This window comes from Leucoraja erinacea, chromosome 15 (genome assembly GCF_028641065.1).
Source record: "Leucoraja erinacea ecotype New England chromosome 15, Leri_hhj_1, whole genome shotgun sequence".
Lineage (NCBI taxonomy): Eukaryota > Metazoa > Chordata > Chondrichthyes > Rajiformes > Rajidae > Leucoraja > Leucoraja erinaceus.
In genome coordinates this window covers 34,001,928-34,059,311 of record NC_073391.1, presented here as the reverse complement: position 1 = coordinate 34,059,311, position 57,384 = coordinate 34,001,928, and the positions used below count along the sequence as shown (strand labels likewise).

The following is a 57,384-nucleotide window of genomic DNA, read 5'->3' as shown; positions in this document are numbered from 1 at the left end:
GCTGCCTGGCCCGCTGAGTTCCTCCAGCACTTTGTGTTTTATTCCAGATTCCAACGTACCTCCAATCCAAACCACCACCGCCCTATGTCCTGACCTGCACCTTCCCAATCCCACCCGCTGACATCCACGGCTTCCCCAGTTAACCAAAGCCTTGATCGTAGACAGTTTCATGTCGCAATCTTTCCTCTGCCTCCCTGACCACCTTCAAAGAACCATCTTTGGCCCTAAACCTGTATCTGAGCTACCTGTAACCGCGCTTATCCAGTTAGATCATAAGACATTGGAGCAGAATTTAGGCCAATCAGCCCATCGAGTGTACTCCGCCATTCAATCGTGTCTGATCTATCTTTTCCTCTCAGCCCCATTCTCCTGCCTTCTCCCCATAACCCCTGATGCCCTTACTAATCAAGAATCTGTCAAAATCCCTGTTTTAAAAATACCCGATGACTTGGCCTCCCACCGCCATCTGCGGCAATGAATTCCACACATTCACTACCTTCGGGCTAAAGAAATTCCTCCTCATCTCCATTCTGAAGGTACATCCTATTAACCTGAGGCTGTGCCCTCTGGTCCTAGACTTCCCCCACTAGTGGAAACATCTTTTCCACGTTCACTATCCACGCCTTTCACTATTCGGTAAGTTTCAATGAGGTCCCTGCACCTCACCTTCCTGCCCTGTGCACCCTAGAACTCCCTCCCTTCATCTCTATGATATCTCCTGCAAAATCCCCCCCCCCCCCCCCCCATCTTGAACTGCATTAAGGGCGCTACCTAAATGCAGGTAACTTTGGAGGTAACGTGGGAAGGCACCGCATTAAATTGGACTGTGCCCAAATGCCTCTAGTTCTAGACTCTCCCACAAATGGAAACATCCTCTCCACATCCACTCTATCCAGGCCTTTATTCGGTAAGTTTCAACGAGATCCGCCACCTCATCCTTCTAAACTCTAGCGAGTGCAGGCCCAGTGCCGCCAAACGCTCCTCATGTGTTAACCCAGTCATCCCCGGGATCCTTCTCGTCAATGCTGTGGTCTTCAGGGTCTTCCTTGACCCTTGGCGGCCAACACCGAATGCATACCTCTGGCGACCTGGACCGTTCAGTCTACCCGTTTGCTCCCTGTTTTTCTGGCCCCCCTGTCTCAAGAGAGACAAGTCACAGGCTCAACAATCAATCGCCCAGCGTTTGTTTTTAACAAAGTCCCCACTGGCCTCTGCTGACCCAAGTTGTTTGCCCCCTCATCGAACCAGGCACGGTTACCACGGCCCGAACCCACAGTAACGAGGTCTCACTCCCTCGCTCCACAGGAACCTTCTGCTGTTTACGGCCCTCTCTCTTTAATAGTACCATTATATTTTAAAAAACAGGATTTTTTTTAACGGCCTTCCACACCTAACCCCAACGCTGGCACCTCTGTGAACAGAGGGCGTGAGACGGAGGACAATACCCCTTCACCTTCTCATGATTTTCTAACTTGCTGTAAATCTGTAGAGAGTGAGAGAGGGTGAGAGAGACGGGGAAATGCACAAAATGTCATGTTTTATACAGCAAAATAAATCCGGGGGGGGGAAAAACTAAAAAAAAAATTGAGTTAGGAAGGTAGAATGCTAAACAATCCCCCTCAGAATTGTTTGTAATGTTTTTTTAATGTTAACCTGTGTAGGGGAAACTGTTTAATTTTGGGTTGGAACCCCTGTTCTGTGTATCACTGCTTGTATATTGAACACGAATACTGACCAATCTGTATTGCTGTCATTAAACAAATGATAAACCCAGCCACACATTCTCGCAGCGCCTCCTTTTCCTTGCAGGCATAGGGAGGGAACTGCAGGTGTTGGTTTACAAAACAAAAGACACATTCTTTGTATTTAAACCCGTTGTGAACCGCTGAGCAAGATTCCTGTTTGCAAGGGGAAAACAGGGAGAAGTTTGACATTTCTGTGAAGTGCATTAGTCCACCCCTCCCTCCCCCCCTCGCTCCCAACAGCAGTCTGCACCTTCGACGATTCTACAGTGACTTCATTGCAAATGTAATCTCTCAGTGACATCACAGACATCAGCCGCTGTTGGCAACCACGTTCGTCTCCGTGGCAACCCATCGCCGGGTCCTGAACAGCCAGGATTCCATCTTGTACATAAGTTATGCCCCTGTCCCACATTGAACGGAAACCTCTGGAGACTTTGCGCCCCACCCAAGGTTTCCATGCGGTTCCCGGAGGTTGCAGGTGGTTGCCAGAGGTTGCAGGTAGTGGAAGCATGGAAACCTTGGGTGGGGCGCAAAGTCTCCAGAGGTTTCCGTTCAAGTTTCCTAAGTGGGACAGGGGCATAAGTAAGTAAGTTTATTGGCCAAGTATTCACATCCAAGGAATTTGCCTTGGTGCTCCGCCCACAAGTAACAACATGACTTACAGTGATGGTTACGAATGACTCAGAAAACACTAAATATTAATAGTAATAAAACATTAATGATAAAACACCATTGATCATGCATGTGAACCAACAAAATACCAGATCAAAGGGAGGCTACAGATATTTGGCTGTTGAGTAGAGCAACTACTCGTGGATAAAAACTTTTTATGTCTGGTGTGGTAGCTTTGACAATCCGGAGTCGCCTTGCAGAGGGAAGTGATTCAACGAGTTTGTGGCCAGGGTGAGGGGTCAGAGATGATCTTGCCCGCTCGCTTCCTGGGCCTTGCAGTGTACAGTTCATCAATGGAGAGAAGGTTGCAGCCAATAATCTTTGCTGATCGGATGATTCGCTACAGCCTCCAGGTGTCGTGCTTGGTGACTGAGCCAAACCAGACCATGATGGAGAAGATGAGAACAGACTCTACGATGGCCATGTAGAATTGGACCATCATTGCCTGTGGCAGACTGCTTCCTCAGCTGCCGCAGGAAGTACAACCTCTGTTGTGCCTTTTTGACTGTGGAGGCGATGGTAGCCCCACATTTAAGGTCCTTGGAGATGATGGTTCGCAGGAACTTAAAAGACTCCACAGATGTGACTGGTGTTGATGGTGAGTGGGGTGAGAGCATCAGACTTTGACTTGGAGTTTAGCTTACAACCCAGCCGTATCAACGTTGAATTCTCTAATTGTAAGTAACTTCATCTTACACTCCCCTCCCGCTCTCCCTCCTTGCCGCCTTCCTCCACCCTCGTCGTTTTACCAGTTCCACAGTTCCCTGCATGCTTTCTCTTGAGATCACACTGTGTGGTCGGTGTGTTGCTGTATTACCCGCAGTAGCCTGGGGCTTACCTGGATCGGGGGCCCTCCATAGAAACATAGAAAATAGGTGCAGGAGTAGGCCATTCGGCCCTTCGAGCCTGCACCGCCATTCAATATGATCATGGCATTCAATATGATCCAGTACTTCAAGCACCTGGACCGCACTTTGGACTTTTTATTTTTCTTTAAAAATGGCGCCAAAATAAGGCGACTGTGCATTTGCGGGATGTGGGAAAGAATTTCCCTGCTGAGTGCATCCGTGACAATAAAGAACCATTGCATTCCCCACCCAACAATGGGCTTTGCCTGGCAACACCTGCACGATTTGTCCTGGCCTTTTCTCACCTCCAGCTCTGCACCCCCACCCCCACCACCCCCTTATTTTCAGTCTGATGAAGGGTCCCGACCCAAAACGTCACCCATCCTTTTCCTCCAGAGATGTTGCCTGACCCGTTGAGATACTCCAGCACTTTGTGTCTATCAGTGGTTGGTGTACAACAGTGTTCATGGCAGCTCAGGTTGAGCTTCACTATTGTCACATGTACGGAAGTACAGTGAAAAGCTTGCTTCTGCATGCTGTCCAAACCGATTATTTACTTTAGACTTTATTATAGATACAGCTCAGAAACAGGCCCGTTGGCCCAATGAGTTCATTCCGACCTTCGACTGATTACACCCCGTATACTAGCACTATCCTGCACCCTAGGGAGAATTTATTAAAGCCAATTTAACCTACAACCCCCACGTCTTTGGAGCACACGGCAAGGATGGGGGGTTGGGGCCGGAGGAAGGCAGGTGAGTGGACTGTGGGGCCAAGGCGATGTCTGGTGGGGTGGGTGGTGGGTGGTCAGGGAGGGGGTATGAGGACTACAGTGCGGGTGGGGAAGAAAAAAACCCCATGCGGTCACAGGGAGAATGTACAAACTCCGTACAGACAGTACCCCTAATCAGGATTGAACTCCGATCTCTGGCGCTGTGCGGCAGCAACTTTATTATTGGACCACCTAGCCAGAAGGTACAGGAGACACCTGATCGAGGTATATAAACTTTTGAAGATAGATAGAGTAGGCAGTCGACCTTTTTCAGGCTGGAAAAATAAATCAAATACTAGAGGGCATAAGTTTAAGGTGAGATGGGAAAAAGTTATTTATTACAGAGGGTGCTGGATGCCTGGAACATGCTGCCGGTGGTGGTCCCACAATGTTTGTGGGGAGCGTGATGCCAAGACCAACTCTATCTGCTTGCACATAATCCATATCCCTCCATTCACACAGACAGTGGTGAATCTCTGGAACTCTCTGCCACAGAAGGTAGTTGAGGCCAGTTCATTGGCTATATTTAAGAGGGAGTTAGATGTGGGCCTTGTGGCTAAAGGGATCAGGGGGTATGGAGAGAAAGCAGGTACAGGATACTGAGTTGGATGATCAACCACGATCATATTGAATGGCGGCGCAGGCTCGAAGGGCCGAATGGCCTACTCCTGCACCTATTTTCTATGTTTTCTAGTCCCTGAATATCCATGTGCCTATCTAAAAGCCTCTTAAACGCCACTATCGTATCTGCCTCCACCACCACCTCCTGGCAGAGCGTTCCCAACATGGGGAGAAGGCAAGAGAATGGGGTTGAGAGGGAAAGATAGATCAGCCAAGATTGAATGGCGGGGTAGACTTGATGGGCCGAATGGGCTAATTCTTCTCCTCTAACACGTACGTGCAAGGTCCCCATGTGCCTACGTGACATCCAAGTCTCATGGTTAGGAAAGGTTCAGAGTAATATGAACCAAACAAGGGGGGAGTAGTTTAGATGGAGGCTCCTTGGTTGGCATGGACGTGTTGGACGGAAGGGCCTGTTTACTGCTGTATAATCATCTTTATGAAAGCTCTAGAAAAGGATATGACAGGCATTCTAGAAATGCAGGCCTACCCTTGTCCCTCCGTCCCTGGTGAAGGGCAAAGGAAAATCTCCCGACGTAAAGGATATTCTGAACAGGTCACAATAAATTGTGTTGAATTTTTAAACTAACCATCCATCTTCAGATAAAGCCCTCCTTCAAAAACCAACAAAGCATGGATCATAACCAACTTTCTTTCTCCAAGATGTACGATGGTTCCAAAAATTCCACACCTAGAAATAAATATTATATCACAGACTTGGATCACTTTTTTCCTGAAGAGCTAAAAGTAGAACATCTCCCTGAAAGATAAATGATAAACTAGGAAGGTTAAAGTTGTGGAGACAGAGAGAGAGCGAGAGAGAGAGAGTCGAGGCTAGATTTGGAATAAATGCAACAGAAGACCTGCAGTTGAATGGATAGGATATGGAATGGGGCCAGGTTTAGAGGGTGTAGATGAGGCATCTTGGTCAACATAGGCAAGTTGGGCTGAAGGTCCTGTTTCTACGCTGTATCACTCTATGACTCCTGGCCCCAGAGCAGGTGAAGGTTGACCAGTGGGCGTTGCGTAGACTAGATGGTCATAGACTATAAGTTCAAGAGAGAACAAGATGGGAGGAGTTATGGAACTCGGAGCAGCTAGATGGTCATAGACTATAAGTTCAAGAGAGAACAAGATGGGAGGAGTTATGGAACTCGGAGCAGCTGACGGGTTGTGTTTGAACACCGGAGGTTTGATTGGTCCACACTAGAGACCAAGGAAAACCCGGGGAAAACCCACGTGATCTCAGGGAGATTGTGCAAACTCCGCACAGACAGCACCCATAGTCAGGATCGAACCCAGGTCACTGCTACCCTAAAGGTGGGCTTTACTTTTTTAAACCACCTTTTTGTCAACCATTTGGACCTCGTTTGTGGGGTTTAGAATAAATCCACACAATGTGACCAAGAAAATGATGCTTTTTATTGATGGCTTCGAACAAAATAAAAAAAATGGTTGCACATTCGAGAAACAATAAACTTCTGTCTTTAAATAGCAAAAATTCTAATGGAGCTCGAACACGTTTTGACAGATTGGAATGACAACGATTAAATAAAATCTTAAAATTAAGATGCCAAAAGGACTTTAAACATGGAAATAAAACAGAATTCAACAATCTTACAAATAACGGGGGATGAACATTTCACAGCAGGAGGTCCTGGGATCCCAAATATCTTTGACCCCCCCACATTATGCAGGAGGTCTATCCATTAAGTGACGCTGGAGTCTGGATCAGAGATGGGCGGGGGTTGGCAAAGGGCCATGATGTGTTTGACTGGGGAAAACCCACCTCCTTCGACTGAGGTGCTCTGGTGTGCAGTGAGAACCCACCTGCCCATCATCTTCCACCCATATCCACACACCACGTACCCCCTGACCCTCGAGATGTCCATGGAAGAGTGTGAGAGGGGATCGGGGTTGGAATTCATCCATTTAGCAGGAGCTGAGGTGGATGGTCAGAGAGTGTGGACTGAAGCCCAATACTACACCATCTGGTCCACACCTGGAGCAAACGGCTGTCCCTGCCCAACGCACAGCTGGAGCAACATCTGTCCACACCTGCCCATCAGTGGAGAGACGGGGAGGGGGGGGGGGGTGGGGTCTCCAGCAATGGACACAGGTATCTCCAACTTCTAAAAGCTGAAACTTGTTGTGGTGGAGAGGAGGGGGGAGGGGTGGGTCCACAAATAACGCAGCAACTGCATTTGGACGGTTCCCCTTCCAGCCGTGCGACAGATGTGGGAGAGCGCCAGGGAAGCATCTCACTCCTACACCACCAGACCCAGCATCACCCCCTCATGGGATCCACCCTCTTCCTTCTCTCAGCTCTGGTGGGACGTGCCCAATGGTCTGTTGAGCTGTGTGTGACCTTGGTCACCTCCCCCGATCCACTCCCCCTGTTACAAGTCAGTACATTTAATCAATCAACATCATCAGTTTGGTTCCATCGGCTTCAGCATCGGTGGCAGATAACCCTCTGGTTTACGGCATGGAACTGGCCCGTCAGCCCCAGCCTAACCCGTTCGCACTAGTTCTATGGTCTCGTCACAGTGTGTTACAGCTGGGCTAAGAGAGTTGTGGGCTTGGGGACACACCATGAGAAACAGCCTCAGAATGGACGGATGAACCTTTCGAAAGGAGATGAGTAGGAATTTCTTTAGCCACAGGGTGGTGAATCTGTGGAATTCATTGCCACAGACGGCTGTGGAGGCCAAGTCATTGGGAGTATTTAATGCAGACATTGATAGGTTCTTGATTCGTATGAGTGTCAAAGGTTATGGGGAGAAGGCAGGAGAATGGTGTTGAGAGGGGAAGCTTGAGCCTTGATGAAGGCTTGATGGGCCGACTAGCCTAATTCTGCTCCTATAACCTATGACAGGGAGCTCCCTGTGTGTAACTGAGGGGAGAGGGGGGGGTTCTTTCTGAGCCCCCTGCCACCACCCTCCTGCTCCCCTAAAGGATGGACATAATCTTTAGAATTTAGAGATACAGTGTGAAAACAGGCCCTTCGGCCCACTGTGTCCATGCCGACCAACGACCACCCCGTACACTAGAACTATACTATACACTGGCGACAATTTACAAATCTTTGTTAGACAGATGCACAGTTTAAATCTAGATATCTCCCCTGACCAGCGATCCCCATATACCAAGGGTTCCCAACCTCGGGTAAATCTACCCCCCAGGGGGGGGCGGGGAATTCACCTACTCAGGGGGTAAATATGTTGATTCTGGATTTGTACAATTTTTTTCTCATTGACGGACTGTGTTTGGTTCTGGTATACCGGTCGGTATCTGTTCATCATTAGTTGTTCACAAAATAAGTGAAATAACATTGTCATGTGCTATAAAAGTTGCCTGGGGTAAACGGGACGGAAAAGGTTGGGAATCCCTGCCGTATACTATCCTACACACACACACACACTAGGGACAAGTGTCCAAGGCGCGGGGCTGGAAACTGGAAGTATCCCGAGCTAATTCTGCTACCACCATCATCTATTGCAACAAGTGGTGGCTTCCACTGATAGTTGCCGGAAGCATGCGTCCTTTTCAGGACGGACGATGACAGTGATGTCAACATTTGAAACGTGGAAGATGGACACGAAAGAAGGCGGCTAGGGACAATTTACAATTATACCAAGCCAATTAACCTACAAACCTGTACGTCCTTGGAGTGTGGGAGGAAACCGAAGATCTCAGAGAAAACCCACGCAGATCACGGGGAGAACGTACAAACTCCATACAGACAGCACCCGTAGTCAGGATCGAACCCGGGTCTCTGGTGCTGTAAGGCAGTTGCTCTACTGCTACGCCACCTTGTCGCCCACAGTCTCTTGCCCAGAGTAGGGGAATCGAGAACCAGAGGAACCTGATTTAAGGTGAAGGGGGGGAAAAATTTATTAGGAACTCGAGGGGTAACCTTTTCAAACTTAGAATGGTGGGTGTATGGAACGAGATACCAGAGGAGGTAGTTGAGGCAGCTACTATCGCAACGTTTAAGAAACATTTACATGGATAGTACAGGTTTAGAGGGATATGGGCCAAACGCAGCAAGGGGGACTAGTGTAGATGGGGCACGTTGGTCGGTTTGGGCAAGTTGGGCCGAAGGGCCTGTTTCCACACTGTACGACTCCGAGAAGCCAATTAACCTACAAATCTGTACGTCTTTGGAGTTTGGGAGGAAACCGGAGCACCCGGCAAATCCCACGGGGACACAGCAGGTTTTGTCATGTTTTGGAGTGAAGTAGCCTTGGTCGGTCTGTGTGGCCCTCACGACGTTGCCCTGGTGACGGCGTGCAACAGGAGCACGTGGACTCATAGTTTGGTCATCGTAACTGCTCCGGGATCGAAGGTTGGGGGAGGAAGGGGTGGGGAGTTTTGGCAGCGCCTGACAAAATGAGTCCCGGCCCTGGCTGTAACCCAGTAATGGCACAGAACAGCCAGGACCTCTCTCTGCCAGGGGAACCCACTGGGTAGCCCCAGTCAATGGACCCAAGCGACCATGGGCCTTCGGGTGGGGCGTGGCTGCAGAAGGATGGCCATGACTCTGCTCCGTCAACGAACGAGAAGCTACTGAGGACGAGGTTGGTGTTTGGGTGTGGGAGTGGGGAGATGATCTGCAGAGGGTCAAGCAAAAAGGGCAAGGCCCCCACGTCCAACAACCTTGGGCAAGGGCTGGGAGACGAGGGCGAGACTCATTAAGATACAAACCAGCTTCTCCAAAGATCTTCGAGAAGGTTCCAGCACCGTGCCTTAAAGATTAGCAGCCCCAGAGAGTCAATGGGCCCAGCTGTAAGTCACCGTGACAAGAGATGTCGTCTCACATGGCGAATATACGCCTCGAGCCACAACTGTACATTGCTGATGAAAATTCAACCAAAGTGTACTCTTAACAATAGATTTACCACACATTACAGTACAGAGACAAGAGAGAAAAGCTCTGATTATACAAATGACACTTGCACAACAAGCATAGTACAGTGTAGCAGCTTTCAGTAATACATGGCCTCCTTTCCCAGCTTCCAATGCCTCCCCTCACCACCTGCCCACGAGGCTACTTTTCAAAATGTCTCCCGTTGTCCCTCCCGCCTTTCCCCCAACACCCTGGCCCTCTTCCTCCCCCACCATATTGGTCCCTTGGTCCCTGGGCAAAGCCCCTCAGATGGACCTCTCGTCCCAGCCCACCCAATTCCAGCAACGAGGCAGCACACTGGTGCAGTGGTAGAGTTGCTGCCTTAGTGCCAGAGACCCCGGTTCGATCCTGACCTCGGGTGCTGCCTGTACGGAGTTTGTACTTTCTCCCTGTGACCGCGTGGTTGTTCTCCGAGTGCTCCGGTTCCCTCCCACACTCCAAAGACATGCGGATTTGTAGGTTAATTGGCTTCGGTAAAATTGTAAATTGTCCCAATTGTGTGTCATAAAACCCAGTGCAAGGGGACATCTGGTCGGCGGAACGTGAAAGGCCTGGCTAAAGGCTAAAGCCCAGCAGATCAATGCGGCATCCGGAGCATGGAAATAGGCCCTTCCCGGTGGAATCCCACGCGGTCTTGGAACGTGGCACAGGGGAGGAAGAAAGTACATACAGACAGCAATCGAGGTCAGGATGGAACTCGGGTCAGTGGCGCTGTGAGTCAGCAACTCTACCGCTGTGTCAATGATGCCCCAACTCCTAACCCCACCTCCAGTTGGCCAGGCGAGGGATCAGGGAAGCTTTGGAAAGTCTGGGGAAGTTGGCCATCGACAATGAAACCATAACCAGCAGTGCTGTAAAATAACAGAAAGAGACAGCTTTACAACCATGACTTCAAGTATTACATTCTGTTCATAGTCTACAGCTCTCCTTCCCTCCAAAGGCATACCTTGTGTTGTCATATATATATATAAATATATATATGTATATATATTAGAATATATGGAAGCCAAGCCTATAGACTGTAGACGTTGACTATCTCTAGGATCTGCATGAACTACAATAACTTTGCTTAATAAAGTGCTCAAAGTCAGCCGTACAATTTACAATACTAGACGCTAAATACATTCCTCTTTTCTGTCGAGAGAATTTGTCAGATTATCCAAACGCTTTGGCCCCCTGTAGATTATAAAACATATTTTAGCCTGGTTAGAACCCAGGCCAGTCCTACCTCCTCCCCGCCGAGCCGGCAGAGAACACCTCCAAGGCCACAATTTGCCATTCAGCCCATCTATCAATGGGAGGGCCAGCAGGAGCCGAGCGGCCTGGCTATGGTTTGGTTCGGTTTGGCCGAGCCGATGCTGTCATCTCAGCTTGGCCCAGATGCACGTTGTCAGCAACCATCTCCCCCTCTCCACACACCCCGCCCCCCCGCCAAAAAAAGGCAGCTTTGTAGTTGTGCGCGGCAAGGTTGCGAGCAGGCAGATTCAATGCTGAACCCTCGGGACTCGTTCAATGAACGATTCAGTCAGTCGAACTTCCCGTAAAAGTATTCTCGCTCAAACAGATGGAGACTCAAGGATACTTCCAGATACTGGTTTACAAAAAAAAAAAACCACACAAAGTGTTGGGAGTAACGTCACCCATCCATGTTCTCCACAGACGGGTGCCCGAGCCGGCAAGTTCCTCCGGCACTCTGCGTTCTACGCAGGAGTTCAGCATCTGCAGGTCCCGGTGTCACCACGGCATTGACCGACACACCAGCCCTGACCTCCGGCCATCTACTGGGGTCACTACTGGGGGCCGGTTGTAAACCGTGACCTCTCATCTTCCCCACCCTATCTCCATCGGCGTCCCGTAAACCCCATGGCACCAACACCATTCCGCAGCCTGGAGGTACGTGAGATGCTTCCCAGGGGCAACAGAGGAGGTCCCTCTGCCTGCCCTGCTCCCACAAGCTGGGAAACAGGCCAGGGACAGCAACCAACCCTCCTCTCCCAAACACAAGGCTTGGCCCCCCCCATCTGAAGGGGACGAAGCACTCGTGTCACTGCCGTTCCCCTGGGTGCTGGGACCAGTAGCCTGATACCAGGCAGAGACAACCTGGGACCTCCCAACTGCTTCCGAGACAGAGAGAGAGAGAGAAAGAGAGCGAGCGTCGGCTTACACCATCGGCACAGACAACACAATGGCTTGCTCTTGGTCACTCCAAACCTCAAGCAGTCCCTTGTGCAGTCGGGTAGGCACAAAGAACTGCAGATACTGGTTTAGAGGAAAGACACAAAGTGCTGGAGTAACTCAGCGGTCAGGCAGTATCACTGGAGAACACAGATAAGTGACATTTTGGGTCAGGACCATTTAGACTTCAATTTAGTATTTCGGGATACAGCGTGGAAACAGTCCCTACGGCCCACCGAGTCTGCGCCGACTAGCGATCGCCCCGTACACTAGTTCTACCCTACACACTGCGGACAATTTACCGAAGCCAATTAACCTACAAAACCTGCACTTCTTTGGAGTGTGGGAGGAAACCGGAGCATCCGGAGAAAACCCACGCGGTCACTGGGAGAACGTGCAAACTCCGTACAGACAGCACCCGTAGACGGGATCGAACCCGGGTCTCTGGCGCTGTTAGGCAGCGGCTCTACCTGCTGCGCCACTGTGCCGCCCTTCTTCAAACTGATCCTCCATCAGTCTGAAGAAGGGTCCCGACCTGAAACGTCACCTATCCATGCTCTCCAGAGATGCTGCCTGACCCGCTGAGTTACTCCAGCATTGGGTGACTTTCCTTGATTGGTCTACCCTGTCCTCAAGCCTCCAAGGGAATTGCAGATGCTGGAATCTGAATCAAAGCACAAAGTGCTGGAGGAACTCAGCAGGTCAGGCAGCATCAGTGTAGGGAATGGACAGAAGTCGTTTTGGGTCGGGACCCTTCTTCAGACCAAATCTCTTCAGAGTTTGAAGAAGGGTGCTGACCCCAAAAGGTCGTCCGTCCATTCCCCTCCATGGATGCAGCCTGACCCGCTGAGTTGCGCCAGCACTCTGTGCCCCCTTTGCCCGACCTGCACACCATAGTCTCGAACCTCCCCTTCCTGCAAACCTTGCACTGTCCCCGTCCACTCCTCCCCATCCACTTATTTATTGTCAGTTGTCAAACCTCACCCCTGCCCCCCCCCCCCCCCCCCCCCACCCACCTCCTCCCCCCCCCCCCCCCCCAAGAAAAAAGTCAGTCACCCATCACCTGTGACAGCGAATCCTTCTGCTACAAAATTAAAGTGCTCAAATATAAAACAACAAATCAGGGATCAACCGTGACACCAGTGGTGCTGCACAGTTCACAGTGCTCACTGTATAAATCCCCACCCTCAAACTCTGCCCATCTTTGACATTAACCCTCTGGGGTTTGGACAGTGCAGACCCCACCCTGCCTCACCCTCCACAAATCTGGTCACTTCCCTTTTCTCCCCCACCCCCTAAAATCCCGCCCCGCGTTCTCTCCGACGGGATCAGCGAGGGAGTTCATTTAAAGCAACATTTTAAAAAAATCAACAACAAAAAAACGCTCTCACCGAAAGCATCGGGAAATAAATTAAAAGATAACAAGTTGGGGAAAGAACGACCGGAGAGAGTCGAGGCATCTTGGAAAGTTTCTTCCCGCCGGAGTTGGAATATTCCAGAAGTAACGTCGTCCCAGGAGAATATTCAGCAACGTGCGTGAGAGAGGGACCAGTGTGCAGACACACACCCATCGTTGCTTCGGGACAACCAGATGTACCCAGACCATTGGAAGAGTTGGCAGAGGCATCGTCTACAATGTGTTCAGATGTAACGTTGACCGTCCCATCCCGAGAGCTCTCCGCTGGTCTGCTCAACCCCTTCTGGACGGGACAACAGAGGAACTGGAAGGGAGGAGTGGAGAGGTAGGGAGGAGGGGAGGGAGAGAGAGAGAGAGGAGTGGTAGGGAGAAAGGGAGTGTGATGAGGGCATGGGGGGAAAGAGGGGAAGGGAGAGGAGGGAGGGATGATGAATTGGGGAGGTGGGGGAAAATGCCAAACAAACCTCCACCTCTCCTACCCAGCGGGTGAGAGACAGTCAGCGGGTACGTTGGCGGTGGGGAGAGGGAGGGGGCTGGCAATAGTCCCATCCCCTGTCCGCGCGTTGTGAGTCCAAGGCAGAGAGGTCAGGTCCAGGGTGACAGGCGCCAGCTCAGGTTGCCCTCCGCCTCTCCCACCGACACCTTCTCCAGCACCTCGCTCACGAACTCCGACGCGTGTCCCGCCACAGAGCGCCCTGCAGGACAAAGCACGCCAACTCAGGAACAGCTGGGAATAAAGAACGCCAACTCGGGGACAGCTGGGACAAAGGACGTCAGCTCAGGAACAGCTGGGCAGCCCCAACATAACCATAGAAACATAGAAAATAGGTGCAGAAGGAGGCCATTCGGCCTTTCGAGCCAGCACCGCCATTCATTGTGATCATGGCTGATCGTCCCCGATCAATAACCCGTGCCTGCCTTCTCCCTATATCCCTTGACTCCACTAGCCCCTAGAGCTCTATCTAACTCGCTCTTAAATCCATCCAGTGACTTGGCCTCCACTGCCCTCTGCGGCAGGGAATTCCATAAATTCACAACTCTCTGGGTGAAGAAGTTTTTTCTCACCTCAGTCTTAAATGACCTTCCCTTTATTCTAAGACTGTGGCCCCTGGTTCTGGACTCGCCCAACATTGGGAACATCTAGCTTGTCCAGTCCTTTTATAATTTTATATGTTTCTATAAGATTCCATCCCCTCATCCTTCTAAACTCCAGTGAATACAAGCCTAGTCTTTTCAATCTTTCCTCATATGACAGTCCCGCCATCCCAGGGATCAATCTCGACCGGGCAGCACCGTGGCACAACGGTAGAGTTGCTGCCTCAAAGCGCCATAGACCCAGAGTTCAATCCATGGACCACGGACCTCTGGTTCCCTCCCACACTCCAAAGGTATGCAGGTTTGTAGGTTTATAGGCTACTGTAAATTGTAAACACGCACGACTTTGGGATGTGGGAGGAAACTGGAGAACCCATAGGAGATGGAGGAATGACCGGGGTGGGACAAGTGTTGGAGACACAAAGAAATACAGATGCTGGCTTACACAAAAAGATAAAGTGATGGAGTAACTCAGAGTGTCGAGCAGCATCTCTGGAGGTCACGGACAGGTGACGTTTCAAATCGGGCCCCTTATTATGTTGGCTGCTTCCACGAGGTGTTGATAGATCACGCGTTGCAGGACAAGAATTAGGTCATTCGGCCCATCAAGTCTACTCCGCCATTCAACCATGGTTGATCGATCTAGCTCTCCCTCTCAAATTCATTCCCCTGCCTTCTCCCCATTACCCTTGACACCTTTATTAATCAAGAATCTGGCAATTTCGGCTTTAAAAATACCCAATGGCCACCACAGCCGTCTGTGGCAATGAATTCCACAGATTCACCACCCCCTGGCTAAAGAATTGCCTCCTCCATCTCATTTCTAAAGGTACGTCCTTTATTTCCTGAGTTCGAAGAATTCTTAATTCTTTTATTCTTAAGTCTGAAGCAGGGTCTCGACCCGAAACGTCACCCATTCCTTCTTTCCAGAGATGCTGCCTGTCCCGCTGAGTTACTCCAGAATTTTGTGTCCTGCTTTGATTCTGAGGTTGTGCCCTCTGGTCCTAGCCTCTCCCACTAGTGGAAACATCCTCCCCGCATCCACTCTATCCAGGCCTTTCACTATTCGGTAAGTTTCAATCAAGGCCCCCCCCCCTCCCCCCCCTCATCCGTCCACACTCCAGTGAGTACAGGCCCAGCGCACACAAGGAGTTGATGATGGGGGAGTGTGGACTGCGTGACGGACTGGGACAATGCGTCCACAACTCTCTGCGGTTTCCCGCGCTCTCGGGCTGCGCGGGTGCTTACCCACTGTGCTGTGCAGCAGTGCCTGCAGCTTCCCCGCCATGCTCTCCTCCTGCGTCCCGCCTCTGCGCTGCTCCACCCGCCGCATTATCTGATTCTTGATCGCAACAATAACCTGCAGCAAATTGTCTTTGGGACGGCCAAACAGGAACACACGGTCATAAGTGATGGGAGCAGAATTAGGCTATTCTGCCCATCAAGTCTATTCCACCATTCCATCACGGCTGAAATAGTTCTCCCTCCTAACCCCATTCTCCTGCCTTCTCCCCTTAACCTCTGACACCCGTACTAATCAACAGCGGGCAGCGGATGCGTTACCTTCTCCCCGCACTGCCTCCCATCATTGACTCCCCCCTCTCCCCTCCTCCCCCACTACCACCTCGCCATCCCTCCCCTCCTTCCGAACTACCCCCTCCCCTCTCCCCCATCCTCCCCACTCATCTCATCATGGTTCATGGATGAAGCAGCCTTGGGTCACTTTCCTCTCCCTTCCCTCCCCGTCCCCAACTTCTCCACCTGTTTCCCAATCTCCCCACCCCCCCCCCAATACTACCCCCCTCTCCACACATCCGCTCCCCCTACCAACCCGCTACCTCAAATCCCCCCCCCCCTCCGCATTCTTCCCCCCCCCCCCCCCCCCTCGCTCTCCCCAACCTCTTCCGTCCCAAAAAATGGGGGGTGTGGGGAGAGGGGTGTGTGGGGTGGGGGAGTGGGGGTGGGGGCTGTGGGGGGTGGGGGGGGTGTGCGGGGGGAACGGTACTCACCATGCTCAATGTTCAGCCCCCACAGTTTGATTTTGTTGGCCTCGTGCTGTGCTTTCTTCTTTAACCTGCAGGCCCTGCGGTGCGGAGACCCAAAACATTCAAAACTCTTATATTCACACCCATTTCTCCCCCTCACCACCCCCCCCCCCCCCCTCCACCTATATTCCTTCCTCCGGCTTCACATTTCACACCTCTCTTCTCATTATCTCAAACCTTTTGCTTCTTTATCCCTGGCCCTTCTCCGCCCCCTCCTCCCCTAATCACGTATCCACCCATCACTCGCCAGGCTTTGCCCCTCCCCCACCTCTCTTTTCCAGCTTTCTCCCCCCCTTACTCCTTCAGTCTGAAGAAGGCCCCGACCCGAGACATCCCCCATCCATGTTCCCCAGAGATGCTGCCTGACACGCCGAGTTACTCCAGCACTCTGTGTCTTTTCATTTTTGTAGCCCAGCGCCTGCTAGCTCCTTGTTTCCGCTGCCTTATTTACCTGGAGGCCAGTTTATTCTTCTCCTTCCTGGAGCGAGGCCGGACGTTGAGGGGCAGTTCACTCACGGGCCTCAGCTCCTCGATCACCTTGTTGAGCTTCTTCAGCTCGTCGCCGATGTAGAGCAGCTTGCGGGGGTTGGGGGTCAAGTCATCGACGTCCGTGCGACGAGATTTCTTCCCCATTCTCCGTCCTGGAGGACAAGGATAACAGAAGGTGGGAAAACCGAACGGGAGCGGATAGAGTCACAGAGTGATACAGTGTGGAAACAGGCCCTTCGGCCCAACGTTCCCATACCGGCCAACATGCCCCAGCTACACTAGCCCCACCTGCTTGTGCTTGGTCCATATCTCTCCAAACCTAGCCTATCCATGTACCCGTCAACTGTTTCTTAAACGCTGGGATAGTCTCAGACTGAACTACCTCCTCCGGCAGCTTGTTCCATACACCCACCACCCTTTGTGTGAAAAAATCACCCCTGAGATTCATAGTAAATCTTTTCACCTTCACCTTGAACCTATGGTCCTCGATTTACCTACTCTGGGCACGAGATTCTGTGCATCTACCCGATCTATTCCTATCATGATTTTGTACACCTCTATAAGATCATCCCTCATCCTCCTGCGCTCCAAGGAATAGAGACCCAGCCTACTTAACCCCTCCCTACAGGGACCCTCTAGTCCTGGCAACATCCTCGTAAATCTTCTCTGAACCCTTGCGCAGAAGAGTGCACAGGGAATGGAGGGATGGGTGGGCACTGGGGATAAGCTCACAGTGTGGCACGGTGGTGCAGTGGTAGAGTTGCTGCCTTACAGCGCCAGAGACCCGGGTTCAATCCTGACCTCAGGTGCTTTAGACTTTAGAGACACAGCTCGAACGGTTGCCCTTCTGCACAGATAAGTTGCCAAAGGGCCCCATTCCCATGTTGTATGACTCTAGGGTACACAAAATTGCTGAAGAAACTCAGCGGGTGCAGCAGCATCTATGGAGCGAAGAAAATAGGCGACGTTTCGGGCCGAAACCCTTGTATGACTCTATCTTGGTTGGCATGGACAAGTTGAGCTGATGGGCCAGTTTCTGAGCTGTATGACTCCACCAGCATGGATGAGATGGGCCGAACGGCCCGTTTCCATGCTGTACGACGCTATACCAGAAACCGTGGAAAGTCACAGACACGTTAGTCATGGGCATGTGGCCTTTACCTTGCCCGACCCCGTTCTCCTTCAGGTACACGTTACTGGGCAATGTGGAGGAGTCCCATTCGGAGGGCTGCAGGATACGTTCCTGTTTGCTGGGCGTGGAGTGGCTGTCACTGTACTCCCAGAAGTAACGGCGCTTCAGTCTCCTCCCGCCCATGTCCAAGGCAACGTCGGCACAAACCTCCAGCTCATTTCCTGGAAACAGAGAGAGATGGGCGGACAGTGAAAGAAGCGGCTTCGAGCCATGGAGTCGTCCAGCACGGGAAAAGGCCCTTCGGCCCAACACAGCAATGCTGACCAACTTAGTTTAGTTTAGAGATACAGCGCGGAAACAGGCCCTTCGGCCCACCGAGTCCGTGCTGACCAGTGATCCCTGCGCATTAACAGAATACTACACTTACAATTTACACACACACCAAGCCAATTAACCTACATACCTGTATTCTTTGGAGTGTGGGAGGAAACCTAAGATTTCGGAGAAAACCCACGCGATCACGGGGAGAACGTACAGACTCCATACAGACAGCGCCCGTAGTCGGGATCGAATCTGGGTCTCCGGCGTAGCAAGCGCTGTATGGCAGCAACTCTACCGCTGCGCCACCGTGACTGCCCTTCGAAAGGGATTCAAGCAACTGCAGAAGCTGGTTTAAGATTTTTTTTAATGAGAGTAACTCAGTGGGTCAGGCAGCGTCTCTGGAGAAAATGAGTGGGTAGTGTTTCGAGTCGGGACCCTTCCCTAATCTGAAGAAGGGTCTCGACCCAAAATGTCACCTATCCATCTTCTCCAGAGATGCTGCCTGACCTGCTGAGTTACTCCAGCATTTCGTATATCTTTTTAGTTTGAAAGTTAAAAAAAAAAATTGGTCTCTATAAATTTTCCCCTAGTGTGTGTGTGGAGTGGATGAGAAAGTGGGATGACATATAATTAGTGAGAACAATGATCGATGGTCGGTACAGACTCGGTGGGCCGAAGGGCCTGTTTCCACGCTGTATCCCTAAACATCCACAGTATTGTGTTCGGTTTTGGTCGCCCTGCTACAGGAAGGACGTCTTTAATCTGGAAAGAGTGCAGGGAAGATTTATGAAGAGGTTGCGTGGACTCGAGTGATTGAGCTACAAGGAGAGGTTGAGCAGGCAAGGACTTTATGCCTCGGAGCACAGGGGGATGAGGGGTGATCTTACAGAGGTGTATAAAATCATGAGGGGACTAGAGTAGGGCCATCAAGAACCAGAGGCACCCTGTAGGTTTAAGGTGAGAGGGGACACATTTTATAGGAACCTTTTTCCACACAGACGGTGGTGGGTATGTGAAACTAGCTGCCAGAGGGGGTAGTTGAAGAACATATAATAACATCATTTAAAAACCATAATTACAAGTACATGGATAGGAAAATTTAGAGGGATATTCGTCAGGTGGGACTAGCGTAGATGGGGCATCTTGGTTGGAATGGATAAGTTGGGCCGAATGGCCTGTTTCAATGCTGGGAGAGTGGTGAGTCTCTGGAACTCTCTGCCACAGACGGTAGTTGAGGCCAGTTCATTGGCTATATTTAAGAGGGGGTTAGATGTGGCCCTTGTGGCTAAAGGGATCAGGTGGTATGGAGAGAAGGCAGGTACAGGATACTGAGTTGGATGATCAGCCATGATCATATTGAATGGCGGTGCAGGCTCGAAGGGCCGAATGGCCTACTCCTGCACCTATTTTCTCTGTTTCTATGGATGACTCTAAAAAATCGATTTAGTTTCAGTTCAGTTTAGGGATACAAGGTGGAAACAGGCCCTTCGGCCCACCATGTCCATGCCGACCGTTGATCACCGTTTACACTAGTTATCTCCCTTTTTTCATCCACTGCACTAGCGGCAAATGTCTCTTACATGTTGCTATTGTACCTCCCGCAAGCACCACCTCTGGCAGCTCGTTCCATACACCCACCACCCTCTGAATCTTCAATATTGCATGTACACACACGCCAGGGGAAATTTACAGTGGGCCAATTCAGCTACAAACCCGAACGTCTTTGTGATGTGGGTGGAAAGCGGAGCGCCCGGAGTAAACCCACCGCAGTCACAGGGAGAACGTGCAAACTCCACACCGACAGACAGCACCCGAGGTCAGGATGGAACCCGGGCCTCTGGTGCTGTGAGGCAGGACCACTGCGCCACTGTGTGGTGGTTTCTATGTTATCCCATCAATTCTCGATGGGCCGAAGGGTCAGTTTCTGTGCAGGGGCGGTTGCAATGGCCGTTACCTGCGTCGGAGAGATAGTCACTGAAGTCGTCTTTATCTTCGTCATAGTCTTCGCCCTCCTCGTCTTCGTTCTGACTGCCGTCCTGGTCAGTGTCGGAGCCGTCCTCCAGCTCGGACCTCCCGTCGTCCGGCTGCAGGCCCAGCCCCTCCACGCTGAACAAGGAGTAGTTGTGCTCGTCGTAGTTCACCTCCCCCCCCGCATCCGGCCTGGGCTCCCCGCTCTCTCGCCAGGCGGGGGACGGGGTCCGGTACCTCCGCCCATCTCCCTCGTCCCGCCTGCAATCCTCCAGGGCTACGCTGCCCGCCTCCACCGAACCCTCGGGCTGTCTCCAGGGTCTCGGTCCCACTCGGTCACCGGCTGTCCCTTCTTCCTGACCCGGCACGGCGACAGACGGGTGGCTGGGACGGGGCGGTCGGTCACCAAGGGCGCGGTCCTCAGATGTGGGGGGGGCTTCAGGATGTACGGGACATGGCTCATTGTCCTTGGGCATGGTGGTCTTCAAGTTGGCCAGTTGCTGTTCCCTTCTCTGGAGGAATACAACACCTTCCGACTGTAAGGAGTCCATTGCGTTGGGCTTTCTGGAGGACTCCATGGTTCTACCGGCGACTTCAGGTCTACCAGAAAACGGGGAATCCTCCCGACCAGTCCGTAGGAGGCACCAGGAGTCAGGCACGGGCTGGGAGTCCACGGCATTGAGTTCGGCCAGCGTGGGCGTCTGAGAAAGCCTGGCCTCGTTCTGGTAAGGACTTGCACTCTGGTCCAAGCCCAGAAGGTCCATCTCCTTGGTGCTCCAGAGGTCGGCCTTGGCGAACCTGGTGAAGTCGTCCAGGGCCGCCACGTCCCAGCGCTCGCCGTGGCCGCTGTCGGCGGGCTCGTCGTCCACGAGGTCGCTCAGCAGGTCGATCTTCTCCCTCATGGGGGTCTGGTACAGGCTCAGGCTCAGCAGGTCATTCCTGGAGCTGGCGGTGTAGGCCAAGCGCCGCCCCTGCAAGCGGCGACAAAGGCACAGTCAGTAGAAGCAAGGAACTGCAGGCGCCACACAGAAGGCACAAAGTGCTGGAGTAACTCAGCGGGTCAGGCAGCAAATGTGGAGAACGTGGACGGGGTCGAGACCCCACTTCAGGCACGATTAGTATTTTCTGTCTTGAGTCATAATCGCACAGCACAGAAGCAGGCCCTTCAGCCCATCCTGTCCATGCCGACCAAGATGCAATAAGATGGCCAATCAGTCAGAAGAAAGGTCTTGACCTGAAACTGCCAGACCCGCAGTTACTCCAGCACTTTGTGTCTTTTTTTTGCAATGCTAGTCTCACCTGCGTACGTTTGTCCCATTTCCCTCTAAATCTTTTCGATCCATAAACACATTCTGTTCTCACTCCCTTGGAGCATAGAACTGCACAGCTCAGTGACAAACAGAACACAATCTGAAATTAAACTTATCTCTGCCCGCCTGTGATCCATTTACCTCCATTCCCAGCATAACCATGTGCCCATCTAAAAAGGCCCATAAAAGGCACCACCACCCCTGGCACCCACCACCCTTTGTGTAAAAAAACTTGCCCCGCACATCCCCTTTAATCTTTGGTTACACAAAAAAGCTGGAGAAACTCAGCGGGTGCAGCAGCATCTATGGAGCGAAGGAAATAGGCGACGTTTCGGCCCGAAACGCTGCCTATTTCCTTCGCTCCATAGATGCTGCTGCACCCGCTGAGTTTCTCCAGCTTTTTTGTGTAACCTTCGATTCTCCAGCATCTGCAGTTCCCTCTTAAACCCTTTAATCTTTGCCCCTCCCACCTTTAAGCTGAACCCTCCAGTCTTTTGATATTTCCACTTTCCCAGGGAAAAAGTTACTGACAGTCCACTCTTTATATGCCTCTCCTGATTTTATGAAGTTCTATCAGGTCAGCCCTCAACCTCTGTTGCTCCAGAGAAAAGAACCCAAGTTTGTCCAATCTCTCCCGATAACGAACAACCTCGACAAACAGACCAGACTCGTCACCATCGACGTCACCTGCAATTCACGCTGCCTTGGAAATGCAGCCAACATAATCAAAGTCTTGTCCCACCCCGGTCATTCCTTCTTCCACCCGCTCCCATCCGGCAGAAGGTACAGAAGCTCAAAAGCCTGCACCACCAGACTCAGGAACAGCTTCTTCCCCTCTGTTATCAGGCTTCTGAACGTTTTTTCCATAAGCTAGGGTACTGTCCGATTCACTTCTACCCCATTGCGGACATTGGACCTTGTCTCTTGAACTGATGCGCTACAATTCTGCACTCTGTATCTTCCCCGTTGTACTACCTGTTGTACTGGTACATAGAAACATAGAAAATAGGTGCAGGAGTAGGCCATTCGGCCCTTCGAGCCTGCACCGCCATTCAATATGATCATGGCTGATCATCCAACTCAGTATCCTGTACCTGCCTTCTCTCCATACCCCCTGATCCCTTTAGCCACAAGGGCCACATCTAACTCCCTCTTAAATATAGCAAATGAACTGGCCTCAACTACCTTCTGTGGCAGAGAATTCCAGAGATTCACCACTCTCTGTGTGAAAAATGTTTTCCTCATCTCGGTCCTAAAACATTTCCCCCTTATCCTTAAACTGTGACCCCTTGTTCTGGACTTCCCCAACATCCAGGAACAATCTTCCTGCATCTAGCCTGTCCAACCCCTTAAGATTTTTGTAAGTTTCTATACCCTCAATCTTCTAAATTCTAGCGAGTACAAGCCGAGTCTATCCAGTCTTTCTTCATATGTTAGTCCTAACATCCCAGGAATCAGTCTGGCGAACCATCTCTGTACTCCCTCTATGGCAAGAATGTCTTTCCTCAGATTTGGAGACCAAAACTGTACGCAATACTCCAGGTGTGGTCTCACCAAGACCCTGTACAACTGCAGTAGAACCTCCCTGCTCCTATACTCAAATCCTTTTGCTATGAATGCTAACATACCATTCGCTTTCTTCACTGCCTGCTGCACCTGCATGCCTACTTTCAATGACTGGTGTACCATGACACCCAGGTCTCGTTGCATCTCCCCTTTTCCTAATCGGCCACCATTCAGATAATAGTCTACTTTCCTGTTTTTGCCACCAAAGTGGATAACCTCACATTTATCCACATTATACTGCATCTGCCATGCATTTGCCCATTCACCCAACCTATCCAAGTCACCCTGCAGTCTCCTAGCATCCTCCTCACAGCTAACACTGCCCCCCAGCTTCTTGTACACACGTCCCACCTGCCTGCTTTTGGCCCATATCCCTCTGAACCTGGTCTATCCATGTACCTGTCCATGTGTGCTTTAAGTACTGTTATAGTAGCTGCCTCAACTAGCTCCTCCGGCAGCTCGTTCTATACACCCACCACCATAAAGTTACCCCTCAGATTCCAGTTAAATATTTTGTCGTCTCGCCTTGAACCTCTGTCCTCTGGTTCTCCACACCCCTCCACGTGACAACAATAAACTTCAATCTGAACCTAATGCAGGCTGAGTCCGGGAGACCCTGAAGCTGAGGATCGTACCTGTTCATACAGGAAGCAGGAGTCAGGGCTGGAGTCAGGGCTGGCTGCAGTGTGATCGGTGGAGTTACATGAGCTGGTGTTTCTGAAAGCATCGGCGAATGCAGGCTCCATCCCACGCGCATTGGGCTGCGAGAGAAATCAGACTCAGTCCGGATTACAACCACGCTGGTCCACCACCCGTTATGCCGGTCCATGGGAAGGGGGGAGTCCAGATACCAGCCCGCAAAGTTGGCCGTGGAAGTCGACTTCGGTCACAAGCTGCCAGAAAATCAGTGGTTACCTGCGCCTCCTTTTAGAAAAAACTTACGAAAATGACATTACTTCATGAGAAGAATACAAAGGGTGAATGCACAGAGTCTTTTACCTGGGCTAGGGGAATCAAGATCCACCGGACATACGTTTAAGGTGAGGGGGGTGGGGGGAGGAAAGATTTAATAGGAACCTGAGGGGCAACTTTTGCAGAGGGTGCTTGGTGTATGGAACGAGCTGCCGGAGGAGGTAGTTGAGACAAGCAGATACTATCACAATGTTTAAGAAACATCTATATAGGTACATTGATAGGATAAGTTTAGAGGGATATGGGCCAAACGCAGGCAGGTGGGACTGGTGTAGATGGGGTATCTTGGTCAGCGTGGGCAGTGTATCTCTTGCCTGATGGGAGAGGGAGTGGGCTATCTCCCACTAAATGTGCTGTCCAGCAGCGGAAAGACTATACATGATTCCAATCAAGCCGTCTACAGTGTGCAGATACAGGACAAAGGGGAATAATGTTTAGTGCAAGATAAACTCCAGTAACGTGCGTTTAAAGATAGAGTGGGGGTCTCCAACGAGGTGGATGGCAGCTCAGGACCGCTCTCTAGTTGGTGCTAGGATGGTTCAGTTGCCTGATAACAGTCGCAAAGAAACTGTCCCTGAATCTGGAGGTGTGCGTTTTCACACTTCTGTACCTCTTGCCTGATGGGAGAGGGGAGAAGAGGGAGTGGACTTTCTTGCACTAAATGTTATTCCCTTTATCCAGTATCTGTACACTGTGGACGCTTGGTTACAATCATGTATAGTTTTACGCTGACTGGATAGCTAGCACGCAACAAAAAGCTTTTCACTGTACTTTGGTATATGTGACAATAAACTAAACTAATCTGTCATTGGCAGGATGGTGGTGGAGAGTCAGGTTCCTGGGCGTATGTATCTGGGCCCAGCACCTTGATGCAATCTTTAAGAAAGCTCATCAACGTCTCCACTTCCTTTGCAGACTGAGGAGATTTCAGTTTGTCGATGAGCCCGCTGTCGAACATCTACAGGTAGAGAGCACATCGACCGGTGGTATCACGGCCTGGTTCAGCAACTCGAACGCCCAGGAACGAAGGAGACCACAGAGAGTGGTGGACACTGCCCGGTCCATCACGGGCACTGACCTCCCCACCATCGAAGGGATCTACAGGAGGCGCTGCCTCAATAAGGCAGCCAGAATCCTCAAATACCCGCACCATCCTGGCCACACTCTCATCTCGCTGCCACCATGGGGAAGAAGTTACAGCAGTTTGAAAACCCCTGACCTCCAGGATGAAGAGCAACATCGTCCCAACAACCATCAAGCTCTTGAACACAGCACAAAACTGACCTCAGCGACTATGGTCATGGTGTGGCACAGCGGGTAGAGCCGCTGTCTCCACACAGGGACACGGGCTCGAATTTGGGTGCTGTCTGTGTGGAGTTTGCATGGGTTTGCATGGGTGACCACGTGGGTTTCCGCGTGGATGAGATAGTGGGATAGCATTGAACGGGTGATCGATGGCCGGCATAGTTGCTGTGGGCCGAAGGGCCTGTTTTCTCACTGTATCTCTAAACTAAGTTAGACTCAGGCTCTGGAGACCCGGGAATATCTTCGTAAACCGTCTCGTCACTATTTCTCTGCTCCTTGTACTCACAGCACAGGGGGCTTCGCAGTTACCTTTGCAGCGCTGGTGACTCATCTTTCCCGAGATAAGCACAGCTGGATTAAGAGCGTCGCATGTAATGCAACACAAAGCATGCACCATGCATGGAACCTCTCCCTGAGCCTCGGCCTCTCGTTCAGCTTCCATCAAATTTCAAATTCAAATTTCAAATTCAAATTTCAAATTTCTTTTGTCACATCAGACATTCATCTCATGATCAAATGTTGCACGTTGAGAAATACAGTGTGGGAACAGGCCCTTCGGCCCACTATGTCCGTGCTGACCAACAATCAACTGTACACAAGTTCTATCTTACACACTAGGGACAATAGGAATTTCTTTAGTCAGAGGGTGGTGAATCTGTGGACGGCTGTGGAGGCTTAAGGGCCTGTCCCACGAGCATGCGGCAAGCGCGACCTAACGTGGTCGCTTGAGCCTCGCGGGGCCGGTCCCACTTCGATCGCCGGAGCCGTATGGAGTTGTGTGGAGCTGGTCCCGACATCGCGCGGGGCTCCAGAAAACTGACTGTGTTCAAAAATTCTGCGCGGCAACGGCCTGCCGGCCCGCAGCCGCATTGAGCCCGTACGCAGCGCCTCGATGGGCGTACGCAGCGTCTTGATGCCGTACATCACGCGTGAACTTCCCGCGGACTTCGCTCAAACTTCACGTCACTCACTCTCGACCTCCGCGCGGCCTCCGCTTCTGGTTTGGTCGCGCTTGCCGTTTAGTCATTGGGTATTTTTAAAGCGGAGATTGATAGGTTCTTGATCAGATTGGGAAAGATAGATCAAGAATGTTTGAATGATAGAGTAGACTCGGTGGGCCGAATGGCCTCATTCTGCTCTGAGAACTTATGAACATGAACGTGACAATAATAAACTAAACCAAACTAAGTGTGAATGACCAGAGGACATTGTATGTGGGACGGCTACACACACACACACACACGCCAAGCACCTGTGCTCACTTTAACTGGGCGGGGTGATGTTGGGGACAGGGACTGGGTAGGGATGGTACAGGGAAGGGGTTCCTACCTGTGGCATGACCGAGTCTGAGAGTGGGCACCGCCAACAGGGGCAAAACGACCAGCTACCCACGTCCCTCTCCCCGGCAACGGGAAGTCAACAACAGGGGTCTTGCGGCAAGAACGGTAAACGTCTAAATCTCAGGCCAGACCCATCCAGGAGCCGCCGATGTCTTCATCCCTGTGGGAAGAGGGCGAGGGGAGAGAAGGTTAGAAGTGGCTCTGACTTAATCAAAATACATTCACAACCCTGGTCTCCAAAAGTTCATAGTTATAGGAGCAGAATTAGGCCATTCGGCCCATCAAGTCTACTCCGCCATTCAATCATGTCTGATCATTCTTTCTCTCAACCCCATTCTTCTGCCTTCTCCCCATAACCCCCGACACCCTTACTGATCAAGAAATCATCAATCTCTACCTTAAAAATACCCAATGACTTGGCCTCCACCGATTGTCTGTGGCAATGAATTCCACAGCTTCACCACACTCTGACTGAAGAAATTCCTCCTCATCTCCATTCTAAAGTTACGTCCTTTTATTCCAAGGCTGTGGCCTCTGGTCCTAGACTCTCCCACAAGTGGAAGCATCCTTTCCACATCCACTCTATCCAAGCCTTTCACTATTCGGTAAGCTTTAATAAGGTCCCCCCTCATCCTTCTAAACTCCAGCGAGTACAGGCCCAGCGCCATCAAATGCTCATCATATGTGAACCCAATCATTCCTGGGATCATTCTCGTAAACCTCCTCTGGACCCCCTCCAAGGCCAGCACATCCGTCCTCAGATATGGGGTCAAAGAACTGCTCACAATACTCCAAATGCGGGGGGTATCCACTCAGCGCAGAGGGAGAAGAGGAGGGAAGAGACTGCAGACCTAAGACTTTTGCCTCCATCACAGTGAGGAGATGCTGGGTGGACTCACTGTGGTGGATGTTAATATGTGTTTATTGTTGTTTTTATTGTATTATATGTATGACTGCTGCAATTTCGTTCAGACTTCTGTCTGAATGACAATAAAGGCTATCTAATCTATCTAACCAGTGCCTTATAAAGCCTCAGACGTTACATTCCATTTTCATATTCTAGTCCTCTTGAAATGAACACTAACATTGCATTGTGCAGAAAAGAACTGCAGATGCTGATTTATGCCAAAGGGGCACAGTGCTGGAGTAATCAGGGGGTCAGGCAGTATCTCTGGAGAACATGGATAGGTGACGTTTCGGGTCGGGACCCTTCTGACTCCGGACAGCATTGGAGCAGACCCACAATGTCCGTGCCGACCATGATGACAAGTTAAATTAATCTCATCTGACTGCACACGATCCATATCCCTCCATTCCCTGCATATCCATGTGCCTATCTAAAAGCTTCCTAAACTTCACTGTCATATCTGCCTCCACCCCCATCCATGGCAGTGTGTTCCAGGCAGCCAGCGCGCTTGGTATAAAAACTCTCCCCCCCTCACCTAAAACCTATACCCTCTAGTATTAGACATTTCCACCCAGGGGAAAAAGGTTCTGACTGTCTACCCTACCTGTTTCTCGCATAATTTAATAAACTTCTATCAGGTCTCCCCTCAGCTTCTAACCCTCCAGAGAAAACAATCCAAGTTTGTCCAACCACTCCTTGTAAGTAATACCTATAAGGAGATGGTAAGGTCATGTGATAGTAGCATTAGGCCATTCAGCCCATCAAGTCTACTCCACCAATCAAACACGGCTGATCTAACTCCCCCTCCTAACCTCATTCTCTTGCCTTCTCCCCATAACCTCTGACACCTGTATTAATCAAGAATCCCTGTCTTAAAAAGTAAGTACGTTTATTGGCCAAGTATTCACATACAAGGAATTTGCCTTGGTGCTCCGACCACAAGTAACAACATGACATACAGTGACAGTTACGGATGACTCAGAAAACACTGAACATTAATAATAATAAAACATTAATGGTAAAACATCATTGATCAAGCATGTGAACCAACATAATACCAGATCTAAGGGAGGCTACAGATTTTTGGATGTTGAGTAGAGCAACTACTCGTGGATAAAAAACTGTTTTTTATGTCTGGCTGTGGCAGCTTTGACAATCCACAGCCTTCTGTGGCAAAGAATTCCACAGATTCACCACCCTCTGACTAAAGAAATTCCTCCTCATCTCCTTCCTAAAAGAACGTCCTTTCATTCTGAGGCTATGACCTCAAGTCCTAGACTCTCCCACTAGTGGAAACATCCTCTCCACGTCCACTCTATCCAAGCCTTTCACTATTCTGTATGTTTCAATGAGGTCACCCCTCATTCTTCTAAACTCCAGCGAGTACAGGCCCAGTGCCGTCAAACACCATCATAGGTTAACATACTCATTCCGGGGATCATTTGTGTAATGATAGCAGAAAGCCCCTTTGAAGCCCCGTCCCACTGGGAGGACAGTGTATATAGTGGCCCCTGGCTGAGAGAGAGGGGTAGCTTCATACCAGGTTACCTGGGCTTGCGGGCTTGAGTTACAGGGAGAGGTTGGATAGGCTGGGCCCTCTTTCTGTGGAGTGTAGGAGGCTGAGGGAGTGACCTTATTGAGGTGTACAAGATCACGAGGGGCTCACCGCCTTTTTCCGCAGGGTAGAGGATCCTAAAACTAGAGGGCGCAGGCTTAAAGTGAGAGGGGAGAGGTTTAAGAGGAACATCAGGGGCAACATTTTCACTCTGAGGGGAGTCCGTATCTGGAACCAGCTGCCAGAGGAAACTATAGAAGCAGGTACAATTACAATGTTTAAAAGACATTGGGACAGATAAATGGATAGGAAGGGTTTAGAGGAATATGGGCAAAATATAGGGGAAAGGGACTATCCCAGTACACCAACTTGGTCGGCATGGACAAGGTGGGCCAAAGGGCCTGTTTCCGTGCTGTACAGTTCTGTGACTTTGTACTTTTCAGACTGTATTTTTATTTAAAGCAGGTAAGAACAGAGACGTTAGTGTAAATCAACATTCCTGCCTTATTGCTGTGTCGGACAGTCACATTATTTGTGATGTTTCCACATCAGAGTCACGGCAAGTGGTCTAATTGTCAAACAGTTCCAGTCGTTAGGTTTCAGAGTGAGTCTCAAGGTTCAGGAAATCCCCAACCAGCACAAGAGTTTGCAGCAGATGTTGTGCCAAAATGGTTCCACTGAATCCACAAGCTCGTTACTGTTTCACTTCATTCTTTGATAGCAGGAGCATCCCATCCACTCCCGATCTGTGCATTTGACCCGGCAACGCATGGGATAAAGAAATCACGTTTTCAATGGGCGCGGCAAAATATAGAATAGAATAGAATACTTTATTGTCACATGTGACAAGTCACAGTGAAATTCTTTGCTTGCACACCTTACCAAGGTATGCAAATAGTCGCCCATAAAGGCACTTACAAAGTTACAGATTCCCCCCACCCGCGTCATTTCCCCCTTTGTCACTGATCTCTCAAAGTGATTTAGTGTTTGTGGCCCAGGTCCATAATCGCCTGAAAGTGGCAACACAGGTAGATGGAGCGGTAAAGAAGGCGGACAGTTTTCTTGTCTTCATCGGTCGGGGCATTGAGTATAAGAGTCAGCAAGTCAGGATGCAAATTTATAGAACTTTGGTTAGGCTGTCTTTGGAATACTGCGTGCAGTTCTGATCGCCCCATTACAAGTTTAGTTTAGTGTTTTGTTTATTGTCACGTGTACCAAGGTACAGTGAAAAAACTTTAGTTGCGTTCTGTCCAGTCAGCGGAAAGACTGTACATGATTACAATCAAGCCGTCTACAGTGTACAGATACAGGATAAAGGGAATAATGTTTAGTGCCAGATAAAGTCCAGTAAAGTGCATTTAAAAATAGCTTGTAGGTCTCCAATGAGGTAGATAGTAGCTCAGGACCGCTCTCTAGTTGGTGATGGGATGGTTCAGTTGCCTGATAACAGACTGTCCCTGAATCTCTAGGTGTGCGTTTTAACACTTCTGTACCTCTTGCCTGATGTGAGAGGGGAGAAGAGGGAGTGGACTTTCTTGCGCTAAACATTATTCCCTTTATCCAGTATGTGTACACTGTGGACGCTTGGTTATAATCATGTATAGTTTTACACTGACAGGATAGCTAGCACGCAACAAAAAGCTTTTCACTGTACTTTGGTATATGTGACAATAAACTAAACTGAGCTGTCATTGGCAGGATGGTGGTGGAGAGTCAGGTTCCTGGGCGTGTGTATCTGGGCCCAGCACCTTGATGCAATCTTAAAGAAAGCTCATCAACGTCTCCACTTCCTTTGCAGACTGAGGAGATTTCAGTTTGTCGATGAGCCCGCTGTCGAACATCTACAGGTAGAGAGCACAGCGACCAGTGGCATCACGGCCTGGTTCAGCAACTCGAACGCCCAGGAACGAAGGAGACCACAGAGAGTGGTGGACACTGCCCGGTCCATCACGGGCACTGACCTCCCCACCATCCAAGGGATCTACTGGAGGCGCTGCCTCAATAAGGCAGCCAGAATCCTCAAATACCCGCAGCATCCTGGCCACGCTCTCATCTCGCTGCTACCATGGGGAAGAAGTTACAGCAGCTTGAAAATTTGTGGCCTCCAGGATGAAGAGCAACATCGTCCCAACAACCATCAGGCTATTGAACACAGCACAACTGACCCCAGCGACTATGGTCATGGAACATCACAGCGGGTAGAGCCACTGCCTCACAGCGCCAGGGACACGGGATCAAACCCATATTTGGGTGCTGTCTGTGTGGAGTATTCACGTTCTCCTTGTGACCATGAGGGTTTCCTCCCACATCCTAAAGACATTCCTTCTTATTCCTTCTCAAAGACAGATTCCTTCTTAAACCCAAAGACATGTGTGTTTGTAGGTTAATTGGCTTCTGTAAATTGCCGCTAGTGTGTAGGGAGTGGATGAGAAAGTGGGATAACATTAAACGGGTGATCGATGGTCAGCATGGATTCTGTGGGCCGAAGAGCCTGCTTCCACACTATATCTTTCAAATAATTCAGTCTACACGATCTTCAATGAACTTTGATAGGCACAAAGAGCTGGAGTAACTCAGCGTCTCATAGAAACATAGAAAATAGGTGCAGGAGTAGGCCATTCGGCCCTTCGAGCCTGCACCGCCATTCAATATGATCATGGCTGATCATCCAACTCAGTATCCTGTACCTGCCTTCTCTCCATACCCCCTGACCCCTTTAGCCACAAGGGCCATATCTAACTCCCTCTTAAATATAGCCAATGAACTGGCCTCAACTACCTTCTGTGGCAGAGAATTCCAGAGATTCACCACTCTCTGTGTGAAAAATGTTTTCCTCATCTCGGTCCTAAAAGATTCCCCCCTTTATCCTTAACCTGTGACCCCTTGTTCTGGACTTCTTAGCGGACTCTGGAGTAAAGGAATAGGTGACGTTTCGGGTCGAGACCTTTCTTCAATAAACTTTGTTTTGACGACCCCATGGACTATTATGGTCTGGTTACTGGTTATTAATTTATGGTGCTGTGGATTGTTGTACATATATTTGTGTGTTTTTTTATTTCATGAGCCAGCAGGTAGCTGCACAGTGGGGCAGCGGTAGAGTTGCTGCCTTACAGTTCCAGAGACACGGGTTCGATCCTGACCTCTGGTGCTGTCTGTACGGAGTTAGTACGGAGCTCCCTGTGACCGCGTGGGTTTTCTCCAGGTGATCCGGTTTCCTCCCACACTCCAAAGACGCGCGGGCTTGGAGGTTAATTGGCTTCTGTGAATGACCCCCAGTGTATAGGATAGTGCTGGTATACGGGGTGAGCGCTGGTTTCCTTGCTGTATCTCCAAACTAAAACCAAGTAAGAATTTCACTGGTCTGTCGCATATGACAACTGAATAATCATGACTCTGCCTATGTGTCTTCAGCGGCCTGGGGTCGGAGTTGTAAAACTCCCTCATTGTAGTCCCTCTAAAATACCCCTCCCTTTAGTGCCCCTAAAACACACCACTCTTCACCAACGTTGCTGCGTATCCCGTCTTTACAGATAACATTCCTGTGAAGTGCTGTGGGCCGCTTTGTGTTAACATCTCGACAGTAAGCAGAGTTTTGGGGGAAAACTTGGTCTGACACCACAGTAATTCCCCCACCTTAAAAGGGGAATTTGCAGAGCGCAGGAAAATACTCAGCAATCCTGGCGTTATTTATGTCCAAGTATTTATGAGGCAATCACTGGTGAAATGAAGAAAACAATTTGCACACAAAAGGCCCCACAAACGGCCACGTTCTAGTGAAAAATAGCCACACAGTAGGGAAACAGGCCCTTCGGCCCAACTCATCCATGCCAACCACCATCCACCATGTAAACTAGTCCAATTTGCCCAGAACTGCCCCATATCCCACTAAACCTTTCTTATCCATGTACCCCTCCAAGGGTCTATTAAATGTTATTATTGTCCCAGCCTCAGCTGCCTCCTCTGGTGCAACCGACACATATACACACGAACACCCCCTGACATACACACAGACGCACCCCAGCACACATGAGAATGACACACCCCGACACACGGACCAACCTCGACACACACACGGACACCCCCTCAACATACACACAGACGCACCCCAACACACGAGAATGATACACCCCGACACACACGGCCGGACACACCTCAACATACACATAGACACACAACACACATGAGAATGACACACCCCGACACATGGACACCCCCCAACATACACACAGATGCGCCCCCACATCCACACATATGTGCACAGACACAACTGATCACACCCTGACACACACGGACACTCCGACACACCCCAACACACATGCCCATAGACACAGCCCGACACATACAGACTGACACACACCCCCACCCCACACAAATCCAACCCAACATCCATACACATGTTACAGACCTTGCTCCCCTGCCTGGAGCACTGCCCTGAGTGTGCAGCTTGCATCATATACACCCTTTACTGGTCTTGCTGTAACGAGGGACACAGGTGCTGCCACTATGAAGGCAAGTGGCTGCCTTCACCACTCCTCAGGGCCCTAGTGCCCTCGCCTAGGGCACTGATGGACACTCAACACACTCCAACATACACGCGCTGCTCATGTCTGACTCAAAACACAGCATCCACCAAAATACTACATTTGTATAGCGCCTTTCAAAACCCCATCATACCATCGCAAGATGTGTCAGGAACTTGAGAAGCATTTTTAATTTATTCATTTATCAGGGTGCAGTTGTCCCACACTCAGACGGCCCTTTGGCCCATCTTGTCCATGCCGTCCCCAGCTACACTTCTTCAGTAAACCAACCTCCACCTTCTCCTTCCGTTGACTCCATCTACACCTCACGCTGCCTCGGCAAGGCCACCAGCATAACCATGGACCAGTCTCATAGAAACATAGAAACATAGAAAATAGGTGCAGGAGTAGGCCATTCGGCCCTTCGAGCCTGCACCACCATTCGATATGATCATGGCTGATCATCCAACTCGGTATCCCAACCCTGCCTTCTTTCCATACCCCCTGATCCCTTTAGCTACAAGGGCCACATCTAACTCCCTCTTAAATATAGCCAATGAACTGGCCTCGACTACCTTCTGTGGCAGAGAATTCCACAGATTCACCACTCTCTGTGTAAAAAATGATTTTCTCATCTCGGTCCTAAAAGACTTCCCTCTTAGCCTTAAACTGTGACCCCTAGTTCTGGACTTCCCCAACATCGGGAATAATCTTCCTGCATCTAGCCTGTCCAACCCCTTAAGAATTTTGTAAGTTTCTATAAGATCCCCCCTCAATCTTCTGAATTCCAGCATGTACAAGCTGAGTCTATCCAGTCTTTCTTCATGTGAAAGTCCTGCCATCCCAGGACTCAGTCTGGTGAACCTTTTCTGTACTCCCTCTATGGCAAGAATGTTTTCCTCAGATTAGACCAAAACTGTACGCAATACTCCAGATGTGGTCTCACCAAGACCCTGTACAACTGCAGTAGAACCTCCCTGCTCTTATACTCAAATCCTTTTGCTATGAATGCTAACATACCATTTGCTTGCTTTATTGCCTGCTGCACCTGCATTCCTACCTTCAATGACTGGTGTACCATGACACCCAGGTCTCACCCTGGTCACTCCCTGTTCTCCCCTCTCCCATCAGGCAAGAGGTACAGAAGTGTGAAAACGCACACCTCCAGATTCACGGACAGTTTCCTCCCAGCTGTTATCAGGCAACTGAACCATCCTAGAGGAGGAGGATGAGAAAGTGGGGAGGGGGAGGGGGAAGGGGCTGTCGAGGGGGGGCCTTGAGGCTGAGCCAACACAAGCTACATCCCAATCACGGAGCAAAACAAAGCTGAGAAAAAACACACATACACGCAAACAAGTTCAGAGCAACAGGTTAGTCCAAACAGTATTTAATGTAGTCACACTGCAAGGCCCCACCTCATTAGAGTGAGAGAGGGAGGCAGAGAGGGAGGCAGGGAGGGAGGGAGAGAGGGAGAGGAGAGGAGAGAGAGAGGAGAGAGAGAGAGGGAGGGAGAAGGACAGAGAGAGGAAGGGAGAGAAGGACAGGGAGGGGGAGAGGGAATGAGATAAAGGGGGAGAGAGATGAAGGGAGGGAGAGAGAGAGGGAGAGAGAGAGGGGAAGGAGGTGAGAGGGAGAGAGAGGGAGGGAGGGGGGAGAGGGAGAGAGAGAGAGAGAGGAGAAAAAAAGAAAGAGAAAAAGAGATAGATAAATGTTATTGCCTTTACCCTGTATCTGTACCTTGTGGCCAGCTTGATTGTAATCATGAATGGCCTTTCCTCTGACTGGATAGCACGCAACAAAAAGCTTTTCACTGTACCTCGGTACACGTGACAATAAAGGTAACTAAACTAAGCCACTCAAAGGAGGGTCTGCTCGTTGTTGCAGACTCAACGGGCTGAAGAGCCTGCTTCCGCTGTATCTCTAAATATAGAAAATAGCTGCAGGAGTAGGCCATTCGGCCTTTCGTGAGCACCGCCATTCAATGTGATCATGGCTGATCATCCACAATCAGTACCCCGTTTCTGCCTTCTCCCCATATCCCTCGACTCCGCTATCTTTAAGAGCTCTATCCAACTCTCTCTTGAAAACATACTGTGAATTGGCCTCCACTACCTTCTGTGGCAGAGAATTCCACAGATTCACAACTCTCTGGATGACAGCGTTTTTCCTCATCTCAGTCCAAAATGGCCTACTGCATCTTCTTAAACTGTGACCCCCCTGGTTCTGGGCTCCTGCGTCTAGCCTGCCCAATCCTTTAAGAATTGTGTATGTTCTCACCGAACTGAGGTATCTCTAAACTAAACACAATCAGTCTGAAGAAGCGACCCGACCCAAAACGTCACTTATCCATGTTTGCCAGAGATGCTGCCTGACCCCTCTGAGTTACTCCAGCACTCTGTGCCTTTTGTTGGTAAACCAGCGACTGCAGCCCCTCATGTCGTCAACCACAAAGTGTTCTAGTTCCCCCACAGCATTGACTTACAGACCGGTGCTTCTTAAAGCCGGAACAGAAAAACCACTGACATGAAGCAAAACACGTTGTGTTCAATAAATCACCGCTGGATGACCTGGTCAGTAACTCTAGGGCACAAGAACCACTCACTACCACCTCTGCCTCATCCCTCTACATCACCACATGATGAGTTAACTACAGTGATCATCGTTGGTTGACAGCAGGATCTGTGGATAAACAGAGCCCGATTTGACAAACATCAAACATTTTCCAGAAATAAAACTCTGCTGCTGCAAAACCGAAAGTTCAGACGGTGTGTTTTGTTTTTTCCTGGCAGTGGTGCTAGTTTCCCCGCTCTGTGCACATGGTCTGACTGAAACATGCAGTTTGCAGACAGCACAGAGGCCAAGCTCACATGTCACATTCATGTCAGATATTACAGGGCGGCACAGTGGCGCAGCGGGTAGAGCTGCTGCCTCACAGCACCAGAGACCCGTGTTCCATCCTGACCCTGGGTGCTGCCTATGCGGAGTTTGCACGCTCTCCCCTGTGACCACGTGGGTTTTCCCCAGTTTCCTCCCACACTCCAAAGCCTTTCAGGTTTGTAGGTTAATTGGGTTGGGCAAAGATTGCAACTTGTCCCCAGTGTGTAGGATGGTGCTGGTACGCACAGGAATCGCTGGTCGGTACACACTGGGTGGGCCAAAGGACCTGTTTCGGCGCTGTATCTCCAAACTAAACCAAATACTAAAGAAGGGCATCCTTTTGCATCAGGAAGTGTTTGGGGTGGGAGATTGCAACCTTCACGTGGTCCGCCCTGTTTTCGACGAATGCAATCAACCTGGCGTGCACAATCAAATAAGATCAAATAGAACAAGTTGTCCTACAACTTTAGGCTGTGCAGGCCGCACGCAAGAAGAAGAAGGAAGTGTTTGGCACAGATGTGCTGGTTTGTTGGTTAATTGGCCTCTGTAAATCGCCACTGGTGTAAGGAGAGCATGAGAAAGTGGGATCATGTACAGAGGTAGAAGGAGGAACTGCAGATACTGGTTTACAAAAAAGTACACAAAGTGCTGGAGTAACTCAGCAGCTCAGGCAACATCCCTGGACAACATGGACAGGTGATGTTTCAGGTTGGAACTCTTCTTCAGACTGTGTGATCGCTGGCCGACGCAGACTCTGTGGGCCAAGGCGCCCGTTTCCATGCTGTATCTCTAAACCCAATTCAAGTAAACTAAACTCTAAACAGAACCCCTCCCACAATCCCAGTACAGCCCCAGTACTCCTGAACCAACCTTGCTGTGATCTGAACCTCTGCTAGTAAACAGGAGCAGACAAAACGTTATTCCTTAAAATATCCACCGGAAACAACCCTAAATTGGGTTCCTGAATACTTTTAAAAATTATTTTCCAAGTTCTGAACAAAGCTTGGGCCAAACGCTGAGAGGCGCGGTGGTATCGTAGCAACCTTACAGCGCCAGAGACTAGGATTCGATTCTGACTAGGAGTGCTGTCTGTATGTGGTTTGCACGTGGGTCTTCGGGTGCTCTGGTTTCCTCCCACACTCCAAAGATGTACATGTTTGTAGTTTAATTGGCTTCGGTTAATTTGTAAAATTGTCCCTAGTGTGTAGGATAGTGTTAGTGTACGGGGTGATCACTGGTCGGCACAGACTCAGTGGGCCGAAGGCCTGTTTCCACGCTGTATCTCTAAAGTGAAGACTAAAATGCACACTAACCACAACTGCATCTCAGCAACTATGACCTACTGTGGACTTTGTTTTGGTTGCGAAGATGGACACAAAATGCTGAAGTAACTCGGCGGGACAAGCAGCAGCGTCTCTAGAGTGAAGGAATGGGTGACGTTTCGGGTCTCAACCCTTCTTCAGACCATTCGGTGTACACCAGCATCTGCAGTTCCTTCCTACACATTTTGTGTTGGATTTTGTACTGTTATGATCTGGGTACATGTAGGAAAACTAATTATTAATTTGTTCATTACTGATTATGATATATTAATTGGTGTGTTGTTGCATTTGCAGGCCCGTAAAGCTGCAACAAGTAAGAGTGCGATCGTTCCATTGTGGCACAATGACATTTTAACACCCTTGACTCTCAATTTCTTTTTCTGCTGATCGACAGTAAAACCACAATGTTTATGTCTAACCCACGACATTGTTCCGGTCTAACTTTGCATCGAGTTTGGTATCGTTTAGTTTATTATTGTCACGTGTACCGAGGTTCAGTGAAAAGCTTTTTTTATTGCGTGCTATCCAGTCAGCAAAATGTCTATCCATGATGTCCACAGTGTATAGACACAGGATGAAGGGAATAGTGTTAAGTGCTTGATAAAGTGCAGTAAAGTCTAATTGAAGATGATCAGAGGATCTCCAATGAGGTAGATGGGAGGCCAGGGTCGCTCTGTAGTTGGTGATGCTTCTTAGTGGCATTATATACTGTTTATCAATTAAATGTACCAGTTAGTAGTATTATGTACTAAGTCATTTTCCCTTCAAACCTCTCACATAAGAATTAGTTTCAACTGAATTTTAACTGATATTGAAGGTGCAACAACTGATTGAATTATTTGCACATTTTGATCTGTACATTCACCCCAGCAGAAAAACAACAGTTGTCGGAGCTGCTGTACCTTCCCACAGATGCTGCCTGACCTACTGAGTATTCTGTTTTTATCTTAGATATCTAATATCTGCCCTTGGAGTGCAGGAAGCTGAGGGGTGATCTCACAGAGGTGTGTAGATTCACGCGGGCCATAGATAGGGTGAAAGCACAGAGTATTTTACACAGGGTAGGGGAATCGCAAAAGATAGTAGGTTTCAGGTGAGAGGTGAAAGATTTAATAGGAACATGTGGGGCAACTTCTTCATACAAGAGGGTGGTGGGTATATGGAAGGAGCTGCCGGAGGAAGTAGTTGAGGCAGGGACTATAGCAACATTTAAAAGACATTTGGACAGGTATATGGTTAAGAAAGATTTAGAGGAACAGGGGCCCAACGCAGCCAGGTGGTACTGGTGTAGATGGGGCATCTTGGTGGGTGTGGGCCTGTTTCCACACTGTATGACTCTCCAGCAAGCTGTATAAACTCAAATGCTGAGCTGCCAACTCTCACGCATTTCGACCAATTCTCACGCTGATCACGGGCATTGACCAGGTTGTGGCTCGGTGCATTCTGGAGGACAACCAGTGGCTGCTGGAAGTAGGTACCAAGCACTGGGTAGAAGCGGTGGAAGATAGTGGCCTTCAAATGGGGGTGGTTGGAGAAAGCATCCCGTTTGCCTGCTAGATTTTCACTTACTGTAACTGCAGGAAAAATGTTCCTGATATTGGGGAAGTTGAGAACCAGGGGTCACACAGTTTAAGAATAAAGGGTAGGCCATTTAGGACTGAGATGAGGACAAACTTTCTTCACCCAGAAAGTTGTGAATCTGTGGAATTCTCTGCCACAGAAGGCAGTGGAGGCCAATTCACTGGATGTTTTCAAGAGAGAGTTACATTTAGCTCTTGCGGCTAGCAAAATCAAGGGATATGGGGAAAAAACAGGAAAGAGGTACTGATTTTAGATGAACAGTCATGATCATTTTGAATGGCAGTTCTGGCTCGAAGGGCCGAATGGCCGATTCCTGCACCTATTTTCTATGTTTCTATGATTGAGTGTATGGCAATAAAACTCGATCACTTGATTTTGAAGCATTCATGTATGGTGGAGGTATAATGTAGTCATAGAGTGATACAGTGTGAAAACAGGCCCTTCGGCCCAACGTGCCCATACCCGTCAACATGTCCCAGCTACACTACCTGCTTTTGATCCATATCCCTCCAAACCTGTCCTATCCATGTATCAGTCTAACTGTTTCTCAAATGTTGGGATAATCTCTGCCTCAACAACCTCCCACTGGCAGCCTGTTCCATACACCCACCACCCTTTGTGTGGAAAAAGTTACCCGTTAAAAAGTTACATCTTAAAATACTTCAAACAAAAACATTGAAATCATACTTCTACAATGCACTAAAATATGATTTTAACACATCAAATTTCAAAAAGTCCCTACGGGGGGGGGGGGGGGGCGGAGGTATCCCAAGGCCAGTGATCAGTGATTGCTCAGCCCCCCCACTTTCAAAAACGCTCCTGTTTCAGACGGAGAGCACTGCCAGATGTGTGCGGGGTACTGAGGCCAGTTGTCCGTGATGTCTGGACCCCAATGCTCAGCGCTTCGTGTTTCGGAGTTGGCTAATATTATTGATTTGCAATTAGCCTGATTTGTAATTAGTTGACAAAACCTTAATTTATTAATCCGGAATATCCAGGGGGATGGGATAAGTGTAATATTAAAATGACATACAAGGTGTCAGGCTGTCTGTCACAACATACAGCCCCGATAACCCATTATTTTCTTCAGTCAAATATTGGGAAGGTAGCACTATTGTAATTTGCCACAACTATTATGTTTGTTTACCTCACTGATAATTTCTAACACCCCCACCCCCCCAAAATCTTTGAAATGTCCCCAATCTCATTGTTTTATTTATTGAACACATAGATGAACATCCTCAAGGAATGTAATCAGATGGAAACTGATTACTACGATGTTTAAGAGCTTGTTCAAGAAAAAGAACATATTTTAAAGGAGTGACAGAGATACTTGCGGGGAATGTGTTACGAGGTTATTATTTGTCTTTAGTTTTAGCTTGAACCAGGACATGTGAAGATTCAAAGTTTAATATAGTAATTGTGCTGATACTGACTCCAACCAGCCACATAATGAATATCATCCATTCCGGAGGTTTTATATTTCTGATGACATTTAAACTTCACTTGGATTTCAATCACTTCAATGTAAATGTAATTGGGAATGGGGAGCATTGGAACAAAAATTTGCCCTCGGTACATATTAACTGTAATATAATAACGTACGCATGTTGGTAGGTGCAATCAAAACAATTATTTTTTATCAGTGTTTGTTATGAATACCACAGAAAATATTATGCACTCTCAAGGTCACATTACATAGAATATTATTGGTTAAATATATAGTTGTTGGACATCTCAGAAAAGTCATAGAGGAAGACAGCAAATTACTGAAAATATTGAGGGTGAAAATGACTTCAGGACACTTTGTTAGGAAAATGAAGGAAATGGTAACAGAATACTTACACACCCGAGTGAGTATAATTTTATGGATGAGAAATTGTGTTCAACCAATGGATTACTCATTTGACAAAGTAACTAGCATGTTAGATAACAAGGAAGCCAATGGATGTAGCAGATTTTGTTATACAAAATTTGGTCCGTGAAGTGCCCCATAAAAGATTACCGCATTAGATAAGCACCTGTGGACTTGATCGTAATATGTTAAGTCCAGGGGGTCAGATATGGGCTTTATGTGTGGGCCAGATATATCGTCAGTGCAGAGGGGATAGGAGCAAGGCCAAGTGTGCATCCAGCATCAAGGTCTGGAATAGTACTAGGTGTGCAGTCAAAGCTGGGACAATGGGAGTGTTCAGCACTGGGCACCTAAGCAGGTAATCAGGTATGATCAGGGTAGAATAGGAGGCCAGGTGGAAGGCTGGACTCAGGGTCAGGAATGAGAGAAGGTATGCAACTGGAGTCAGGGTCAGGAGCAGTACCAGGTGTGCAGTGAGACCCAGGTTGGTCAACATGGGCCAAGTGTTTGATTATAATCTGATTTCCATACATGAATATACTAAGATCATTCATGTGCTGCACCTGTTGATCAGAGCCTGGCTCTACTGTGGAATGTAATTAGGAATGTAATTTAGCCTAACCTTATTTATAGCTAATCCAATTTAAAGCATAAATATTGCATTCAAGTGTAAGTTAAAAGACTCGCTACAGTATGCACCAGATTGCACAATTCCAAGCTGAAAAATACAAAGGCTCCATACCAATGGGATGGGGGCCACCCCCCTCCCACACACCCCCACCTTGGTACACTCCCTCGGGCTTGGTCTCTCGCTATTTCTCACTCCCAACTCTCGCCTAATGTTGGCAGCCCTGTCAAATGTCAAATCTATTATCGGCCCATTGAGAATCAAGAATCAGATGCAATAAACACCAAGACAATTTGAATAAACTAACACAGATTACATCACTCATAACCAAACCATTTATAATATTTAAAGCATCATTTACACTTCCTTGCCAATAAGGAACCATCTCCAAACAAACTCCCAATTAAATGATCTGGTGCCCCCTTGAACTGATATAAAATTAAAACATTGGAATTTAAAACAATCAAATCACAGATGTGTTCTCTGTTCTATAAAACAAAAATTGGTGTATGTGTGTGTCTCTCTCTCTCTCTTTAATGAGTTTAAATTCATCTTGCTCACTCTCCCTGTCATTTTGACACGGTCCCTGACCACTGAAGTGTTTGTGGTTGGTAAGGGAATGAAGAGGAAGTACAGAAAAGGGGGAGGAGAAAAAAAAAGGGAGAGAGAGAGAGAGAAACACAGCTGCATGACACGGAGCTAAAGAGGGACACAAGATCATAGTCTTACAGCACGGAAACAGACCCTTCGGCCCAACTTGCCCACACCGACCAACATGCCCCATCTACACTAGTCCCACCTGCCTGCATTTGGCCCATACCCCTCTAAACCTGTCCTTAAACTTTGCAATAGGATCTGCCTCAACTACTTCATCCGTCAGCTCGTTCCATACACTAACCACCTTTTGTTTAAAAATAGTTACCCCTCAGATTCCCATTAATCTTTCCAACTTCACTTTAAACCTATGCCCTCTGGTTCTCGATTCCCCTACTCTGGGCAAGAGACTGTGCGTCTACCCGATCTATACCTCTCATAGTTTTTTTACACCTCCACAAGATCACCCCTCATCCTCCTGCACTCTGAGGAATAAAGTCCTAGCCTGCCCCAACCTCTCCCTGCAGCTCAGGCCGTCGAGTCCTGACGTGGGGAAGGATGTGAGCACGCCCTTGTCTGACACAGACTGCGATCAGTTTCATTCTCCACCAACTCAGTCCAGGCACACAGTCTGGAAGACTTGCACTTTCACTTTCCCCTTGTCAGGCTCCTGCCAACACAGCCCTTGGGAGATCGATCCCTCTCACATCACATCACATGCAGGAAGATTGTTCCCGATGTTGGGGAAGTCCAGGACAAGGGGGTCATAGCTTAAGGATTAGAGGGGGAATCCTTTAGGACCGAGATGAGAAAACCATTTTTCACACAGAGAGTGGTGAATCTCTAGAACTCTCTGCCACAGAAGGTAGTTCGAGGCCAGTTCATTGGCTATATTTAAGAGGGACTTAGATGTGTCCCTTGTGGCTAAAGGGATCAGGGGGTATGGAGAGAAGGCAGGTACAGGATACTGAGTTGGATGATTAGCCATGATCATATTGAATGGTGGTGCAGGCTCGAAGGGCCGAATGGCCTACTCCTGCACCTATTTTCTATGTTTCTACATCCCTCCTGCTTCCTTCCCCTGCCCGGTCACATCACGCAGTGCAGCAGCAGGTAGTGCCGCTGCCTCACAGCGCCAGAGACCCAGGTTTAATCCCGACCTCAGGTGCTGTCTCCATGCGCGCGGAGTTTGCACGTTCTCCCTGCGACTGCGCGGGTTTCCTCCGGGTGCTCCGGTTTCCTCCCACCTCCCAAACACGTGCGGGTTTGTAGATTAATCGGTCCTCTGTAAATTGTCCCCTCGTGTGTAGGGAGTGGACGAGAAAGTGGGATAACATAGAGCTAGTGTGAGCGCGGGTTGGCATGGACTCGGTGGGCCGAAGGGCCTGTTTCTACATTGTGTCTCTAAACTAAACTAAACTCTCAGTGCTAGGGTTAGTAAACAATATCTAAATGACGGGCTGAGCTACAAAAGTCAGGAAGTCGTGTTGCAGCTGTATGAAACTTTGGTCAGGCTGCATTCGGCGTTTTGTCTACAGTTCAGGTCGCCCTAATACAGGAAGGGTGTGGTGGCTTTGGAGAGGGTGCAGAGGTGGTTTACCAGAATGATGCCTGGATAGGAGGGTATTAGCTATGAGGGACGGATGGACAGGCTGGGATTTTTTTCTCTGGAATGCCGGAGGTAGAGGGGAGACTTGATAGAAGTATATCAAATGATGACAGATGTAGATAGGGCAGATAGTCAGAACCTTTTCCCCAGGGTGTAAATGTGTGTTTATTGTTGTTTTAATGACAATTTTGTTCAGAGTCTGAATGACCACAGCACGGTATCGCCAATGTGGAGTTGCTGCCTTACAGATCTGTTCTGTATTCATGCCTTTAATATTCTGTTGTGTTGAAGCAAAGCAAGAATTTGATTGTCCTATCTGTGTCACATGACAATAAACTCTCTTGAATCTTGAATCTACATCGCCAGTGACCCGGGTTCGATCCTGACTACGTGTGCTGTCTGTACAGAGTTTGTACATTCCCCCTAGTGACTTGCGTGGGTTTTCTACTGGATCTCCAGTTTCCTCCAAAACTCCAGAGACATGCAGGTTTGTAGGTTATTTGGCTTAGTTTAAATTGGCCCTAGTGTGTGCAGGATACTGTTAGTGTGCGTAGGATAGTGTTAATGCGCGGGGATCGCTGGTCGGCATGGATTCGGTGTGCCGAAGGGCCTGTTTCCACGCTGTATCTCCAAACTGGACCAAAGGGCAAAAGTTCACGGTGAAAGGGGCAAAGTTTAAAGGAGATGTGCGGGGCAAGTTTTTGTTGTTGTTTTTTTTAAAACACAGAGGGTGGTGGGAGCCTGGAATTTGCTGCTGGGGCTGATGGTGATGGAGATAGATACGACAAAAGTATTTGAGAGACTTTTACAGAAACAAATCAATGTGAGCATCGTCACCACTAGAGACTTGACTGTCCCTCTCCCTGACCGTCTGATGTGCAGGGGATTTCCAGCACTTTCTCATGTAATCTGAGTGGATAAAATGTCCTTTCAAACATTTAACCCTTTGCTACATTCTAGACCTGACCATGAAGTAACGCGAGTCTGACCGCTATCTGACAACCCTCCCTCCCCTATCCCTCCCCACCCACCTCCCCCTTTCCGCTCCCTCTCCCCTGCTCTTTTTCTTTTTCCTCACCTCTCCCCTCCCTCCCCTTTCTACCCCACCAACCCTCTCCACCCCTCCCCTCCCTCCCCTTCCCCTTCTCTCCCTTCCCTCCTCTCTCCTTCCACTTCACTCCCCTCCCCCGCCTCCTCCTTCCCACTCCCCTTTACCCTCCCAACAATCCCCTCCCCTTCTTTCCCCACCCTCCCTCATCTCCCCTTCCCCCTTGCCACCTCTCCTCCCGTTCACTATCCCTTCTCCCCCCCCCCACTTATTCCCTTCCCTCTGCTTCATCTCCTCCCCTCTGCTCCCTCCCCCCCCCCCCCCCCCCCCCCCCCCCCCCCCCCCACACCCCCACCATCACAAGACTGAGATCCTCACGCTGCATACTCATCAGGATCACAAGTGTGGAGGCTGATCAGGGACCTGTCACCGGACAATGTTCTCTCCCAGATGACCAATGGTGACAGCAGGCCCGAGTGGGGGGCACGGGGGGGGGGGGGGGGGGGGGGGGTTCGTGTTCATAGGACCAGAATTGGCCATTTAGCCCATCGAGTCTACTCGGCCATTCAATCCTGGCTGACCTATCTCTCCCTCTCAACCCCAGTGTCCTGCCTTCTCCCCCCAACACCAGTAATCAATTACCAGTCAAATTCCACTTGTAACAGTGAAACAGCTTCACAGTGTTAGTGACACACAGTAAAACAGTGTTAGTGTCACACAGTGAAACAGTGTCACTGTGTTAGTGTCACAGTGTTAGTGTCACAGTGTTAGTGTCACAGTGAAACAGTTTCACTGTGTTAGTGTCACAGTGTTAGTGTCACAGTGAAACAGTGTCACAGTGAAACAACAGTGTTAGTGTCACAGTGTTAGTGTCACAGTGAAACAGTGTCACAGTGAAACAGTGTCACAGTGTTAGTGTCACAGTGAAACAGTGTCACAGTGTTAGTGTCACAGTGAAACAGTGTCACAGTGAAACAATGTCACAGTGTTAGTGTCACAGTGAAACAGTGTCACAGTGTTAGTGTCACAGTGAAACAGTGTCACAGTGTTAGTGTCACATTGAAACAGTGTCACAGTGTTAGTGTCACAGTGAAACAGTGTCACAGTGTTAGTGTCACAGTGAAACAGTGTCACAGTGAAGTGTCACAGTGTCACAGTGTTAGTGTCACAGTGAAACAGTGTCACAGTGTTAGTGTCACAGTGAAACAGTGTCACAGTGAAACAATGTCACAGTGTTAGTGTCACAGTGAAACAGTGTCACAGTGTTAGTGTCACAGTGAAACAGTGTCACAGTGTTAGTGTCACAGTGAAACAACAGTGAGTGTCACAGTGAAACAGTGTCACACAGAGAAACAGTGAAACAGTATCACACAGTGAAACAGTACTACAGTGTTACACACACGGAAGCTGTCAGGGAGTTGAAAGAGGGGGAGAGGGAGTGGGGCAGTGGGGAGAGAGAGCGGTCGGTGCCGGGAGTGGGAGTAGATCGCACAGGTCTGCACCCACCAGGCGACCGTGTCAGGGCCGGACGACAGAGGGGACGAGTTTGTAAGCCTGTCAGAGGCGCGGCAACAGCTCAGCCCGGGGTGCAACTTACTCGGTAGCAGGTCGCAGCTGCCAGGAGCAGTCGGCATGGTCGGGACCCCGGGCTAGCGGGCGGACAGGCAGGCGGCCGCGGCGTTTCCTTCCCTGATCCACTTCGTCCGCTGGGTTTGTTTTGATTCCGTGTAGCTGATCATATGACCGGCTGCTCTGTCCCCTCCCCTCCCCTCCCACCATTCCCCGTCACATGCTCCCCGCTTACAGCAGATTTAAAGCGGCGATGCCTCGCAACAAAACCCCCCAGCAGCAACATCCCTCTCTTAACTCTTGCAATCGCTCCCCTCCCTCAAGGCTCCTCTCTGTAAACTTATAACAACCTGCAGAATCCCGTTCAATCTCGAACCCCGGGAAAGATATGAGACTGCAACATTACAACCCCCCCCCCCCCCCCCCCCCCACACACATATTTCCACCAGCTCTTTGCTGTTTTATTTTTAGCTCCAGACTCCAGCACCTTGTGAATCCAAAACAAAACATTGAAAGCAATTATTTAAGTTTGGGCTGGTTTAGAGATACGGCGCGGAAACAGGCCCTTCGGCCCACCGAGTCGGTGCCGACCAGCGATAGACTAGCACTTTCCTACACTCTAGGGACAATTTACAAGCTTTACCAAAGCCAATTAACCTACAAACCTTTTTGTAGCGCAGGAGGAAATCGGAGCACCCGGAGGAAACCCACGCGGTCACAAGGAGAATGTACAAACTCCGTACAGACAGCACCCGTAGTCAGGATCAGACCCGGGTCTCTGGCGCTGTAACTGTGAGGCAGGAACTGTGAAGAAAGGTCCTGACCCGAACTGGACTTGGACAGTGAACGGGGGGCGGGGGTTCAATGTGGGACAAAGGAGCAGAGATAATGTGGTCTGTGTGTGTGTGTGTTTATCTGCAGCCACGTATCTTTCTCGGAATTTGCTGGTTGCTCAGTCGTGGGGAGATTGCAGGAGTGGAGGCAGCAGGGAAAACACTGAGCAAACTTTCTGGGATCCCCCAGCTGTGTGAGATTGTATGAGGCCGGGGTGTTACACGGAGTTTAAGCACTCGAGTGTCTGGGGAGGTCGAATTTGCCCGCGTTTGGCCCAAATTCCTCTAAACCTTTCCAAACTATGTACCTGTCCAACAGGCCCATCTGCCCAACTTGCCCACACCGACAAAAACATGTCCCATCTACGCTGGTCCCGCCTGCCTGCATTTGGCCCATATCTTTCTAAACCTATGTACCTGTCCAAATGTATTTTAAATCTTGTTATAGTACCTGCTTCAACTGCCTCCTCCGGCAGCTCGTTCCATACCCCCCCCCCCCCCCCCCCCCCACCCTTTGTGTGGAAGAGTTGCCCCTCGGGTTCCTTTTAAATCTTGCCCTTCTCACCATAACTCTCTGTCCTCTGGTTTTTGATTCCCCCTACCCTAGGTAAAATCCTTTGGGCATTCACCTTATCCATTCCCCGCATGATTTTATACACCTCTATAATATCACCCCTCAGCCTTTTCCATGTTTCCTCTGGGTGCTCCGGTTTCCTCCCGAAATTAACCAACAAACCTCAGTTCAGTTTAGTTTATTGTCACGTGTACCGAGGTACAGTGAAAAGCTTTTGTTGCGTGCTAACCAGTCAGTGGAAAGACAATGCATGATTACAATCGAGCCATTCGCAATGTACAGATGCATGATGAAGGGGTTAACATGAATAATGTTTAGTGCAAGGAACAGCCAGTAAAATCCGATCAAAGATAGTCCGAGGGTCTCCAATGAGGCAGATAGTAGTTCAGGACTGCTCTATAGTCGTGGTAGGACGGTTCAGTTGCCTGATCACAGCTGCCTGAAGAAGGGTCTCGACCTGAAACGTCACCCATTCCTTCTCTCCAGAGATGCTGCCTGTCCCGCTGAGTTACACCAGCGTTTTGTGTCTATTAACAGCTGGGAAGAAATTGTCCCTGAATCTGGAGGTGTGCATTTTCACACCTATACCTTTAGCTATTTTTCAATACCTGTACGTCTTTGGAGTGTGACGGGAAACCGGAGCGCCCGGAGAAATCCTATGCGGTCACATAGTACAATCTCCATAGACAGCACACAAGGTCTGGATCGCACCCAGATCTCTGCCGTTGTGAGGCAGCAACTCTACCGCTGCGCCACTGTGTAAAGTCATAATTTACTGAACTGTATGCAAAAAACATATATTTCACTCTACCTCAGTACATGTGATAATAAAGAACCAATGAGCCAGTGAGCAGTGGGTAGGTTTATCCCTGAACAGTCAATGGGTTTCATAGAGATCAGGATCCTACAGTTGGCTCTGAGCTCAGCTGTAAACTAAGTTTGGGCGTCAATGAACACTCCCAGTGAAACATGTTCCCCTGATTAAATATTCTGTATCATGGCACAGTGGTGCAGCGGGTAGAGCTGCTGCCTCACAAGCGTCCGGGTTTGATCCTGACCTCGGGTGTTGTCTGTGTGTGGAGTTTGCACGTGCTCCCTGTGACTGCGTGGGTTTCTCCCGGGTGCTCCGGATTCCTCCCACATCCCAAACATTTGGTGGTTTGTTGGGTAACTGGCCTGTGTAAATTGCCCAGAGTGTGTCGGGAGTGCATGAGGATGTCTGATGACATAGAACGAGTGTAAGGCACAGTCTCCTATGACCAATGATCTATGTTTACAAACCTGTCGTGCTGCGGCAAGTAAGAACGTCAGTGAGCCGAATGGCCTGTTTCCGTGCCGTACGACACTAAAGTCTTGCATGGACTCAATGGGCCGAGTGGCCTTCTTCCACCCTGCGACATTGCAATCATTCTTGTTCCCTGCTGCGATTCCTTGCAATTCTACCCAGCTACTGTTAAGTGTCCCAACCCGAAACGTCATCTATCCATGTTCTCCAGGATGCTGCCTGAACCACTAGGTTACTCCAGCACTGTTCAGTTTTAATTTAGAGATACAGCGTGGAAACAGGCCCTTCGGCCCACCGAGTCCACTCCGGCCATCGATCACCCTGTACACTAGCACAATCTTACACACCAGGGACAATTTACATAAGCCAATTAACCTTCAAACCTGCACGTCTTTGGAGTGTGGGAGGAAGCTGGAGCACCCGGAGAAAACCCACGCGGTCACAGGGAGAAGGTACAAAGTCCGTACATGTGGTCAGGATTGAACCCGGGTCTCTGGCGCTGTGGGGCAGCAACTCTACCGCTGCGCCATGACTGTGCGGCCCTTTTAATCTTTGTTGCCGGTAGATTACAGAGGCACAGACACTATCTCCTTTTATAAAAAACAACAGAGGCAGCAAATAAGCTCTGGGAACAAGGGAGATGGAAGAGGCTTTCTAGATGCACTGTAGAGATTAATAAAAATACAAATTAACGTTGGGATATACTCTGATTTATTGCACTGGTCAACCCAATTACAGTAGTGAATAGCTAGCTTCTCACTTCTAATGTACACAATATTTGACAAAATATATAATCTTTTACAGAATTAAACACATGATTTAGTACAACGTTAATATCACTGCACACGAGACAACCAAGCTTTTTTTGTGAAGGAAGGTTTTCTTAACTGGATAGAGGCGAGATCTTTCAATTAAACCAAACATAAATAGGATTTCCATTGCATGCTGTTGAAGTAAAGTCTCCTCAAAACAAAACTTTCAGCCCCTCAATTCGTTGGGCACAATCACCCACTTTCATCCTTGGGAATAGAAAGAATATCTGTAAGTTTACGGGAGAGACCTCAGGAGGGAGGGTCTTGCAACAAAGAGCCATCGGGTTGGAGAGGGTGGGGCGACAGCAGGAATTTCTGTCAGGCAGCATCTGCGGAGAGACAAGACAAGGACATGCATCAATGCAAAGCCTCCACAGTAACGAATGGGAAATGGGAAACGAGGGGGGGGGAAACTGGGATCTCAAAAAGCAGGAGGCAATCGTAATTGATTAAAAGATTCAGTATGGACACAGGCCCTCACAGCCAGGAGTGGAAAATTATTTATACTTCATTTTTCTCCAGCATGGTACAATGTTTTATTTGCAATATTATATGAGCTCCCATCAGCAGACGGAGAGAGAGAGCAGTCATCACTCGCAATGCTGTTCCCTGACACCAAGCGGCGCTGTCGTTCCATTGCCCTGACATGGGGCCACACTGCCATCTGGTGACAATAACAATTGCAGCAGAGACCCAAATAACCGCAGATGCTGCAATCCTGAGTGAGAAACAAAGTGGACCCAGTCTGAGGAAGGGTCCCGATTCGAAAAGTCGCTTAATCTTGTTCTCCACCGATGCTGTCTGAACCACAGTTACTCCAGCACTTCGTGTCTTTTTTTTTTTTAATGCTAAGAACTATAGTCTACACTCAGTATCTCCCCCTTTGATTTACCTATTGTACGTGAATTTGACTTGATTGTATTTATGTCCAATATTATCTGACCTATTTGGATAGAATGCAAAACAAAGCTTTTCACTGTTCCTCGGTTTATGGGACAGTGATGGAACACAAAGTGCTGGAGTAACTCTGCGAGTCGGGCAGCATCTGTGTAGATCATGGATAGGTGACGTTTCGGGACGAGACCCTACTTCAGACTTACTTGACCCTACTTTTGTGTAGAGCAGCATCTGCAGTTCCTGGTTTCTACAATAAACTAATGGGCAATGGCTTAAGGTGAGAGGTCACACTCCGGTCACTCTCCCCTCTCCCATCAAGCACGAGGTAGAGAAGTGTGAAAACACACAACTCCAGATTCAGGAATAGTTTCTTCCCAGCGGTTATCACGCAATTTAACTGTCCTCTCAACAACTAGAGAGCGGTTCTGACCTACTATCTCCCTGACTATCAAACTATCATTAATCAGACTTTACTCGACTTATCTTGCGCTGAATGTCATTCCTTTTATCCTGTATCTGTACACCACGGATAACTTAATTGTATAGTCTCAGCTCAAGATTGCAGAGAGTGGTGGATACTGCCTGGTCCATCACAGGTACTGACCTCCCTAACATCCAAATGATCTACGAGAGGCATTGTCTAAAAAAGGCAGCCAGCATCAACAAAGACCCACACCACCCTGGCCACGCTCTCATCTCACGCCTGGAACGAGCTGCTAGAGGAAGCTGTAGGCTTTGGACTTTACTTTGGAGATACAGCATGGAAACAGGTCCTACGGCCCATTGAATCCACGCCGACCAGCGATCACCCCATACACTAGCACTATCCTACACACACACTAGGGACAATTTACAATTTTTACCGAAACCAATTAACCTACAAACCGGCACATCTTTGGAGTGTGGGAGGAAACCGGAGCACCCGGAGAAAACCCACGAGGAGAACATGCAATCTCCACATAGGCAGCACCCATGGTCAGGATCTCTGGCGCTGTGAGGCAGCAACTCTACCACTGCGCCACCATGCCGCTACCAACGTACAGACACGTCACTAAAACAAATCCCAGGGTATGAGGACACAGAGATACTTATCTCTCCCCACTCCCCTTCGGGCTCAGGGCTCTGTACCATGTCACTGATACCTCCAGCGATGACCTACCTCATTCCCAGAAGTAGCGGAGATACCAGATGGTGTCGTTCTTGAGCTGGGGTCCAAAGAGGGGGTTCATCTGAGACATGATGGCGATGAGCCAGCTACGCAGTGAGAGAAAGTGGACGTTAATCCAACCACGAGACTTCAATTCTATACTAATATTTTAAATATGATATTTTAATCATTATTTTAATAATACTCCAACATTAAATATTAATAGAAACATAGAAACATAGAAAATAGGTGCAGGAATAGGCCATTTGGCCCTTCGAGCCTGCACTGCCATTCGATATGATCATGGCTGATCATCCAACTCAGTATCCCATCCCTGCCTTCTCTCCATACCCCCTGATCCCTTTAGCCACAAGGGCCACATCTAACTCCCTCTTAAATATAGCCAATGAACTGGCCTCAACTACCTTCTGTGGCAGAGAATTCCACAGATTCACCACTCTCTGTGTAAAAAAATGATTTTCTCATCTCGGTCCTAAAAGACTTCCCTCTTATCCTTAAACTGTGACCCCTAGTTCTGGACTTCCCCAACATCGGGAATAATCTTCCTGCATCTAGCCTGTCCAACCCCTTAAGAATTTTGTAAGTTTCTATATTCATCCTAATAAGTTCATAGGAGTAGAATTAGGCCATTCAACTCGTCAAGTCTCCTTCGCCGATGGACACATTGTGCTGGAGTAACTCAGGGGGTCAGGCAGCATCTCTGGAGAAAAGCAATAGATAACATTTTGGGTCGAGACCCTTCTTCAGATTAAGAGTGAGGAGAGAGGGAGACTAGAGATATGACCATTCAGTCATGACTGATCTATTTTCCCTCTCAACCCCATTCTCCTGCCTTCTCTCCATAACCTTTAACACCCTTACTAATCAAGAATCTGTCAATCTCTGCTTTAAAAATACCTAATGACTTGGCCTCTACTACTGCCGGTGGCAATGAATTCCACAGAATCATCTCCCTATGATTGAAGAAATTCCTCCTCATCTCCATTCTAAACATAAGTCCTTTTATTTTGATGCTGTGCCCTCTGGTCCTAGCCTCTCCCACCAGTGGAAACATCCTCCCCACTTCCACTCTATCTCAGCTTTTCATTGTTCCTATCACCAGCGAGAGGGCGGTCCTGACCTCCCATCTAGTATTTGGAGACCCTCAGACTATTTTTTAAATCGAATTTTACTGAAATTTATCTTGCACTTAATGCTATTCCCTTTATCCCGTATCTGTACGCCGTGGCTTAAACGTAAGCATGTTTAGTCTTTCCGCTGACTGGATAGCACGCAACAAAAAAGCTTTTCCTTGTACCTCGGTACACGTGACAATAACAAATTAAACTATTCGGTGAGTTTCAATGAGATCTCCCCTATCCTAAACTCCAGCGAATACTGGAATAGTTAGAAAAATAGGCCTCAAATGCTTCTCATTGGTTAATATTTTATAAAATAATATATCACTAAATAATATTACGTCCTAAATTAATATTTCTGTGTATGGGGTGGAGGGTGGAGTTACGAGACTGTACTTACAAGAGGTAACAACAGACTGCTGTAGTCACGATCATGGTGATTGTCACCCTGTGGGGTACAAAGACACAGCCTGGATCACCCACCATTGACAGGTCACATTGACTGCACGCAACATAACACTACAAATCCAGCACGGAAACAGGCCTTTCAGCCCAACGCACGCATGCTGACCAACCTGCCCCATCTACGCTAGTCCCATTTGCCCACGTTTGGCCCATATCCCTCTGTACCTGTACCCCTACAATATCCCTCTGTACCTGGACCCCTATCCCCTCCCAATCCCTCATACACATTCCTCCCTCCCCGCTACTTATTTAATTCCCTCCACGTATCCTCTCCTTCTCCATCACCTCTATCCTTATCTCCCTCTACATCTCCCGTCCCTCCCAATATCTCCTCCTTAATCTTTCCCCCTCTTCCTTTCCCCATTCCCCATCCCTCTCAATTACCCCATCCCTCCGTCCCTCCACCGCCTTCTACATGTCCTCCCCCTCTCATTGCCCCCACCCTCCCCATCCCCTCTCCCCCTCCCCCTCTGTCACTCCCCACACCTCCCTCTCATTCCCCCAGAGCCCTCTCCATATCCACCTCCACCTGTCCCTCTCTCCATCACCTTCCTCCCCACATCAGACCCTCTCCATGTCCCCCTCCCTCCCCTCCCCTCTCCACTCCCTCCCTCATCCTCACCCTCTGTTCGGGCCCTTGGGCACAAACCACGGCAGGACACATCCCACCAGCGCCCACAGGATTGTGAAGCAGACAACGGGCACGGTAGCCGAGTGTCCACCCATCCCTCCCGCTCCCTCTCTTTCTTTCTCTCCTCGATCCCTCTCTCTCTCTCTCTCTCTCTTTTCTTCTCCTTCTCCCCTCCGCTCCCTCTCTCTGTCTTTTCTTCTCCCTCTCCTCTGTTCCCTCTCCCTCTTTTCTTCTCCTTTTTCTCTTTCTCTCTCTCTCCTCAGCTCCTTCTTTTCTTCTCCTTTCTCTCTCTCTCTCTACCTCCTCTTTCTCTCCCTCCTCTCTCTCTCTCTACCTCCTCTTTCCCTCTCCCTCCTTCTCTCTCCCTCCTCTCTCTGGCTCCGCTCCCCACGTGACCCACTCAGGTCCCGCCCCCGCCGCCTCCCCATTGGCGGGCGATGACGTCACCCTCTCCCCATTGGTCTGCGGCCCCGCCAGTCAGCGCCAGGCCCCGCTGTGATTGGCTGTTTATTCCCAGGCTCCGCTGGGTTTATTCCCTCTGGCTCCAACATTTCCTCCCGCGACCAATGTGACCGGTGACCGGTTAAAATGTAACAAAACCCGTTTCCCAGCCGGAGCCTCTCGGGCCGCTGCCCCCCGGGTGGGTGGTTATTGCAGAGGGCGGCCCTTCCACATTGCCATGGCTGCGGTGTGAGTGGAGGAGGCGAGAGTCACTCACTCGGAGGGCGGGGACTGAAACTACCTGTGACCTTGTCTTGGATGGATCTTAAATGGGTCGACTGGGCTTGTATTCACTGGAATTTAGAAGGATCAGAGGGTATCTTATAGAAACATACAAAATTATTAAGAGATTGGACACGCCAGATGCAGGAAAAATGCTCCCGATGTTGGGGGAGTTCAGAACCAGGGGGTAACAGTTTCAAAATAGGCCATTTAGAACTGAGATGAGGAAAACCTTTGTCACCCAGAGAGTTGTGAATCTGTGGAATTCTCTGCCACAGAAGGCAGTGGAGGCCAATTCACTGGATGTTTTCAAGAGAGAGTTAGGTAAAGCTCTTAGGGTTATGGAATCAAGGGATATGGGGAGAAAGCAGGAACGGGGTTTTGGATGATCAGCCATGATCATATTGAATGGCGGTACTGGCTCAAAGGGCCGAATGGCCTACTCCTGCACCTATTTTCTATGTTTCTAAGTTGCCTTGGATGCAACTGATGGGAAGTTACAGCAGGGAAACAGGCCAGCCAGCCCAGCCAGCCCATGCTGAACATTCGCACTGGTTCTATGATATCCCACATTCTGTTATCACATTGGAACAGGTCCTTCAGCCCAGCCACACTGACCATTCATCACCCATTCACACTGGTTCTATGACATCCCACACCATGTTTAGTTTAGTTTAATTTAGAGATACAGTGCGGAAATTGGCCCTTCGGCTCACCGAGTCCATGTCAACCAGTGATTCCCATACATTAACACTATCCTACACACACTAGGGACAATTTACACTTATACCAAGCCAATTCACCTACAAACCTGTACGTCCTTGGAGTGTGGGAAGAAACCAAAGATCACAGAAAAAAACACATGCGGTCACAGGGAGCTCAACATATTGGGAGATCAACATATAAGCTCCATATCAAAGTTTTCAAAACAAAGAAAATAAAAGAGAACTTCAGCGGATAGAACAGGAAATAAAATTACTAGAATTGGACAATGCAACTGACCCAACCATAGATAAACATAATAAGATAACCTTATTGAAAATATAAACTCAATAGAATATTATCGGCAAGAGTAATAAGACTATTCCAAATTACAAAACAGGCACACTTCGAATTTGGGGACAAGCCACATAAATTACTTGCGAGGCAATTGAAGCAACAAGAAAAGGAAAATACTATCACTAAAAAACATATAAGCTCCACACAGACAGCACCCATAGTCGGGATCGAACCCGTGTCTCCGGCACTGCAAGTGCTGTTAGGCAGCAACTCTACCGCTGCACTACCGTACCACCATGTTATCGTATGGGAACAGGCCCTTTGGCCTAACCCGAGTCCATCAATTACCCATTCACATTAGTTCTATGTTATCCCACTTACTCATCCACTCCCTGCACACCAGAGGTCATTTGCAGAAGCCCCAACTTGCCCGCACCAACCAACATGCCCCATCTACACTAGTCCCACCTGCCTGCATTTGGCCCATCTATCTATATATTACCAAAACTCTCAGCTTGTCTGTGTGTGTGCGATTCATGCCCTGAATGACGCCCAAACCGTACACGATAGCGCAACAATTTTTAGACCACCGTACTGTGGTGTGGTATATCAATTTTTGCTCAGGTTGATGGCAAATTCTACAAGTTATTCACATTAGAAAACAATTAAATATTACTTTTCACTTAACTTCTCAGTGTCAAAAATCCAAATCCTTGTTGGCCCTGCCCGCAACAACGTTGCAATCACAGGACACTGAGTCCTAACAGCAAGTGAAATCCAAATTTATTTCCTAGCAGGATTTTTCTCAAAGTTTAAAATGAGGGAGGGTGAATAAAGGGAAATAAGCCGCCCCTGCACAGTTGGGGCCTATGGGTGAGTGGTGGAATATTACGTTGGGGGAATGGGTTGTGTTGGGGGAACGGGTGAGTGGTGGAATAGGCCTCCCGTGGGGGCTATGGGTGAGTGGTGGAATATTGGGTTGGGGAGCAGGTTGCGTTGGGGGACCGGGCCTCCAGTGCGACAGGGACCCAATGGTTCCCACTTGCATCCCTCTAAACCTGTCCTATCCATGTTCCTGTCCAAATGTTTTTTTAAACGTTGTGAAAGTA

The 57,384-nt window shown here is 49.2% G+C and overlaps 2 protein-coding genes across 3 annotated transcripts; both read right to left on the bottom strand.

The window, feature by feature from the left end:
- Positions 1–12,799: 12,799 nt before the first annotated feature.
- LOC129704170 (CREB3 regulatory factor-like) lies at positions 12,800–46,923 on the bottom strand. Of its 2 annotated transcripts, none has more exons than XM_055647097.1 (9): positions 46,799–46,923; positions 26,695–26,865; positions 23,724–23,849; positions 20,199–21,183; positions 17,953–18,144; positions 16,754–16,943; positions 16,267–16,340; positions 15,506–15,631; positions 12,800–13,857 (listed from the first exon to the last, which is right to left on the bottom strand). In XM_055647097.1, the coding sequence occupies exons 2-9, from the start codon at positions 26,701–26,703 to the stop codon at positions 13,748–13,750; spliced, it is 1,812 nt and encodes a 603-aa protein (XP_055503072.1). In that variant the 5' UTR covers positions 26,704–26,865; positions 46,799–46,923; the 3' UTR covers positions 12,800–13,747. The 2 variants fall into 2 exon arrangements, with proteins under 2 accessions (XP_055503072.1, XP_055503073.1); XM_055647098.1 differs by having other exon boundaries at positions 20,199–21,157.
- A 3,233-nt stretch (positions 46,924–50,156) lies between these two features.
- On the bottom strand, positions 50,157–54,852 carry atpv0e2 (ATPase H+ transporting V0 subunit e2). Its single transcript, XM_055647099.1, has 4 exons — positions 54,545–54,852; positions 53,858–53,905; positions 52,331–52,425; positions 50,157–50,603 (listed from the first exon to the last, which is right to left on the bottom strand). The coding sequence occupies exons 1-3, from the start codon at positions 54,646–54,648 to the stop codon at positions 52,332–52,334; spliced, it is 246 nt and encodes an 81-aa protein (XP_055503074.1). The 5' UTR covers positions 54,649–54,852; the 3' UTR covers positions 50,157–50,603; position 52,331.
- Between the last annotated feature and the right edge of the window lie 2,532 nt (positions 54,853–57,384).

Excerpts from the sequence above, each read along its gene's own strand:
- LOC129704170 (XM_055647097.1), bottom strand. Across the intron at positions 18,145-20,198 it reads TGACTATCTCTCCGACGCAG|GAAATGAGCTGGAGGTTTGT; the intron begins GTAACGGCCATT and ends CTCTGTTTCCAG. Across the intron at positions 13,858-15,505 it reads ACTGCTGCACAGCACAGTGG|GGCGCTCTGTGGCGGGACAC; the intron begins GTAAGCACCCGC and ends TTTGTCCTGCAG.
- atpv0e2 (XM_055647099.1), bottom strand. The coding sequence starts at position 54,648 with ATGGGTGGACACTCGGCTACCGTGCCCGTTGTCTGCTTCACAATCCTG. Across the intron at positions 53,906-54,544 it reads CCCAAGGGCCCGAACAGAGG|GGTGACAATCACCATGATCG; the intron begins GTGAGGATGAGG and ends TGTACCCCACAG. Across the intron at positions 52,426-53,857 it reads GCAGTCTGTTGTTACCTCTT|CTGGCTCATCGCCATCATGT; the intron begins GTAAGTACAGTC and ends CTCACTGCGTAG.